The 63,473-nt window shown below is 31.9% G+C and overlaps 1 protein-coding gene and 1 long non-coding RNA gene across 2 annotated transcripts; one reads left to right on the top strand and one right to left on the bottom strand.

Annotated features, from left to right (window-relative positions):
- Positions 1–10,635: 10,635 nt before the first annotated feature.
- On the top strand, positions 10,636–26,634 carry LOC129945957 (uncharacterized). The gene is made up of 3 exons (XR_008781526.1): positions 10,636–12,838; positions 12,911–13,013; positions 20,613–26,634. It is a non-coding gene; the product is annotated as an uncharacterized LOC129945957 (long non-coding RNA).
- An 11,994-nt stretch (positions 26,635–38,628) lies between these two features.
- LOC129945390 (N-acetylglucosamine-6-phosphate deacetylase) lies at positions 38,629–40,607 on the bottom strand. The gene is made up of 5 exons (XM_056055121.1): positions 40,230–40,607; positions 39,853–40,124; positions 39,427–39,645; positions 39,037–39,358; positions 38,629–38,960 (listed from the first exon to the last, which is right to left on the bottom strand). Exons 1-5 carry the CDS (start codon positions 40,432–40,434, stop codon positions 38,785–38,787), a joined length of 1,194 nt encoding a protein of 397 aa, XP_055911096.1. The 5' UTR covers positions 40,435–40,607; the 3' UTR covers positions 38,629–38,784.
- Between the last annotated feature and the right edge of the window lie 22,866 nt (positions 40,608–63,473).

Raw genomic sequence — 63,473 nt, 5'->3', positions numbered from 1 at the left:
ATTCTTAAATATGTATATCTTTTTTTATTTACCTTTTTTATTTCGTGTAGTTTGTCATTTTTTTATGTTATATACAACTATATAATTCATATATATACTTATATATATATATCTACTATATATTCAAAATGAAAATAAAACAATAAAATATTTTTTTTTTGTTTCAAACTTTTACACAAACAATGGATATTTTTTTTATATTTTTGTTTTTCTGGAATTTGTGGCATGGGTTTTTTTTTAAATTTTATTTTTAATTTTTTCTTTTTCGTTTTTTTAAACAAAACAAAAACTAAAATATACATTTTTTTATTGAGTGCTTTTTATGCCAAAAATAAGAAGATGAAAAAATTAAAACAAAACTAATCAAAATCAAAGAATTCTACTACACATGAAATAGAACGAACGATTTATCGCTGATCATTTTATGTTTTTATTTGAATGTTTTTTATCTCAAACATCTACAGTATCTGAAAAAGGCATAGAAGTTAGTGTTTCACAAAACTGCTTTGGAAAAAGAATAATTCTCTTTAAATATCATAGTTTCTTAAACGATGTAAGCCTTATTAACTCTCCATAGTAGGCTCGATTGTGGTCTTATATTCTTATATATATCCCACTACAATATTCAAAACTTTAAAGAAATTGTCTCAATCAATGCAAATCAAGAAATCGATAAATGAGTTTGTTAGCGGGAATATAGAATTGTGTTTATACAAAAGTGAAATGTTGTACAAAATTCTTCCGAAAAAAGAAACTGCTTTTTGAAAAAAATAATAGCGAAGCTCAAACAAAAATCTCGTTATTGTCAAACAAAAATGTCATTGTCTGTCGCTGTGCAACTCTCTTTTTGACAAAAATCTAAATGTTATTTCCTTTATGCAATGGTTAAGCATTACCAAAAAAAAATTTCAAGTAATGCAAAACAATTATGTCCTCTATGTCCAGCACTTACAAACGCCATTCCCTAGTAGAATTTTGTACATGTACATTTTTAATATAATTTTATGTACAAAGTCAAATGATTCAAGGACAAATGATATTGTATAGAACACATCAATTAAAAATTTAGTTTGCTCAAAAAATATAAGGTCTGTAATTGAAACCTAACATCGTTGTCGATAAAAAACCGATTCTTAAAAACTATACAATTTTGATACTTAGGTTCTCATTATTGTTACAGCAAACTTTAAAATAATCAACTCTGGACTGAACAAAGAGGTTGCTTCATTTGTTTGATTAGTTAGTTATCTATGTTAAAAAATTAACTGAACAAATTTGCTGTACTGAATTATTTGTCCAAAGCTGTGACAAAAAATCTGATCCCTTCTAAATAGACATGAAATATCTTGACTTTTTAGTATTTTAAAAAGTCAACTTTTTTTAATTTTTTAAATAAGACTTAGCAATGTCGTGAATTTGATTTTCACTCGAAATGAGATCGAAATCAATTTTACTAGGTGAGGTTTCAAAATCGATTTCTAGAAACTATGCTGAATTAAAATGCCAAACAAAAATTTGCTTAAAATGCAGAACGACACTGAAATGTTGTAGCCAAGACCCCGCTCAATTGTACAATTTCGGGAAATGATGTGTATGTTTAAAATAAGTTTACTTTAATTTACTTCAGTTCTTGATATCATCTGATGTAAAGTAGGCTTCTTTAGAAATATGATAAATTGAGAAATTTGAGGTTGATAAAAAAATCCAGATTTGTGAACTTGAATGAAGAAATCAAGCAATCACTGGCTTCTTGCCTGATTTTATTTGATTACTGTAATATTTTCTTTTCAAACATTAAAGAGAACTCTGAAAATAAGCCTTTAGACACTTTTCAAAACATCAACATATCAACAAAATAAAAATAAAGTCAATTTTATTTGCCAAATAGATGCCCATCTCTCGCCTTTAAAAATATTGCCATTTCATGTGCAAATTTTATGTATTCTCATCATTAAACTATTTTTTGTTTACTTTCTATTTTTATGTTGACAAACATTACAAAACTGATAAAAAAACAACAGAAAATGAAAAAGAAAACAACACTAATTTAACCAAAAAAAAGGTATAAACAAATATAGAAAATATTTATTATCAAATAATTGAATAGTGCCATGAATTTTAATAATTAAAAATTAAAAAAAAATAATAATACTATAATAATTAAATAAAAAAAATCAAACATATAGACATAAATTTATGTATGTAACTAATAATAAGTAATATTTAAACAAAAAAGAAAAAAATAACTAATAAATACATACATGAAGCAATTAGAATGTTTATTTTTCTAGCAATTTAATGCAACATAAACATGATAACAAATTGTATCTCTTAAGTAATTTTATTAATTGCAAACAACAACAAAAAAAATGTCAATATACATGAATATATACATATAAATATATATATTTCATGAATATATATACAATTGTAACAAACGAATTATTATTTATATTTAACAAAAAAAAAAAAAAAAAAAACAAGTGAATATTGAAATCATCCTCTTCCTATATTTTCTCAGTGTAAAACATTTGCAAACAACAAACATACTTACAACTTATATTATACATTATTATAATCTACATAAATGTATTAAAATTTTATTTTTATCATTACAAAAAAAAAAATATATACAAAATAAAAACATTTTTATTATAATATAAACATTTTCTCTGGGTTGTTATATTATATTACATTATAGATAAAATATTTCTCTTAGTGAACTAGGATAATAAATTATACACATTAAAATGTTTAACAAAAGAAAAAAATGTACGATACATTGGTAGACTCGAAAAAAAAAATATAAAATTAATAATAAAATAAAACAATACAAAGAAAGGTAAAACATGCAATTAAAATAATTAAAATGTAAACAAAAAATGGATAAGATCTGACCAATATTTATTCTAAAACGAATAAAATATCCAAACATTGTGTAAAATTAAAAAAATAATTTAAAAAAAAACACACATTTGTATGTATGTTTTTTTGTATACACTAAAGAAAACAGATATATGAATGAATGGTGAATAAGAATTATTATAACTATTCTATGAAAAAGCAATATTATAAACATCTTTTATGTTTTAACAATTCAAACTGTATAAATAATATTCATGAATTTCAAAGAAAAAAAAAAACAAAAAAACAAAGATAATATTTTTTAAATGCATATTATACATCATATAAAAATATATTAATGATAAGATAAATATATACATAGAAATATATACTATTCAATACCTACATATATAAATAGATATATTTTCTGTATATATTTATTAAAGAACGAATAAATTTAAATAAAACAACAGAAATAGTTCTTGAATACGAAATGTTTCATCTAACAGCTCTATTATCCTTTTTTCTTTTACATACAAATAAATCTTGTAACTATGTTATAAAGATTGTTTAACCAGGTCATAAACTAATAGAAAATAATGGCCATCTCTTATCGTCATCATTACAAAAATTTTAAATAATAAGACCATAGTTGAAAACACGAAAAAAGTTTTTTATTTTTTTTTTCTAAATGTAATTTACAAAAGGTTTTGTGTATAAAAAGAATTGTAATTTAAAATACTTGTGTATTTTTACAAAAAATAAAAAAAACAAATATACCTATATTATATCTATACATATATGTATAGATAATTAGGAACTATTCAATATTTGGGCAGTAGTTACTTAAGTGTTATCAGTGATGTTTACCGTTTTTGTGATTAAAAAGTGTTTTTAATGTAAAAAATAATGACAAAAAAAAAATTATAAAAAAAATTAATGTAGAAACAAAAAATTATATATATATATATATCTTTGGAAAGTATTCTTCCCCCCTGCTTTATTGTAATTAACAAAAACAAAAAACGTAAAAAAAAAACAATTTTTATTAAATTTAACATTTACAATTAAATTAAATTGGTACTGCACAGAATACGAATTTGTATTAAATTGTTAAACTAAAAAAATACGTCAAACGGTTCAGAATTTATTTTTATTTGTTATGCATTTATTTATGCGATTTGAATTTTATTTATATATTGCAAAGAAATTGAGGATAGATTGTTTTTTTATCTCTAAATACAAACTCATAATTAAATTTTTGTTTAAATTTATTTAAGTTTCGAACGCAAATTTTTTAGTCTAGGTATAGTGCAACCAACAGTATCGAATTTTCTTCTTTTTGTTGTTAAATCAAATCGAAAGTACAATAATTCAATTCAATTCAATGTCAAGCCACTTGTTGTTGTCTTCAAGTTTTCTTATTATTTGTTTGATTGTTATTCATTCAAAGAAAAGAAACTTGTAAGAAATTAAGCTTTTTTATTTCAAATTCAATAAATAACAATTTTATATCAAACGAAGTACATACAAACAAATAGCTTAATTATTGGTTTCAGTATCGAAGTAAAGTTTATTTACATATACGTAATTATTGTTAACTATATATTATGATAGCTGATTCAATAAAGTGACTTTAAGAGTGAAACGTTTTCTCAATGCAAAGAGCAATTGTGAGGAATTTCATTTTCTCGTTATAAAATCGTTTCCCATTAAAAAAATTAAGGGATTGGTTAGGAAATTTTCGAAATACAATTATCAAATTCAAACCAACTTAACGTTTTGCATACTTTAGATTTACAAAGCTATGAATTACTTTAGGAAACTTTAAAAGTATTGCAAGTTGTATATCAAAGTTATGAGTTGAAAAGTCACATTAGTGAAATAAAAGAAATATTGTACATGTACCTAGTTAAAATTTTGTTAAAATTAAAAACGGGTTTCAAATATTTCTTAACAGACAATAATTGAATTTGTGCTTTTCACTTGTCCACTTTCACATTTTCAAAAATTTGGAAAAAAAATGTGACGAAAACACACTCTCGTTTTGTTTCTTAATTGCATTGAGAGAATTGAATGAAATTGTTTAAAAAAAAACATGAAAACCATGCGAAAAGGAACCCCTTCTACTACATAACATAACTCATTAAAAACAAAAAAACAATATTTAAATCAAATCGCAACTATATTTGTTGAAGGAGCAAATAGTTTGTTACAATAGTTATTATTCTTTTAAAGCCTGCAATCATTAATTTTTTAACTACCTATGTAAATATTTTCCTTCTTTTAAAAAACATTAATTAACAAAAACAACAAACAAAATAATTAATTTCAAAATATGTTGATGCAATGTACAAATAATGACTCTGAACTGTTTTTTTTGTTTTATAATTTAAAATTATCAACTTAGCACAGAAATAATAAAAACAAATAATCATAAACTTAGGTTATTTATTAGTCTTTTGACTATTTACAAAAAAAAAGAAAACAACAACAACAATTATAATACCTATCCCAGTTTAGAAACATATTTGCAAATATTTCTATCTTATAAGACAAAACAAATTAATAATAAATAAAACCTAAAAAAAAAAATAAATTAATAATAATAATAATTTCGAAAAGAAAATATGGTTATTTTGTATTTAAAAAAAAAAACAAAAAGTATGACACACAAACATACTTCCAATATTCTTACAAAATATATAAAATTTAGTGCTTTTCTAGCCTAATTGGCAGGCATGTCCTACCCATAGCACTAATGCGGTTTACATTTTATTTAAAAAAATAGTTTTTGAACCAAAAGAATTGAATCGCCAATCTCCACCCACTTAACGAAAACTAAACAAAAATATATATACATAATTATTATAAACAAAACAATTATATAATTATTACGTATTTCACAAACAAAAAATCTACTAATTATAAAAAATGCTGCCTCATATGAACAAATAAAACAAGTTTAACAAAAAAAAAAAAGTCTAGACGAAGTTTGTCATTTGGAATATTTTATTATTTTAAAATAAATACAACAAAACTTATAATAAAAAAAATTACAATAATTAATTAAAACAAAAAAATAAAAAACAAAAAAGACAAAACCAATTTTAAACACCAAATTTTTACAAAATGAAACAAAAAGAAAACTAAACAAAATATGCTATTTACAACTATAATTACACATCAATATTTTTTTCGTATATACGTATATCTACATGATTCCTTTCAAATAAAAATAAAAATATTATTATCTATGTATACATCATACTATTTTTATACAATTAAATTTTTAACTTTTTTCAAAACAAAACAAAAATTGTTTTAACTTTGGCTTTTTATTTTATTTCTTAAGTTTTTATTTTATATAGAATTATATATATATATATATTTTTTTTTTAAACAATTGGTCCCGCCTGTGATAGTTATTCATTTCCTCCTCTTTGAGTTGTTTTTAGTGAAATGTTCTTTTTGTTCTTAATGATTTTCAGGCTACTTTGTTCTTTGATTTAAATTAATATTTTTTTTATAAACAATTGAGGCTCAAAATATAAGATTTTTGAATTTTATTTTTATGAATTTACGTAAATGTTTATTAAATACATACATATTTATTTAATATGTTTTTGTACCTTTTATGTGAGTTAATTGAAAAACAACAACTAATAAAAAACTATTAGTAAAGTAAAAAATAAGAGAAACAATCAATAAATGAATATGCAAAGATTGCTATTAAATTAATAATGTAATAATTAAACATCATTTTAATTTTATTTTATATAAGTAATTACCATTTATTTGAGTTTTAATAAAAAAAAAAACAAACAATGAAAAAGCCAAAACATTTATAAAACAAAAACAATGATTTAAAAATAAAAAAAAAATAAAATCAAAACATAAATTTATATAACTTTTGTTTCGTTAAAAGAAAACATAATCAAACTTTAGTTTAAACAAATGAAATTATAAAAAAAAAATACAAAACAAACAAACGCTTTATTAAGTCTGCCTCTGCACCTATTTATCTTCATGATTGCTCAGTAGCTTGTGATCAGAGCGTTTCATTTAGTCTATATTTATTATGTATTAAAATATGATTTGATTATATACACATAACATAAATATTTACATTTTTAAATACATATATACACACACATACAAACCTACACACATACATACTATTATTCTAGTATTTGTTTAATATTCTTGTGTTTTGCATATTTTTTGTATTGTTTAATAATAATTTTTAAATAAAAATATCCTCGAAGAGTTATTTTTTTGAACATACATATTTTATCGTTGTGAGTCATTTCAAAAAAAAAAAAAAACAATACTAAAAATAAATAAAATGATAATAATTTAAACTATTTTAATAAAATAAAAAAAAAATATTTTGTTTTAATGCTCATTATAAACAGCACACTTTTTTTTAGTGATATACAATTTATTGATTTTTTTGCGTCATTTTTATTTAAACAAAAAAGAAAACAAAAGATAAACTTTTAAAGTTATACACATTATACATTATTATAATTATTATTATATACAATATACATTAATATTTTGTATTTTAGAAGTACACAAACTATATATTGATAATTTATTTGATTGAAATATATATTTTTGTAATAAAAAATAAATAAAAAAGTATATTTTTGTTTTATTTATAAATTAGTTACTTTTGTTCGTTTTTTAATAGTTTTTCTTTTCTTCTTCTGATTTTAAACAATAACAGACATTTGGTTTTAGTATAGTATTGGTTAGTTAAATTTACTCAATAATTGGAAAATTGGTAGACGAAGAGACATTATTTTTGTTCATGATTTCGCTATTTGTTCATTTTTAATTCTGTTTTTCTATTCGAATGTTATTTTTGATATTTTTTATAGGATTCAAATCTGGAAATCATTGTTGTTAAATCGGTATAATTTATATTTTTCTCTAATTCTTCGAAATTGTCGATTAGCCTCAAGCTTTTGTGAATTGTAAGCATGTCCCTTTTGTGAAACTGACAACATTTTTACTGAAAAAATATTTTAACAGAAAAAATGTAATTGCGATTTTCTCTACCTGTGAGTTTCTACCGGAAATCCTGTGGGTTCCCTTTATAAGCTACCATTTCGTTCAAAACTTTACTTTATTCAAAATTGAAATGTTTGTTTGTTTTATGAAAACGTTTCAAATTAATATTTTTAATTTTGTTCTAGTGAAACTCATAAATCTTTGGGTGAATAAAAATATTTCAGATGAAATATTTTCCAGGTCAAACTTTTAATAAGTAGTAGGCCCTATCGTGAATATCCCTGGAACAGAAACAGAAATCTCACTCAACAAAAATTCTATGCAATAACAGACAAATTTCTCTGGAAACTTGCTTCCCAATAGCAAGTAATTCTGAAAGAAAGCTTTAAGCATTATTTACGTTCGCAATGTTGGAGGAAGGAAAACCTCCCAAGGGAAATTTTTAGCCCCATTGACAATTCTACCTTTTTCATTTCGAATTGAATTCAAAATTGACAAAATAGATCTCAGTTTAAAACAATTTCAATGGCTGCGTTCAATCTCGTGTTGGATAGGGTTAGAACGAGTTGGATATCTGTATTGAGATAGCTGTCAAAAAATAAAAACAATTTCCAGCTGTTCACAAAAAGCAGAGAAATATTTAAGCTTCATAGTCAAAATTGTTGTAAGATAAAACATTTAATGGATCATTCAACTGATTCGTCGGACGGCGATGAATTGATAGGTGCGTAACATTTTAATAAATAAGAGATATCCTTAATCTGTAATTTTTGTTAAATTTCCTTTCAGCTCAGTTGAAAATATGTAGATCATAATTACCTTCTAAAATTCGGAGGAAATAGCTTCTTCATCGTCTATTATGTACAGAACATCCTCAAATACAACTTCAAATAACATTTTGTATCTTTCTGTTTACCAACAAATACATAAAGCTGAAATCAATTTTCAAGTTTCTTGAAATTCAATAATGTGTTGAATTAGCTGTTATGTCAGATACCTGCATCACTCAGAAATTCTTGGATACCTTTGGATTCCTTTTTTGACATCTCAGCTGTTTTTGATCAGCTGTTTTTTTACACGTAAAACTCTAACCAAAAGGTTATCTGTCTAAGATTGAACGCAGCCAATGACATTTTGAAAATAAACTCTTTCGCTTAAAAATTGCTTGAATACAAAAATCGTGTATAGTAAATTTTGAAGCGTGGGGTGATAGTTTCATTCAGTTAAAGGGTTAGAAGAAATGTAGAAACATACTTAAGAACTTAAGGATGTCTCTTTAATAGTGTCGAAAAAAGTGAAGACATTTAGCCTTATTACAAATTATCCCGGTATCAAAAACTTCATCAACATCAGAATTTTGGTTTGTAATACAAAACTCTTAGCAGTTCCCAAAGTCAGTTTTTAAAAACAGACACCATCACCAAGGAAATTTTATATCCCCACGGAATGTTTTCCTTAATCGGGATCTCCCTGGAAATAAGTTGACCTCGAACAAAAATTCAATGCAATTACACCTTAATTTCCCTGGGAATTTTTATCCGATAGCAAGTAATTCCAATGGCAACTTTTAAGAATTGTGTAGGTTCAGACAACATAAGGGACTTCATTTCGTTTCATTCTTTGAACGTACATTTTGACCAAGGCAGCTAGTTAGAGCTTTACTTCACTAACCTTCAGTTCATCGTGCAAAAACTATCAAAAACATTACTATTCACAAAACACTCCTCAGACAAGCTACAAGTTTTTCCCGACTTTTTGACATTTTGTATTATAATGAAATATTACCTATTTCTTTTTCAATTTTACATAAAACGTTAAATGCAACTGTGCAGAAAATAAATAAATCATAGAATAATACATAAAGTTCAGCTTTCAGTTGAATAAAAAAGCATGATCAATTGTCATTTTGACATAAGTTGACTTAACTTGATAGTTAGGGAGGTTCGTTTTTACTAACTTTCCAGTCAACTTTCCAATAAAGTTACCTTTATTGGAAGGTAACTATTTGGCAACTGGCCAATCAGATACTAGAAACTAGTCTTTTTAATGTTTAAATTAATTTCGGAAACTTTTTTAGCTCCCCAAAAGTTTTGTTTGTCACTTTAATAATTTGGGTGAAAATCGTTAGGCGCCAGTTTTTTCTGATTGAAAGCCACCGACAAATTTTTACTGACAGAAAAATGTTATTGGAACGATTCGTTTTACCTTTGAACATAAAAGTATCAGCAGTTCAGGAAAATGGATTTCCGTCCGGAAAATAGAAAAATACATTTTTAGAGAAAAACAAATGTGCAACTAAACTTTTTTTCTCAACAAAAATTCTTTCTGTAATTTCTAATGAAAGGGAAACACCGTCAAATATCGATTCAAAAATGTTTCCGGATCGAATCCAATGATAGCTATAACTGACCCCTTAGTAAAAAAACTTCAAACAGAATCGAATAGAATAGCAGAATATTGCTTTTGAACGTAAAAAATGCGAATTACAAAATTAACAATTTCAAAAATTCTCAATGAAATAAAAAGTATTTCTTTGAAATTAAATTTTCCATTTAAATTTCTCATCAATAAATGTTTCCACGATATGAATTATACACCAGTTTTCTGTTTTCTAAAATTTACAAGGTTTAATTTTGAATGTTTTTGAATATTGTGGGGAGGTTAGATTCAATAGTTTTAAAAGAGTGAGCAGAGAACTATTTTTTCAGTTTATTTTCTGTTTCCTGATAATTATGTTTTAAGTTTTTTGTTATTTCCCTACTATCATACATATTTTAAGTTTATATTGTTTTCATTTCAAATCTTTAAAAAAATAAGAACACACGCTTTTACATTAAATGATTCTTTCGTATATGTAATTATGTTGACTTTTTTAACTTAAACAATAAACTGATTCTAAATCAACAAGAATATCAGGCATGTTCAACTATTGTTAATCTATCGAAACTAAATAAAATTCTCTTATTTTTTGCTCAGAAAAAAATATAGACCAGATCCATTTGATTATAAAATTTAATTCATTAAGTTTAAGTCATCTTTGTATACACCAAAATAATAACTTTTTTATTGGTTAATATCTCTCTATCTGCAAACTCTACTCTATGGGAATTTTTGCAGTTATTTAAAAAAAAAATTAAAAGAAAATTAAATGAAAAAAAAATAGGTGCTTTCATTGTTTTAAATACAAAAAAAAAGAATTATTCCATCCACTTAAAAATAAAATCCTAATATTTTACGAAAACCTTTAGTGAACAATAATAATATAAATTTATTAATAAACAAAAAATAACAAAATAAACTAAAAATTAAGGGAATGTAGTATATGTGAGAAAAAAAAATTAATTATAAGAAGTTCTTTTTTTTCTAAAGTAGAACAAAATTAATTAAAAAAAAAAACAAACAAATATGAATTTTAAAATTTTCAAAATATAACAATTTCTTCTTATGTATGATAGAACTTAAGAAAAATATGTGTTATAACTTATCTTATGTGCTATTGCACAAAATTTATTTTAAAAATTTATTACAAACCAAAAAAAAAAACAAATTACAATTATTGAAATACATCATGTAACCAAAATTAAAATTATGTATGTATATTACTAAAACAAATTAATCATTATACAATAGCACATTTATTTGCAAATGTATTTGTTTTTAAAAACATTCAAACATTACAAAACTATAGGTTTGTAAAAATTTGAAAACAAAATTTAAATTATATAAAACAAAAGGTGAAATTACTGTAGAAAAACAAGTAGTAAGAATATAAAAAAAAATATATAAGCTCACTGTTTTATGTCTTCCTAGTATTCATTCTTAATGTCTCATTGGAACATAACCATTTTACTATAATGCAACTACCCAAACGCATTTTCAAAGTTTCCATTTTCCTCCCAATATAATACAAACGAAAAAAAGGCAAAAAACAAAAAATCATGTTAAATTTTTTAATTTTTCAACAAATAACTATAAAAAAAACTAATTTTACTTGAAAATTATATTTTCTTATAAACAATTGGGAAAATACTTAGCAAGTAACCCAAAACTTCCTACTAATACAAAAACAACAAAATAAAAACAATTATAGTCGCTTAAAAAAATATAAAAAACAAAAACAAAGAGCAAAAAATAAATCATCTTTGCATTTTAATCACTGTTAATCTTGTATTTTATTACTATAAAACATAGTAATGTTCTTCGAAATTAGTTTTTGTGATTATCCAAAAATCTGTGTGTATTTCTTAATACATCAAACCTATAGAAAAATAAAACATTGAAAATCAAATAAACCGCTATAAACTTAAATGAAAAGAAAAACAAGAATGTTTAAACATAAAATGAAGAATATTAAAACTTAAAAAAGAAAAAATAAAAAAATAGAAAATCTCATTTACAACATAATTTTAAAGTGCGTGACTTATTTTATTAGTTAATTTTGAACCTTTTACAAAATCCCTATTTACATACAAAAAAGAAAATATATATATATACATATACATATATTTATCGTGTAAGTCCATTTTACTAAATTAAATTTTGACAAGACAAAATTAAAACAAAAATAAAAAAAAAAAAAACAAACCAAAAAATTGCATATATATGAATACTTTTATATATATATAACAAAACATTTATATTATAAACAAATAAATGTGTGTATATATACAAATTTATGTGTTATACAAAATCTGTTCGACTTTGGATGATTGTTTAGAAATTATTATTAATTAAATTAAATTAAATCACAAGCTAAGGGGAGACAATACAAATGCAAATTATTAAAAAAACAAAAAAATTCACCAATAAACACAAAAAAGGAGACAAAAATTTTAAAAAAATCATTTACTTTATATTTAAATTAATATTAATTAAAAGAAAACAAACAAACAAAGTTCTAAAAGTTTCAACTGCATTCACTCACAAATTAACCCGTAGAAGTTCAACTAAACGTAACACTTTGCAGTTTTTGGTAAGTTTAGAAAACATAAAAACATAATAATTTTTTAATAACGAATTTTTAAACTTTTTTTTTGTATTAAAGGTGTAACTAGTCATAAGTTCAGATACATATAAAATGACTGTAGACAAACTGATTATCGGGACAAATTATATCTAATGGAACAAGATGCTTATAAATTTATAAGGTAAGTGCCTATATGTTTTGTTTAAATTTTAAATGAACATGATTTTCCAATAAGGGACATATTTAATAGAATGAGTACTTTTAAGAACAAATCAATTTATGTTTATTTTTATTTTTTTGCAAACTCAAGGTATCCGTTTATTTGGCCGCCAAACCTTTTTTGTCATGTCAAACTTTAACATTTTTGGCTTAATGTTTTATTTCTATATTGTGCCTGGTAAAATATTCCATAACAGTTGGTTTCAAGGGTAAACTGATGGGCATTCCTGGAAATACGGGTATTACGGTTGAATGAAGATCATTTATAAAAATAATAAAGAGTCTTGGAAACAAAATGGAACCCTGTGGCACACCAGCCCAATACGAATAAATGAATTAGGTGACGTAACAGCTCGTAGAGAATAAGAGCCTAGTTTATTACAGCCGTCAACCATTCCTCTATGCGAGTAATGTAAGGGATGGAGGGAATGTATAATTTGTATGTCGAATCTGAACGTCTAATTTGAAAAAGCACTTTTCATGACAAGACTTACTCTTGGAGCATTTGCCAATTCGTCGCAAGAGGCAATACCTATGGAAAATACTTTGGGTGACACAGGTAGAGATTGAACCAAAGACCTCTGGGATGACAGTCCTACATACAAATGTACTAACCATCACTCTACGGGTACTATTGCATTTATTTTGTCGATATCGCAAAACCCGACTAATGTTACTTGAATTGAACGGCTTGAACGGTAATTTCTAGCGTCATAAAGAAGCTTTCGTCCTTTAAGATATTTCTTAGGCAGAAAATTAACCAGCGTTTCCATTACCTTCCAAGTGCATTCGGACGGTAGTCAATAACTTCAAAAATTCCATATTCAGGGTTTTGAATGGATTGTGAAGTATTAGCGCATATATTAATTTTATATGTGGCTTTTAGTTGAATTCAAAAATGTGAACAGCTGTAATTTTGACATAAATAGACTTGACTTGATAGTTAGAGACCATGTTATAGCTATCATTGAAATCAATCCGGAAAGTGGTTTAAAAGTGAAGTCTAAAAACTGACTGTGTTTCCTTTTGATTATAGAAATGAAAACCATACACATAAGATCGATTGAAAATCAAACAAAGAATTTTGTTTGAGAACAAAAATTTTAATTGCAGCGGTATTTTTAGCTAGAAATGTAGTTTTCTATTTTCCGGATCGAAAATAATTTTTCTGAACAGCTGAAACTATTATTTTCAGCTGTGAAATGAATCGTGCCATTGATTTGTGTCCCAATGACAGAAATTTGTATTAAATAGCTACTTTCTTGAACGGGACCTCCATAAGTGATAGCGCTGGCAATTTTACGTTTATTTCCAATCAAGGTTGCTCTGTAATCGATTACTGCTTAGTCAAAGGGGATTGGCTTGACATTGTGAAAGATTTCGAAGTTTTTCTGGCTAATTATTCAACTCACCTCCCCATTTGTGTGTCGTGTGAGTTCAAAACCCAAGAAAGCAATATCCGACGACGAAATGTAAATGGTTGCAACAGATTACGTTGGATTAGAAATAAATCGGATGTTTATAAAAGAAATTTAAACCAGCATTCAATTAATATCACAAATCAGGATATAAACACAATTGACGAAGCAACAGATTTGATATTGAGCACTATTAGGGAGTCAGCAGTTACCTATTCAAATTATAGAGGAAGCGTTTTTAAATTAAGTTGGTATGACGAGGAATGTAGGAGAAGTAGAGAAAAATCTTTCCAGTTTTTGAAACTTTTTAGGAAAACGAATAATTTGGCTTTCAAATCCTTGTATTTGCAGTTAAATAAAGCATTTAAAAATCTATGTAGCCGTAAAAAACAACTTTTTCTCAACAACTCTACATTAAATCTTGTACAGAGTGTTTTGGGCTAATGCGCTTATCGGCATTAGTGCCGATCAAATGGCATCGTATTTCGAAACACTTCTACTGGCGGATCCAAATCAAATATCTATAAGCTTTGCGTTACCGTTCATTCACATTGAAGAGTTAGATGCTCCATTCTCCATGCATGAACTGCTTATTGCATTAAATAAAATGAAAGACAGCAAAGCTCCGGGTTTAGATGGTATCCCGGCTGAGTTTTACAAAAATGCCAGCTCACAATTTCTTCAACATATTTTAGTTTTGTTTAACAGAATTTTTGATAAGGAAGATATCCGAAATTCTTTCCGGTCTTCAACCATCTCTGCAATTTTTAAAAAGGGTGACCCAAACCTTCCTGAAAACTACAGGGGAATTTCTGTCCTTAGTTCACTGCGGAAGCTATTCACTCAAATTCTTTACTTAAGACTTGCTAGTTGGGCTGAAAGAAATAATAAAATAAGCTGTTTCCAAGCTGGGTTTCGTGCTAATCTCTCCACAGTGGACCAAATCTTTACTCTCACTAGTGTTGCTAGACGCTTTATAGAGAAGAAAACAAATCTTTATGCATTTTTCGTTGATTTTAAAGCAGCCTTCGATACCATCAACCGAAGCTCATTATTATTTAAACTTTCATGTATCGGTTTATCAACAAAATTTATAAAAATTTATGAACAACACCTTTCAAATACGACTGCTGTGGTTGAAAATGGCATGAACACGTCGAAACAATTTAGGTCAGAAACAGGTTAGTCCCTTGGTTTTCTCGCTCTTCATAAATGACATTGAAGATAATATAAAAGGTGGTGTTGTTTTTGGTGATCTAGTTATCAAGGTGCTCCTTTATGCGGATGAACTTGTTATTTTAACTGATAATTCTGTGACGCTTCAACTCCAAATTAACAAGTTAAAACAATATTGTGATTTGTGGGACCTTCAAATAAATACGCCGAAGTCTAAGATCATGATATTCAGACACCATAATCACAGTGCACGTAATGACCGTTCTTGGAATTTGAGCAGTTCAAATATAGAAGTAGTGAAGGACTTCAAATATCTAGGTTTCACAATAACACACAATCTGAGCTTTCGTTAAAAGCTGCCTTTGCTATGGAAATGAAGTTTATGGGTACATGCAATTGGACGGAATAGAAACTATCCAAAGATATTTCTTCAAGCTAATCTTTAGACTCCCATCTAATACCCCCAATTATGCCATACACGTTGAGTTGGGGCTACCACCAATTTTTTTAAAGAATCTAAAAGCGAATGCAGACTATATAATCAAAGTCATGCAAAGATCTAACAACAATTTGCAGAAAAGGATTCTCTTAACAGCGTTACGCTACAGATACACACCTTTTAAAGATTAGAGTGAGTTGGCCTCGGAACATAACTTTCCTTTGACGTTTTGTTTGGAGAATCTAGACTCGTGGAGGAATGAACTTTACGATTGTATTTCTTTTATAGATGACAACATTTTTCAGACATTTCTCAATCGGGCAAGGGAGTCCGAATCTAGATCATTATACAGTAAACTTAATTTCTCTTTGGGGGAAGCAAATTATTTTCGAACCGAGTTCACTTTTGTTGAGATAACTCTGATATTTAAGTTCCGCACGGAGATGCTTGAGCTTAACTATAGACCTCACAGAAATGATATAAATCCTAACTGTACATTATGTAACCTCAATCAAATTGAAAATGTTTTCCACTTCCTAGCGTTATGTCCGATCTTACAAGAGATCCGGCGTTTATATTTCAATAAGAGCTTCCTATCGTTTAAGGACTGTCTTGGAGTTTTGAATGGTGAGGGTGGTTGGAAACTCCTTATCCGTTTTTTCTCTGAAGCTGTTGCGTATAGAAATTCATTCGTGGACCTCTAATGTAATGTTCAGTCTAATATAATTTTGTTTTAGCTAAACTAAAAGCCCGTTTCACTGTTGATATTGAAAGTCTTTTACTGCTCTTTACTTTTTTATGTATCTAAATATCAATGATTAAACCTAAAAAGTTACCAATAAGCTTAATTATACCAACCTAATATTTATATCAAGATATATGTTAGTAGTTTTTGTTTTCGCGAAACTAAAAGCCTGTAACATTTGTTATTTTCAAATCAATTAAATCGTTCAATCTGGCATACTTAATCATAATCAGAATCTTAATCATTAATTATTTTGTAAATTGTTAATTTTTATTATATAACAGCTAAAAATAACTTCTTTCTCAATGTTTAAAATTTAGATATAATCGGCAGACGGCTTAATAGCCATGCTTGTAAATCTTTAAAATGTAAGTGAGTGCATTTTTCTGAAGAAAAAAAATAAAGATAACAATAATATTAATAATAATAATAATAAATAGCTATAAACTACCTGCCAAAAAATCTAAAAGTTTTAATGATGAAAACCAATGATGGCTATAATTTTGCCCTTATCGTGATTTTTCTAATTTACTTTCTAGTCATCTTTCCATTAAAGTTGCCAAAATTGCAAAGCAATTTTTTGGTAGCTAGCCAATCAGATGTGAGAAACCTGCCTTTAAGTCTGTTATGTCAAATGTAAAATAAAAAATCACAACAAATGAAATTTCTTATTGGTAAACCTTTTATAACTCTGTGTCAATACGAATTGTTCGTTTAAATGTAAAATGCATAATGTAGGGGAATGCACTAAAATATGTGCAAAGAAAAACATCTTTGACAGCCATACCCTTCATATTATCCACCGGATTTGTTTTTATTAACTTCCCATAGGAAGTTATTGTAATGGGTCCGATTTGTCAAATTGAAAATTTTGACATTTCACGACGTTTCAAGGTCCCTAGAGTCGAAATAAAAGATTTTTAGAAAGATGTCTGTGCGTGCGTGTGTACGTACGTTCGTACGTCTGTACGTCCGTACGTCCGTACGTTCGCGACGTTTTTTTCGTCGTCCATAGCTCAAGAACCAGAAGAGATATCGACTTCAAATAAATTTTGTTATACAGATAATAAGGCAGAAAGATGCAGAAAGGGCTCTCAAGAAAATTGCGTGGGTGGTTTTTTTACCATAGCAGTTTAAAAAAAGGTGAAAATTTTGGTTAACCCTAAATATCTTACGAACCAAAAACGCTAGAGACTTGAATTTAATTTTATATAATAAACTGTAACGTGATCTCAAAGAAATATATTTTTTGAAAAAAATCTATTTAACGGTTTTTTTTCTAATTCAAAAAAACTGAAAAAAAAATTTGTCACCTCCTAAATTTAACGACTAACATATGATTTCATCTCCAAAACAATTTTGAGCAACGGAGAATAATGTTTTTGAAATCTGATAAAATTTTGAGAAAAATCGAATTGACAGTTTTTTTATAAAAAATAAAATTCTAAAAAAAAACATTACTCAAAGTTCGTAAAAATTAAATATCGATTCAAATATCTTTTCAAAAACTTAAAATTTAGGCTTCAAACTTATTTTATCTTTTAAGAAATATTGTTTTCAACATTCGGTAAAATTTTGAAAAAAATCGAATTGACAGTTTTTCTTACAAAAAATAAAAACCTAAACAAAATTAATAAAAGTTGGTAAAAATTGATTTTCGACTCAAATATCTTTTCAAAACTTTGAGATATTGGCTTTAATTTACTTTTATCTTTCGAAAAATATTGTTGTCAACATTCAGTAAAATTTTGAACAAAATCAGATAAACAGTTTTTTTTATAAAAAATTAAAAACCGAACAAAAATTAACAAAAGTTGGTAAAAATTGAATATGGATTCAAATATCTTTTCAAAAACTGGAAAGTTAGACTTCAAACTTATTTTATCTTGTAAGAAATATTGTTTTAAGCATTCTGAAAGATGTTGAGAAAAATCGAAGTGACAGTTTTTTTACAAAAAATAAAAACCTTAAAAAAAATTTTATAAAAGTTCGTAAAAATTGATTTTCGACTCAAATATCTTTGCAAAAATTGTAGATATTGGCTTTTAACTACTTTTATCTTTGAAAAAATATTGTTGTTAACATTTAGTAAAATTTTTGAAAAAAATCGAATTGATAGTTTTTGTACAAAAAATTAAATACCTAAAAAAAAAATTAACAAAAGTTGGTAAAAACTGATTTTCGACTCAAATATCTTTGCAAAACTATAAAATATTGGCTTCAAACTAATTTTATCTTATAGAAAATATTGTTTTCAACATTCGATAGAATTTTGAAGAAAATCGAATTGACGGTTTTTTTACAAAAAATAAAACTCTAAAAAAAACAATACTAAAACTTGGTAAAAATTTACTTTCGACTCAAATAGCTTTTCAAAAATTAAAAATATTGGCTTCAAACTTATTTTATTTTACAGAGAATATTGTTTTCGATATTCAGTGATTTTTATATAAAAATCCAACAGTCCGTTTTTCATAAAAAATAAAATCTATAAAAAATAGTACGCAAATTTGGTAAAACTGATACTAGTACATATAGAAAAACTTTTAAGCAAGACAAATCGACAGACGGGATGGGAAGTTATCAGTGTGGGTCGCATCCCAGCCTCTTTTTTATTTATAAATACACACAAATTTGGAATCAATTCCCGTGTTTCTTCAAATTCAACTGAAGATTGAATCAGCTGTTCTTTCAGATATCAACATTAACCAGAAATTCTTGGATATCTATTGATTTTTTTTGATAGCACAGATGTCTGTACTTATTCTAACTTTTGTTAAAAATCGTTAACTATTGTTGAAAATCGTTAACTATTGTCGTTCCGAACTGAACTGTCAAAGTGAAAGATTTGTATTTAATTTTTCGGATTTTAAAAAACCACTTATTTTGAAAGTTCATAAGTCATCTGAGTCAAATCACAAATTTGTAATATATTACAAGAAACCTATGTTTTTCGTTGATTAATTTCTTTGCTGGTCATTCTTTTGTTACAAAAAATAAACATTTGATTCAGGAAATGTTTCATTTTGTATCTTTTTAATTCTCAAGTTTTCTTTGTAAGTTCTTTTGCCAACTATAAAAACAATTGTTTTCAATTTTAATATTGATATATTGACAGATCAACAATTAATTGTTATAATTAATTGTTGAAATGTTGATCTGTCCTAAATTATTTTAACTATGACACTTGAACAATTTTGTTTGACATAAAAAAAAGTTAAGAAAAAAGAACAAACCACATCTGTTTTGGATCAACTGTTCTTTTACATGTAACAAAAAGGTATCCGGATATCCTTTCTATCTGAGATTGAAAGGCACTTTTGCATTGAACCAATCTTAAAACTAGTTGCTTTGTTGTTTGATCTTCACAAATGTCGAACAGTGTAATTTATAAGAAACTAAATGAATACTTATAACTTTTTTAAAAACCCGTTAAAGCTGAACTTAGACGTTTTTGTTTGACATTTCCATTTTTGTAACAACTACTGTCACATTTTGTATTAGTAAAAAATCCAAATACTGCACAAATTATTAAGGAAAATTAGAATTTTGAAAAACTGGATTTCCCTCAGTATTTTGGAACTATCGGTATGGATATTCAACAATTTTAACAATTTTAAAGTGAAATATTTATTTTCAAATGACTCATCAGTTGTTTTGTTTATATTTGAGCTCTGAATTTTTTGAAACGTTTGTTCGCTTTGTTCATTTTTTAATTTCCATATAAAATTCGTGGTTGGTTCCAAATTTAACAAAGTTTCGTTTTTATTTTTCTATTTTCAGATTAATCACCATTTAACCCAGCTTTTGGCACGAATTGAAAATTAGATTAATTTGTTCTTACACCTAGATTTTGCTTCCATATTTAAATAAGGAAGATTCTTATGATAAAACTAAAAATATAAAAACAAAACATTAAAATACAAAAAAACTATACAAAAGTTACATTTTTATGAACATTACACTAAGAATGTTGTAGACAATTTAATTTGTTTAAACTTAAAACAATCAGGTAATAACAAAAAAAAAATAAAAATGTTCATTTTATCCTTTAAATAACAGTACTTGATTAGAATGAATTTTTAAATGCAATATTTTTATTTTAGTCCATGAACCAAATATACTACCAACAAAATTAAAAAAAAAAACACAAAGTTATTAACAAAAATAGTGTACTCAATGAAAATACATCACTTTGAAATTCGTAGTTTGTGTAGTTTGTACACAAAGCATGTGTATATTATATATATGTATATGTAAGATAATTATTACTTTTAATGTTAAAACAAATAAAAATATGTACATATTAAAGACAGAAAGTATTTTCGAGATGAACTTACAATTTTATCAAAAACAAACTGTTTGAAATTCTTATTTATAAAAAATAAAACATAATATGAAAAACAAGAAAAGAAAATGTATGAGAAACTATCTTCTAATTGATGATTAACAAATTTAAAATGCAAAAAAATATTAAACATTTGTCGTGAATGGATGTATGTATTGTCAACAAAAAAAAAAAAAAAAAAAACAAAAATAATTGGATTGGAGTGTATCTTTTTAGTACATAAGCTAAAAAAGAAAAACTTATATAACTTAAATATTACGAATTTCATAAGTAAATTTTTAGTGTTTAGACTAAACAACAACAACAAAAAACTAATTGAAAGCAATGGTCCTCTACCTAAATACATATATATATATATTGAAAATTAAATTTAATAGTTTATAGTGAAAAAAAAACAAACAACAACAAAAACAAAACTTCTATATATATATGTATTTCATATTACTTAAATGAATTATTATACAACTATGACCTAGACTTCAATTAAATTTTTTTTAGCAACTGTATTAACTAACTTTATAAATATATACAAAGCATATATACATCTGTATATGTTTTTTGACATATATATACATATTATGTTTAATATATAACAATGTACTATCATATTATTTTTTTAAAAAATAAAACAAAACAAAATAATTAATACAATACAAATCCCTGTTTCAACGAATGCGCAATGAAAACTACAAACAACATATATACCTACTAATTAAATTATATACTGTATACATATATATATATATAGCCATTAAATAAGATTTAAAATGTTCAATACAAAAAAATAAAAAACAAACAAAAAAAAACAATTCATAAAAGTTAAAGAAACAAGAAAAACAAAATAATAAAAATATAAAATTACTAACTAGATTACAAAACAAAAACAAAATTACACTTTTCAAAATTTGGTAAAACAAAAAAACAATGTTTGGTAAGCTTCATTGAAGAAGCAAACTTAATTAACACATATTTATCTACATTATTATATATTATATATTAACAATTATATTATACACACACTTAAATAAAAATTTAATAAGAAACCAACAAAAATGATAAAGCTTTGAATTTTAGAACAGAGGTCACTTATTTTTTATATAAAGATTTTTAAATTTAAATATTTTCTGTTTACAATTTTTAATTTTAATTTTAAATTCCTTTTTTTTTGTTTTAAATATAAAAAATCAAGACGACAAATTTCACTTGCATCAAATGTTAATAAAAAAAATTAAATAAAAATAAAAAACAAATTCATAAATTGTTAATTTTATATTCTTAAACAAAAAAATCAACTTTGGATAAAACACATCTGTTTCAATTAATACGAAGATAAAACATAAAATGGTCATGGAGGAAGTTATTAAAAAAAACATATATATATAAAAATGGGTACAGAGAATGTGTTGATGACAAAAGCAATAATATATATACACATTTTTTTTATAATTTTAATATAAAATATTACTTATTTAATATAATTTTTTTTTACAATATAAAATTTACTTAAAATTGTTGTAAACATTTGTAAAAAAATAATAAAAAAAAAGTTTATAAAAGAAAATTAATAATGAGATAAAACAATCATTATACATAAAGTTATTTTTTAATTAAATGGTTGTGAAATCTTTTCTTAATTTAATTTTCTCTCTATACAAAAATGTATGTGCAATGTAAAACTTGGTTACAACTTTTTTTTACAAAAAAGAAATCCTTGTAATTTACATTTCTAACAATAAAAAAAAACAAGAAGAAAATGTTTGTTTTAATTTTGAACTTTTAAATTTTTGTATAACGTGTAAAACATGTTAGACAGTGTTAAGGATATGTGTATTTTATTTGCATGTGTGTGATTTTTATGAAAATAATAATTATTATTATTATATAAAAAAAATTAAATATGTTAATGTCGCGTTATATTTATGTACTTACATTCATTTGTTTTACTTTTGAGCTTTCAGTTAGATTGTAACTTTTGTCGTTAAACTTAAGAAATGCAAATATGAATAGAAAGGATTCTTTAGAAAATAAAAATATATATTATATAAACAATTCCCACTCAAAAAAAAAAAAAAAAAAACAAAAATTCGAGTGATTCCTATTTTACTTTTGAATGCGGTTAAGAAAATTCAACAAATCGTGTTGGTACTGATTCTTTTTTAAATTCTTTTTAAACAAAACAACAAATCTTAAAAACATTTTTCGTTTTATAGCAATAGTAAAATTTTAAAATAAAAATATTTTCAATGAGAATTGAGATTTTTTATTTTAACTACCGCGGGCAAATATAAGTTAGTTTTTGACTTGATGGCCCTTTTCAATATATTTTTGTTGAAAATAATAATTAGTAATTATTCACAAAGATTAAAAAAAACCATTTTTGTTGTGTATTTGGTTTCGAGTCAATGAATGAAGAATAATCTAAATAAAACATTTAAATTATGAAAAATTTAAAAAATGAGACTTGGCAATAAATGCTATTGTTTTATAAATTTAATATTTACAAAACTTTACGATGCTCTAAATATTCAAATTTCCTTTTGGTTGATTTTTTAACTCTAACCATTTTCATTTTATCCTTTAAGGTTCTTGGTAAACTGTCTGTCTGCAGAGTTCTGCCTTTGACCTCATTTAAAAACCTATAAATTCCTGATTTCAGAACCGCCTTTCTTAGTACTTTTAATCTGTCAAAATATTTCCCGCTTATTTTGGAGACAGCAAAAGTTGTTTAGAAAATTCATGATTGTTGAATTGGTCATTAAAATGAATTTATTTCGTAAGCGTTCGAAATCGAATCTAAAGTTTTAATTCTTAATTTTTGCATTTTCTTATTACATTTTTCTACTTTTAATTTCAAAAAAAAAAACTTAACTTGACTACGAAACTAAGCATACAAAAACCGTACATGTTCAAAACCATGGATAACATAAACCAAAGATAGTAAGATAATTTTCTTTTTTGAAGTCGATTTTCGATTTCTTAATGAATAATCTTTATTTTTCTTATGAAATAGTTCATAAACACACAAATAATAATATTTAAAAAATAAAAATAAAGAACTTTTTTTAAAAACACAAGTTGATAAGCTTTAAAACTATAGCCACCACAAATAAGTAACAACACGTTTTGCAATGAATGACTTAACACACATTAAAGCTTTTTAAAGAATATTTTTGAAATAAATAAAGACAAAAAAAAACAAAAACGTAACACATCTTTATAAAATATATATATATAAATATGCATATGTAGGTACCTATGATTTTTGTAGGTATTAAAAACTAAAAAAAAAAACAAAAAAAAAATATATATTTAATATTTGCATTTATTGAATATTGAATATTTATGTATATTCATGCGTGTGCCCTCCTATATATTTTGCTCATATATTTGTATACCTTTAATATATATATATACATATATATAAAAATAAAACATTTCTAAACGTTGCCTATATATTATATTTAATCGTAGAAACCAAAAAAAAAAAAAACAAAATTGTAAATTATTTTTGTTTTTGTGTTTTTATTTTTAAATATTTTTTTTGATCAATGAATTGAGAAGGGAATAAAATTAACCAAAACATAAATAATATTTATATATACAATCAGGTAAAATTGAATCAAAATTTTCGTATAATTTGTTTTTTTTTTTTTATAGTATTAAAGAAATAAATTTCAAAAATAAACAATTTTACAAAATGTCGTGTTTACGATTATGTGGGTACATTGTTTTAGTGCATCATTTTTGTAAGTTTAAAACTTAAATTTTTTTATATATGTGTATATCGCTTCTGACAATAAGCTTTGCCACTTATTTTTTTATTCGGTAATTAAATTAAATATTTATGTACATGTATTTTATCAGTTTAAATTAAGAAAACCAAAAAAATTATATTTAATGCAAAATAATTGAATAATATTTTTTTGTTTCAAAAGATTTTAGGCTGTATACAAAATGAACCAATAATATAAACAAAATAAAAAAATTAAAACAAAATAACAACACAAGCAACTATCTTACCGCCACATATAGCGAATATTTGTTTATATATACATATATATATATTTTTTAATTGAATGAACAAAACAATTACTTAAAGTATTAGATACTTTTTCCAATGCTGCAACCAAACTTGTTTCATTTTAAATAAATAAATTAAACAACAAAAACTAAAAAAAAAAATATTATATATATACAAATTATATGAAGCATTTTTTGGTGAGCAACAATTTTTAAACTGCGTTGAATATAAACAATTAAGAAGAAAACAAAAATACCAAAAAAAAAATATTTATTATGTCTTTTAGTTTACAAATAACAGGATTAACGCGTTTTTAACATATCAATACTAATATAGTAGTATTCTGAGTATTTTTAGCCCCTGATCAAAACTAAAAAAAAAACATATATTAAAAAACAAACAAAAATTCAAAAAAAATTAGGTATTTTATTCTATATTTTTAAGAAAATTTTAATGCTTGACGTTTTCGAGGCATTAACAAAGTTTTAACTGAACAAGAAAACCAACTGATAAATGAAAAAAAAAAAAAACAAAAAAAAAAGAATATGTATTGATTATATATAATATACAATAAATAAAATTGCATATATATATATATATACTTACATTAAGAAAGACATATGTATATTTACATGTACATGTATATTTAAGTATTGATCAATATTATATACATATAAAACTATACAAAAAGACGTTCTTGAGCTGTTACATATAAATGTAGTTGTTTATTATATTGTATGTAAAAAAATACACAACACTTAAAAATTAACAACATCCAAACTATATATATATTTAATAAAACAAAAAAAACACTTGCTAGAATTAACAAACAAAACAAAAAATTTAATAACAAGTAAAATTTATAATTGTCTTAATGAATAAAATTTAAAAAAATTAAAAAAAAAACGAAATAAAATTTTACTGTGTCTTAGTCCATGTTGTAACGAATTTAATAAGCAAACATTAATAAAAGTTAAAGGTATTTATTTAATTAAAATTTTAATTTGAACCAGCTTATTTTTTTAATGCTTTTCTTTTATTTTAAAAATTAACTAATTATTATTAATAATAAAAAAAAGAAACAATATTTTACAAAAGAAACAACATCCTATGGTTTCCAGTCAAATAAATGAATTTACAGCTACATACAAATAAACAAAAAATACGTTAAGCAATTCAAAATAGTTTATTTACAATTTATTTATTTACAAGCTTCTATAATATTGATAACAAAATACTATAAAACAAATTACAAGCTATTCAAGAATTCCAATGTTTGTATTTTGATAGAATTTAGTTTTGGTTTTTATTTTTTAATTTTTAATCCTTTTTTTTTTTTGTTTGTTAACTTAGAATTAATATTGGTATAAAAATAAAAATGTAAAAGTAATGTAAATTGTTCCATATGATGATAATAAAGAGGCATTAATCAAATAAATATAAATGTGTTTATTTTTATGTGTCGTAGGGGTAGAAATTTAATATTAGATGAGTATTATACTGCGAGGGTTGCTACTTATATCTTTGGCCGAATAATGAAAAAACAAAGAATTACGATTAAAATTGATTTTATTGTTTTTCAAAATATTCTCCATGAAGAGGAATACACTTTTGAATGCGTTTGAACCAATTTTCGTAGCACTTTTTCCACTCCAATTGAGGTACCAACCACCCAACCAAATATTAGCTACGCTAAAGTGGAAAAGAGACCAGCAGCGACTCCATTCAAACAAGCCACTATGACCACATTGAAGACCATTTGGTAGCAATCTGTTCACCATCATGGAAAAAGCCAAAAGCACCGTCCGCGTCCCAGCGAACTACACCAATCTGAGTGAAACAGAAAAGTCCGTGGCTTTGGCCACTTTCATCTTCCAGATATGCAATTGAAGAAGCTCCGCATCCTGACGTTTAATGTGAATTCATTGTACAGCTTGGAAAGAAGGACATCATTCAACATATTTATGAAGAAAAACAAGCCGGGAATGGGAATCCTCAACAAAGTTCTTAAGCGTACTACCTACGGACTCATTGGAGGCGACTTTAACGCACGTCACCATCAATGGCAGGATACCACTATCAGTATCGAAGGTAAAGCTATAGTGGACTGGTTGGACGATCATGTTGATGAACATTCTTTGGTGGTAGTGTCGCAGCCAAAGCCAACATTCCCTAAAATTCCATCAACTCTTGAGTTCTTTCTGTCAAGCTCAAGTTTTGTTTTTGTCATTCCAGACATCTGCAACTTTACGTGTTTAACTGTCCCAAGCGATTCGGACCACGAAGCAGTACTCCTGTCCATAAAACTCAGCCAACCAGCCATTTTAGCAGCGAGATCTCAAGCGGACTTCAATCGACTACAAGAGACTAAATTTCGAGAGATTGCAGTTGGACATCGAAGGAAACCTGGTGCTTCCACTAGCGAACCGAAACCTCCAGCACAACGAAATTGATGAGGCTGTCGAGTCTATGCAATCAACCATTACAATTGCACTTGATGCCCAAAAAATCCACAGGACAATGAAGGACAGATACCAACACCTCTCGGAATATGTTCAAAACCAGCTAATACCCATAAGTACTGCAATCCTGAGTAGACAGCTGAGATCATTAACAACTTGAAACCGAAGAAGTCAACTGGAATGGGATTTCCAACTATATCCTGAAAAGACTTTCTCAAGTCTTTATGATAATCTTGACTATTATCATAAATAACTCCATCAACAACGGCTACTTTCCAAAAAATTGGAAGACAGCCAAAGTAGTGGCAATTCCGAAGAAAGGCAGTACCAATATGATCTCCAACTACAGGCCTGTCTCACTCCTCAATAACATCAGCAAAATTCTGGAAGAAGTCATTTTAAGGAGACTGAAGAAATTCTGCAACGAGCAAAGCATCATTCCCGACATGGAGTTTGGATTCCGACAGGCTCACTGAACGATCCTTCCACTTCTAAAGTTTCAGTCCGACGTCACCGCTGCTCTCAATAGCCACCGAGCCACAGTTGGATGCTTTCTGGATGTCGAGAAAGCTTTTGACAGCGTATGGATTGAGGCCCTCATCCATAAGCTCCGAATTTTTAATATCCCACAGCCAATAATACAAATTTTGGTTTCTTTTCTTTCTTTATGAAACTTCTTCGTAGAAATAGATAGTTGTAGGTCAACAATTAAAAAAGTAAAGGCTGGAATAGCTCAAGGATCGAAATTGGACCGTTCCTCTACAGCCTGATGACATCTGTTTCATCCATTGTTTCCTACGATCGCAGCCCCAAGAGTAGAAGCACACATAAGCAGACTTTACGAGTACTACCAGCAGTGGGGAATAATGATAAATACCTCCAAATCGGAACTGGTATGCTTCCGGAGACCTGTCACCAACAACAGCCGCTGTAGATGGGCCGCAGTGGCCCAAAATCTTGTTCTGACGTTCCCGGATAGATCAAGGATTAAAGCCAAGAAGAACGCCAAATACACTTCAATGAGCTGCTGCGCTTCAACCCTCAGGCTATGATAACAAAAGCCAACATCGCACTCCATCGAGTTCGTCCTCTCTTGAAGAAGAAAACTGGACTAAGTAAACCAACGGTTCTTGTTCTCATCGACTTAGATGAGTTTTACTCTCCGCTTAAAAATGTTCTTTAATGTTTTGTAAAGGAGGTCAGTGTTGCCGTTTTATTTTTTGTCGCTTAATAATTCTAGCTACTTTTCTAGCGACTTTTTCAAAAGATCGTTCTATCATTGATCTTGCAAAAAATTTTAGGGTTTCAGGACAACAAAATAGAAAAAAATTTAAATCAATGGACAAATATTAATTTTGTAAAATGGCAAGAACTTAAAGATAGCGTTAAGTTTTGGGGAAAAGTTTCACGCTATAAAAACGCAGCTGGGGCCAATACTTATGAAGAATTATTCCAACTTGCTAAAACAGTAATGTCACTTCCACATTCAAATGCCGAAATGGAACGCATTTTTAGCACGATGAATATTTTTAAAAATAAGTTGAGGGATAAAATGTGAACGAAAACTTTAAATTCTATAATCAAAATTGTCATAATTATGAAATCCCTAAAAATGTTCTAAGAAAAAATAATTTTAAAAATACTTTAGATATTGAAGTAAATGAAATTGGTAAAGAAGCAATGGAAACATTTATTTTTATAATAGATATTTTAAGTTTTTATTAAAACTTTCTTACTTTTCCTTTAAAAAAATGATAAATAGTTGAGACTAAATTCATTTTTTTTTGTTTACTTATAAGTTTTTTTTACGATACGAAATAAATTGTTTGTTAAAATTGGATATGTTTTTGTGATATTTGTACTGAAAATCTTTTCTAGCGAATTTTTTCAAAATTTAAGCATATCTAGCGGATTTTTAAGGTCCATCTAGGGACTTTTTTTTGGCTTGCGGTAACACTGAAGGAGGCTAACAAAATTTAAATAACATAATGTGTGCGAGTATATTAACCTAACCTTTACACATTTCCATTGCTAAAATGATAACTTTAGTTATCAAATTATTTTAGAACACTGTTGTCCAGCAAAGTATGCTCTAACTATTTAATTTGTATGACTTCCTACATATGAAAGCATTCCCAGATGCCTAAAGTTTTCTAAATCTGCCATATTTAAGAGCTGTAAAACATAATAGTTTAGAGCGTTTTTGCTGCATTTCATGAAGAAATGTAAGAAATTGTTTTGAAACTTAGCTTTTTTCCAAAAATGAAATATACGTTTCTTGTATCCATTTCTATTTATGCTAAGAACACTAAAAAGTTTAAAAATCCAGAAAATGAAAGAGGATATGATATAAAGAAATTTCGTGCTTTTTTGACGAAGTTTTTTCTTACAACTTACAACATTTTAGAGAGAAAATTGTTTGGTTCTTGAATTTAAGTAAATAGGGGCTTTTGAGTACCTACATAATTTATATTATTGAAATTCGTGTTTAAATATTAGTTCTAGAGCATCCAAAGCAAATTCACTTTAAAAGTATTATTTAATTTATTGTTTAAAACCTTTTAGGATCTTTTGTATTCAACAGAAAACCACTGTTGAAATAAATTAAATGCACGACTGGGTCGCTAGAACTTCTAATTTCTTCCAAAAAGTCTGTTTAAAAATATTTCCTATATTTTAAAATTTTAAAAAAGTACCTGCAAAATAAGTTTTTCTCAAAAATAAACACACACTCAAGGGGATATTACTACCCTTATTATTCAGAGGCACAGTGTGAGCACTAGGAAGAGGAGAGTAGGTTTAAAAGGAGATGTCGGTGCACATTGGTTTTGAATTCCTAAAATTGCAATGACTAGCAAAGACAGAGTGTAAGTTAAGGCATTCCACATTCGCGTAGTATGGCTAAAGATCGAATCTCTGTATTTGACAGTACGGCCGAAGTTGTGCTTTATGGTATACTAATGAGCATTCGTAGAAGCGCGAGTATTACGGTTGAACTGTTTAAGGGGAGGAATGCAACTGGCTATTTCACTAGAGCATAAGCCGTTAAAATAACCGTAAAAAAGGGTCAGACAAGACAAGAGACCTTACGACGATGTTCAAGCAAAGCAAATGAACTTATGATGATATTATCATCTATCAATTTAAATGCTCTAGATTCAATACTATCGAAGAGGCTTAAGAAAGTTGCTGGAGCACCAGCCCAGAGATGGGAGTTATACTCAAGCCTTAGACGTATGTAAGTCTTGTAGAAAATAGCCAGATCAGAAAGGGTAAAAAACTTCTTGCATCGCCTAAGGAAACCCAAACACCTTGCGGCATTTTTGGTGACATCACGCATGTGATCATTCCACAAGAGGTGGTTGGTGATACACATACCGAGAACACCTCGTTCAGTCTCATTGATGCAAGTGCCATCCATTGATAATGACAATGGCGGAATATCTCGCTTTAAGGATACAAGACAGCATTGGGTTTCCGAAGCATTAAATTAAACGCGGTTTTTTAATCCCCATTGAACAATGCTGTTTAGGTCGGAATTTAATGAGCTAATCATATTTTGCCGTTGCAGTTCCACATCCGAAAAAGAGGGATGTGAGTCTGAAAAGCTAAGAGTAATATTGTCAGAAAAACAATGTCTGGATTAGAAGTTGCAGACAGGAGATCATTAATACAAATGGGAAAGAGTGATGGAGATAGAACAGAGCCCTTGGGCACACAAGCATTTATTTTATGGTTTTCAGACTTGAATCTATCCAATACTACTTGTATTGAACGATCCGAAAGGTAGTTACTAATCCAATGAAGCAGGGATTCATGAAAACCGAAAGCACGCATTTTCGATAAAAGAGCCTGATGCCAAACCCTATCAAATGCTTTTGAAATATCAAGCGCAATAATCTTACTTTCTCCAAAACGATGTAAAGATTTGCTCCACTGTTCGGTGAGATGAACCATGAGATTACCAGTGGACCTATTGCTACGAAAGCCGTATTGCCGGTCATTACGAAGCTTTCGATCTTCAAGATATTTTTTGAGCTGATAATTAATCACCGTTTCCATGACCTTGGAAAGAAGGGACGTTAGGGCTATCGGTCGGTAGTTAGAGGGTGAGGAAGATTATTTTTTTTTATGAATAGGCTGGACAAATGTCGTTTTCCATCAGCTCGGAACGGGACCTGAGGAGTAGGACAGATGAAAAAGCTTACGCAGTGGTTCTGCCAGCGTTGAAGAACACCTCTTCAGAACAATAGCGGGGATACCATACGAACCAGCGGATTTTTGTGTGTTTAGATCTCTTAGGACTCTTGCCACAGTACGAGTGCGAAAAAAGATTGGTCCCATAGAATCACTAACTCGCTCAAGTACAGGCGGAGTCAAACCAATCACTGGCAGCGTAGAATTGGCGGCGAACTGTCTAGCAAAGAGATTAGCTTTCTCTAAAGAACTAACAAAAGGAGTGTCATTGGCAACGAGCGTAGGAACCAAATAAGAGGAAGAAATCCTCATGTTTTTTACAAATGACCAACAATTTTTACTACCTTTGGGATATTGCAGTATTTTTTGCCGTAACTTTTGGTCATGTAAAAATTTGGTCCCGATGTTCAAATGGTAGACATGTGCATTCAAGAGGACACAAGCGTCCATAGGTTTTTTCTTAAAACCAACCTCTGTCTATCAACTCCTACTCTCACCTTCACGTGGTGAACATCGGGTGCCTAGTACCTCAACTGGAGATTGGGTTCCAACCCCAGTGGAAAGTTGTTGGGGGCAGCAAACGAGAGAGGTGGGGAGAGGTGTTTCCACTAAGGCACCTCTCCTTATCCAGACGGCAGCGGAGGAATTCCCGAGATGGAATCAACGGTGGCGTCTACAGTTCCAGTAAGGTTGAACTACTTAGTTAACACCTTATAGGGCTTCTTCGACTTATTCGGAGCCCAGGCCTGTAAGGAGCGGTTTTATCCGGCTCCCCATCCTTGGAGTTATACTTAGGATCTGGCCCTCCAGGTTGGAGGTTGTGCGTCGGGGTGACTTCCTGGCCACGTAAAAGTTTTTAAAGTTGCGAAGCACCAACAAGCCTCGGATACGGACGGATTTACTGTTGACAACCAACGCAAACGAATAAAGGACAACGAACTTCGGATATGCACGTGGAATGTTAGGTCCCTTAACAGACCACGTGCGGCCGAAGAATTAGCGGAGGCCCTAGAACGATATAAAGCAGATATCACCGCCATCCAGGAAATACGATGGGATGGGCCGGGCAAAAAGAGGATGAAAAACTGCGATATTTACTATGGTGACTGCTACCACGAAAACCAACAGCGCTTATTTGGATGCGGATTCGTCATTGGAGCCAGACTTAGGCAAGAAGTCTTGAGATATAGGTGCATCAATGAGCGCCTCATGACCATACGCATCAAGGCTTAATTCGGCAACATTAGCCTGATATGCGCGCACGCCCCCACAGAAGAGAAAGACGACAACACCAAAGATATGTTCTTCGAGCTCTTAGACAAAACATATGAGCAGTGCCCTAGCTACGATATTAAAATAGTCCTGGGCGATTTTAATGCCAAGCTAGGAAGGGAAGACATCTTTGGTGGAATAATCGGGAAAAACAGCCTGCACGACAACACTTCCGATAATGGATTCAGGCTCATAGATTTTACTGCGGGGCGAAACGTCATGGTAGCCAGTACGCGTTTTCCACACCTCAACATCCACAAAGGAACTTGGACTTCTCCAGATCAATCTACCGTCAACCAGATTGACCATATTGCGATCGACGCCAGACACGCTTCCAGCATTATGGATGTACGAACTTTCCGAGGAGCTAACATCGACTCGGACCACTACCTCGTTGTAGCCAGGGTAGCACTTCGGATTTCCAGACCCAAGGCAAAACAGGGAGGTGCTGGGAGAAGATACAACGTCGAACGGCTACAATCGCCAGAGATCGCCAAATCCTTTTCCGACCGAGTGACAAGTAACCTCTCTCGAAGTTCTCTGCCGCCAACACAATGTATCGAAAACCAGTGGCAACATTGCCAAGATGCAATCAGAGAAGCCGCCTCTGATGTGCTGGGTTTCAAACAGCCACCAACAAGGAACCCCTGGTTTGATGAGGAATGTCGGCAGGCAAATGCAGCCAAACAACAGGCACGCAAAGCGGCGCTGCATAAAAGGACGAGAGCTGCTCGTGAGCTCTATGAGCAGAAGAGGTGAGAGGAACGCCGACTTTTCAGAAGGAAAAAGAGAGGGCATGAGAAGCGTGCGGTCGAAGATGTTGAGAGTTATAAAAGCAGGAGTGAGGTTCGAAAGTTTTATGAACAGGTGAAACGAAATTCACAGGTACATAAACCTAGAACCGAAGGCTGCAAAGACGAAAGTGGAAACATCATAGTGGAACCGCAGTCAATGCTGAGGATATGGAAGGACCACTTCTGCAGACTGTGTAACGGCGACGAAGAACTGAATCCCGCTGTCAGGCAGGATGACCCATTCGATATAGACGACGAAAGCCAACAATCCCGTCCTCCCGACTTAGACGAAGTAAAGATTGCCATATCTAAGTTGAAGTCTAATAAAGCCGCTATAGCAGATGGCTTGAATGCCGAGCTCTTTAAAGCAGCTGGAGATAAGTTGGTTAGGAGCATGCACCAACTTATCTGTAAGATATGGTCGGAAGAAAACATGCCCGATGAATGGAACCTCAGTATTGTTTGCTCGATCCTGAAAAAAGAAGACCTTCTAAACTGGACCAACTATAGAGGAATAAGTCTACTTAACATCGCCTATAAAATCTTCTCTGCCGTAATATGTGAACGTCTAAAGTCCATCGTCAACAAACTGATAGGTCCTTATCAGTGTGGTTTTAGACCAGGAAAGTCCACAGTTGATCAAATATTCACATTACGGCAGATCCTGGAAAAAACTCAAGAGCACCAAATCGACACCCACCATCTTTTCATCGATTTCAAGGCCGCATATGACAGCATCTACAGGGACGAGCTGTATAGAGCCATGTCTAGTGTTGGCATCCCTGCCAAACTCGTCCGTTTGTGCAGGATGACCATGGAGAATTCACGCTGCTCCATAAAGGTTGGAAACAACTTAACAGAACCTTTTGATGTCAAAAAAGGTTTTAGACAAGGTGATGCGCTGTCATGCGATTTTTTTAACATCGTGCTTGAAAGAATAGTGCAGAGCTCACACGTCAACACTAGAGGCACTATCTTTCAAAAGTCTGTCCAATTACTGGCATATGCTGATGACATTGACATAATCGGAAGAACTCAGCGTGATGTCAATGGGGCTTTTGTGAGTATTGAGGCAGAGGCGGCAAAAATGGGTTTAACGGTTAATGAGGGCAAAACAAAGTACATGCTGTCGTCTAGAAAGGACATACAACACCGACGTTTTGGTCAAAACGTCACAATCGACAGACGTACCTTTGAGGTAGTCAAGGACTTCGTCTACCTAGGCTCCGCTGTAAACGCTGAAAACAACACCAGCGCTGAGATCAAACGCAGAATAACTCTTGCTAACCGCTGTTTCTTTGGACTAAGAAAGCAATTGAGTAGTAATGTCCTCTCTTGAGGGACCAAAGTGTTGTTATATAAGACCCTTATCATCCCCGTCCTGCTATACGGTGCAGAAGCATGGACCATGACAAAAGCGGATGAAAGCACCTTGGGTCGCTTCGAGAGAAAAGTTCTTCGTGTGATCTACGGTCCCGTATGCATCGAAGGGGAGTGGAGGAGAAGATGGAACGACGAACTGTACGGGCTGTACAGCGACGTAGACTTAGCAAGAAGAGTAAAAGTCCAACGACTAAGATGGCTGGGTCACGTAGAGCGCATGGAAACCAATGCTCCGGCCCGGAAAGTCTTCGAATCCGCACCCACAGGACAGCGCAGTAGAGGAAGACCGCGGATCAGGTGGCGCGCACAAGTGGAAGGTGACCTCACCCAACTTGGAGCGCGAAACTGAAGACATCTAGCTAGGGACCGAGCTAGATGGAGAAGTTTGTTGGGTGAGGCCCTAGTTCACACAGGACTGTAGCGCCACCTTAAGTAAGTAAGTAAGTAAGTAAAAATTTGGTCCGCCCCAATTAACATTTCTCGTATTGCCATACGGTTCTCTTAGGAGCTCTTTCATTAACTGAACAGTGCCTAGAGGAGTTAGAACACTAACAGTGTACTTATCAGGATCGGAGGTAAGAAACAAGTTAAGAGTGTTTTCTGCTCGACCTTCAACGTCAGATATTCGGGTGGGCTCGTTGATTAACTTATTTTTTTAGAAAATCATTTTAAATTTTAAATTTTGTGCTAAAAATATATTTGGTAAGCACTAAATAAAAAGCTTATAAATATGTGTACACTTTACGTATAAATTTCGTCAAACAAAATTAGTATTTCCTTAAAAATAAAAAAAAAATTTATCATAAACATCATTATCAATTTGAACACAAAAAAGAGCTTGCACAGAAATAGAAGATTATTGAAATCGCTCCATTAGTTCTTGAGAAAACTTAAAAGCAAGATAAAGGTTTTTGAGGGGTACCTTCTGGAGCAATACCCAAATATGTTTTTCTTCAGAAAAGAAGCCAAATTAAGAACACAACATTTAGAAAAAGTTTTAGAAAAATCACATGTGTTAACCACGCAATTTGGATGGAGACTGCTGTTATTTTTCGTACTAATAAAATGAAAAAAAAACTCCTTACGCTAATCGGCTGAAAACCTTAATTTCAATCAACACAATTGTTTGGACTGTAAGAGCCAGGAAAGACAGACAGACGGACGGAATCGGGGTACCCAATTTTTCGACTTCTCTACCGTCGAAATGTCGTATTTGAGTAAAAGCTCTAGTTCGAAATTGTTTACTACTGCAAAACATACCATATAGTTCCTATATGTCTCAAGTTAAAATCACTTCAATGTTCAATATTAATGTGTGTCAAAAAATTTTATAATAAAATTGAAGGCTAGTTTGAGGAAGGCCTCTTATTCCTCTTATTCTAAGAAACAATTTTCATTTAAATAATTTAAAGCATTACTAAAGTTTTTATCAAATTCTAAATTGAATGAATTTCCGATTCATATTATGTTCTTGGACCAGTCCTCAGTTAAAAGTAGTACTTTTAGTAACAAAGTTTAAGGAAGTTAAATACAAATGTTGTTTTGATATACAAAAAATAAATAATTTCAAATATAATGGGGGTCATATCCATTAACGCAATGCGATTAGTTTTGAATTGAAGGGAATTCCTACGAAAAAGCAAACAAATTATCTCCCGGGGGTCATGACCCCTACCCCACCTGGATCCGCCATTGGCATTCGCCTCTTCTTCTGCTTTTTTCAAATTTTTCCGATGACTTCTGGTAAACAAATGGTCGTATACCATTCAGAATTGATGAACTTGCTCTAACGCTATTGTCGCCACGTAACCAGTAATGCCTCAGAAACAGGCAACCATTTTCTTTGATGTGCTTCTTCCGCGAACAACTTTTGTTGGATTTGGCTCATCTTGAAATGATTCCGAAGTTGAGATTTAAAGAACTCCTAAGGAATCCATAAAATGTGAAAAAACATGTGGGGCTAATTTTTCTCAGAACACACTTTTGTATGACCAAAAGTGTTGGGATTTTGTTTTAATAAGTACCTTCCCAAAATGAAGTCTCATATTGTAGTTTTGAATGAAAGATCCCATAATGAATTTTCATAAGTAGTTGCAAAAAGCCAACATTCCTTAGATAATTAAAAAAAAACTTAAAGTTTGACGGAAGTACTGTCTCGGATTATCTCTGTGCTTGCAAAATCACATTCTAGAATCAATGACGTGTCCCAAATATTGCAATTCGTTTATAATCCCTAAACGAAAACAACTATTACTGCATCTGGAACAACTAGAAAAGGTATTGGAGGGAGATTTACAAGAACAGTTTAAAAGTTTAAATGTTTGGCATTCTGTAGCATAGAAAAAGAGATCGGCATCCGCATTTTTCTTATCTGATCAACTAAAAAAAACCTTGGTTTTTCAGCTGATTATTAGATCAAATCCAATCCTTAACAAACTTAAGTTACAATACATATCAGCTATAAGATTGATGTTGATATTTACACTAAAGCTATAACCCGCACCGTCACCAAAAGCAGTTAATACACCTTTGAAAGGCAGTCTAAAAAGTTAATTTATTTAAATCAAAAGAGAATTGGCTCTAGAGCAGATCCCTGTGAAACTCCTTAATCGATTGACCTTATTTGTTTTCTGTTTTAAGTATGATGCAAACCGGTCACAAAACCTCGATTCCCTTTATTCTTTATCATACTAAACAGTCTTTTGTGGTCTACCATAACGCAAAAACGCATCCCTAGCAGATCTTTCACTTTTGAAACCAAATTGAGATCACTTTGCTCTATTCAAATAACTAGATTTTTTAAATACTTATGGATGGCAAACGTTAAATCGACCTGTAGTTAGATAAATTACCATCTACTCTTTTTTTTGAAAAGAACTTGATAGAATATTCAACTGAGTTTTTAAACATGATTTTCAAGCATTTTCGTTCAACTAATGCCTTATTGAAAAAAACATGAACGTTTCATATTTTTCAATTCAATATGAAAGCTTTGCTCTCGAGAAATTAAGTGGAAAGAAATTTTGTGACGTGTTATTTGTGAGTGCTTCACTATAGTTCCTTTTCATTCTTTTTGTTTAACTTAATTTTGTTTTTCTTTTATTAAATGTTGTACCTAAATGCAACAACCAAACATTTTTGTCTCTTTTTGATGAAAATATTTGCAAAAAGTTTGCACAAAACAGTAATTTTTTAGAACTTATCTTCTTGCATCAGCTTCAATCTACGAGTAAACAGACTGATAATGATAAATAAATTTTCAATATGGAACCTCTACAACTATAAAACAATATTTTTAAAGTTAAATTCAAATAAAAAACAATTGATTTTTATTCAAATTTTCAATTTGATATATTTTGCAAATATTGAAAAAGGACACGCAATTATTATTAAAAATATAGTTTTTAAATGCATTTTATAAAACTTATACAATTCATAAATCAATTATTGTTCCTCGATTTAATTTTTTCCAAGAAAATCACTTTTCGTAAACACATTCACCGCCTATCCACGTAGATAGAACACGTAGTTTATCATCTAACATAACAAAATCAGCATCGGAGTCAAAGTCAAGTGTACCTTTTGATTTTTCAATTCCAAGACATTTAGCTGGATGCAATGTTGCTGTTTCCAAGGCATATACAATAGAGCATTCTAAGAAAACAAATACATATATTTTATAAGTAGTTAAATTGTGATATATTTTTGTATAATAACAAAATAAATATACCTGTAGATTTTTTGAAAATTCGTATACACTCATCCATTGGCGCTATACTTCCACAAAGAGTATTCGTACCAGCGATAAAGGCCTTTTTGTTACGAACTTCCAAATCTAATTGACCAAGATGATGTATTCCTTCTTCCAAGCCCAAAGCAGAAATAGCATCAGTCACAAGTATCAAACCATTTGGATGAGTTCGGTGGGCAATACGTAAGGCTGACGGATGAGTATGTACTCCATCAGCAATGATCCCGTAATACATTGTAAGATTGGGTGGTAAATTCGTTGAAGTTAGTAAGCCCACAAGACCAGGATCTCTGTGGTGGAACTTTATCAAAACAAAATGGAAGAGTGAATTTATTAGAAAGTAGGAAAAAATATTTTTATATTTATTACTGCCAGCATTGCGTTAAAAAGATGTGTTATAAGGGTGGCTCCATTTTGTACACAATTTTCACCTTCTGACAAACTAGCAATGGAATGACCTACAGACACAGTAATTCCCATCGACGCTAGTTTCCGAGTTACTTCTCCAGATAGATCGTTTTCAGGTGCGAGTGTTATGATTTTAACGTTGTCCAGAGTTCCATAAGTAGAAATTAGAGTTTCGTAATTCTATATTAAAAAACGAAGAAAAAACAATGCAAAAAGTTTTTTAAGTCAACATTTTAAAAGATTTCAGATTCACTTTTATATCTTGGCAAATCTCATAAGAAAAAACTAAATAGGTATAAATTAATCTTAGTTTTCTGCGTAATCAATTCAAATTTCAAATGGTTTTATTTATCACAAGATTAAAACAACTTTAATTTAAGCACAAACCTTTTCAAATTTCTTCAAACAGATTTCCGGATGTGCACCTTTTTTCTGAGGACTTATGAATGGTCCTTCAAGATGAATTCCTAAGATACCAGCAGCGCCTTTAGGGACTTGAGTTGGTATTTGAGGAATAACCTTATGATAGACCTCACTCGGAGAGCTAACTAGTGTAGGGCAAAATGAAGTGACACCATTTGTTATCAGTTCCCTTGCCACTTTAATGATTCCTTCTTCAACAGTATTGATGTCATATGAGAAATCAACACCATATCCACCTGAAAATAGATGACCACTAAAATAACAACACGACAGTTTTTACCTACAAAACAAAAACAAAACCACGAAAACAAAAACAAACGGAAGCGCTCAATTAAAGTTACCATTTATCTGTAAATCTATAAACCCTGGAGCAATGATAGCATTTTTACAATCAATTACGTGTTCTGGTATTCTTTTCTCGTCGAAAAACACAGGTTCTGGATTAATAATCTTCCCATTGCGCACCAAAAGATCCTCTTTGATGATAGAATGATCCCGGAGAAGGCGGCAATTGGTAAATTTAATTGATTTGAAATTGTCTACCATTTTTACGAAATAAACAACACACGCAACACACACTTGAAGTAACTGTTTTTTATGAATTGATTGTCATATCATATTTATATCAATTTCATATCAATTTATTTTAATTTCTCTTTGGTTTGTTTTTGTTGTTGATAAGGAATGATGACGATGACCTCGATAGGCGTCTGTCAGCAGAAATTAGAAAAAAACAAAAAACTAGGGCAAAAATGTCAAAGTGACAGTTGATAAATATATAAACACAGCTGGTCGTAAGTTGGGATGTGTTCATAAGAGAAACTGTGCAGGGTTAGGGGTTGCTCGCACTAAAGTCGTTCTGGAATTGGGTTCGTTTCTTTAAAAAAAATTCATTATAGTTGTATTTGGAGATGTATGCCGTTTCGATTCATTTGATTGCGGTCAAAATAAGTGTTTTCGAATTTAAATTACTACATTTTAAATAGGCTGAAATTTGGTGAGGCATTTGTATTGCTCTTTATGGAAAAGAACCACAATAACACTAAAATTTCGAAATGTAGTCTCTCTTCAATTTCTATTTGCGTTTAGCATATTATGGCTGTATATAGGGTTGCTATAGTTTTGAAAAAAGCATTTTCACGCTTAGAGGAGTTCTAGGAGGGCATTTTTAAATAAAGGTGTTAGTTATTTGAATCGCCGACAATACTTTGTTTCTTCCAAAAAACAAGATTAAGAAATAAAAGTACCGATCTTTTAGAGTGAGAAGTATACATATTATTTATTAAGGAACGATTAACGTATACTAGATAAAGCAGTGCTATTACCGTAATAAAAGAAACTAGATTTAAGTTGTATTTACATTGCAGTCTTTGAAAGTCTCAGTAAATAGATACTGCACAGGTTGTCAAAATTGAAAGCGTCAAAAATTACAAAATTGTTGCTTAACTGACACAGAGACTATGAAACTTGGTAAACATATAACAACGCTTTTGAATTTTTGACAGATATTTACATTGGATTTTTTCGAAGTAATTTATTTTGTCGTCTAATTATTCGATATCACTATTTTTTGGTGAAAAAAAGAGACAGGGAAGAGAGACAGATATTTATATATCTCGTGTTCGCTTTCAAAAATGCATTGCAACAGTGATGGAGTTATTTTTTGTAGAAAATTCTCCGAACATCAACAATGTATTTAAAAATATGCTTAAACTTGTATGATAAGATGGTGTGTATTTAAGTCATTAAAGTATCACAAAAATATTCTAGTCTTATTACTATTTTTGTAAAGATAAGTTTTTTTCAAAATTAAGTGTTTTAGTTATTTTCTTACCCAAGAGGCTCTTAAAATACAATTTAACAATACCTCTTGAGCAACATTTCATGTCTTAAGTAGTATTCACATGAGCGCGACCAACGAACGACGAATGAAAAAGAAAATGTGAGTTTATATACATTTGAAGACCTATTTTCACACAAAATCTTAACAAAACGATAGCAATATAGTTTCTATTTGATTTGTGATACATACTTTTACTTTTAAATATAATATATTAATAAATTTAAGAAAACAAATTTATTCGTCGTGAAAAAAATGTAGGTAGTTGATACAAACTGTCAAACTTTATTCGCGTCCCACATTATCCAGACCCGCAACGAATAAGATAATCTCGAGTACTTAACTTTATTCTGGTTTTGGTTTCGGTGGTGAATGGTGTTTGGCTGTGGCTCCTTCTCAAACTTTATTCTCGACGAATTAAAAACTCTCATGTGAAAGAAATGTCAAAATCGTGTTCATGTAAATAGTGCTTTAAAATACATATCTATTGAAGGATCGGGTCGAAATGCTGTATTTCAAAATACTGTATTTTCAAAATTCTGTATGATACTTCACTGTATTGTATGGTTATAATACTTTATGGTTAATATTCTGTATTCAAAATATTGTACATTTAAAATACTGTGTCTCAAAATACTGTATTGTCAAAATACTGTAGATATCTGATAACACTCTATAATACTGGAAGTTTTGACAGATAAAATAGTTTGGTGCAATTGTTGATTATGATGAAATGTCAAAACTTGAACATCATCAAAGAGTGTACAAATAGAAAAGACATTATACTTTTGACATGCATAATATTGAGGCGGATTTGTCATATTATGAAGTTTATGAAATCGGTGATTGGTTATAATTGCAGTCTAGGGTTACAGAATTTTTAGGGCTGATAGAGGAGCAGGTGTTGCAATCTATGTTCGAGATGGTATTACCTGTAGGATAAATTGTATGTCAATCCCTGGTAGTGAAATTGAATATATTTTTTTGGACATGGTGTGTGGAGAATATAAACTCTTACTTGGGACGGTCTACAGGCCGAACAGATATACGTTGATTTTTCACCCCTCGTATCTCTCATGGAACAAATATCTTTGCTTGTAACTAAAATTGTCTTGTGTGGAGACATTAATAGTAATCTTCTACATGAGAGTACATTAATTAACACTATGGGATCTTTTAATATGTCACCGGTAAATGTGAATACGCCAACTCATTTTACAAGTAGTTCCAATTCGCTCATTGATATTATTTTCGTTAGTAATATGAGTGATGTTCTTTTCTACGATCAACTTATTGCACCTGCTTTTTCAAAACATGATCTCATATTTCTAACTTTAAATTTCAATATAATAACCATTATAACAGTTTTCCAATATAGAGATTTCAAAAACATTGATATTCCTGCTCTTGAGAGAAATGTTTCAACGGTTGAATGGGATAGAATTTACTATATGTCATCAGCTAATGAACAAGTGGAATTCCTTCAATCTAATATGGATCATAACTTTAATGTTTATGTTCCACTTAAACAAAAATGACTAACTCATCAATCTCGACTGTGGTTTACTCAGAAATATCCTCGCTCATGTACCGCCGAAACAAGCGTTACTTCGGTGAAAAAGATACAGGTTAGATGACTGTCACAGATCATACTGTTTGTTAAGGAACAAAGTTGTTTGTAAGATACGCTCAGAAAAGTCAACATTTTTTAAAAGTCGCCTTAATTTGGCAATGAACAACCCACGCGAGGTCGGAATTGGCAGGCAAAAAAGTTCAAATGACTGTTATAACATCAATAGTAGTGAGTTGAACAAACAATTCTTAACCTTGCCCGGTACGTCCTCGCTTAATCATAATGCTGTAATAAATGAAGATCAGATCTCTGATACTGTGCCTAAGTTTGAATTTTCTGGGATAAATTGTACTGACGTTGTAAAAAGTTTTATGTTGGTGAAGTCGAATGCGGTGGAGTTGATGGTGTAGTCCCTGTATTTATTCGAACTTTACTTCCCTTGATTTTGTCTTACGTCACACACGTGCTTAACACTGTATTAACAAGTGGCATCTTTCCCAAGCTTTGGAAGTTATCAAAAATATTTCCTGTACCCAAAACTTCAAATGGCAAAGAGTTTCGTTCAATTCCTCTACTTCCCTTCCTCTCCAAGGTCTTGGAAAGGATTATGCAAAAGCAAATAAGTATACATCTTAGTGGAGCCAATTTACTGATACCTTTCCAGTCTGGTTTTCTAAGGCAAGCTATTGATGACGATAAGGTGAATTTTTTGGTTCTATTGGATTTTTCAAAAGCTTTTGAAACAATTATCCACTTCATTCTTATACGTAAGCTAAAACACCAATTTAATTTTTTGTCTTCTGCAAAAAATCTAGTACTTTCATATCTAAGTTATAGAAAACAGGCTGTATCCGTCTTCAATACGCTCTCTCCGTTTTTGCCAGTCTTGAAAGGTGTTCCGCAAGGTTCAATTTTGGGACCAATTCTTTTTTCAATTTATATAAATGAACTGCCATCTATTTTGAAGTTCTCAGTCACACACATGTATGCAGATGATGTGCAACTTTATTTGATTAGTTCGATTGGTCTTATTGAAAATTGCACCCATAACATAAGCCAGGACCTTCAAAGCATTCACACATGGTCCCTGCAAAATGGCCTGTTCTTAAACCCCACCAAAACTAAATGCAATTTTCAACGCGTGTAACCCATTCTTCAGCTGACATCGATGTTATGTCGCTGGGTGAAAACGAAGGAATTGTGTCTGCAATTTCTCGAATGCTGCACTCTATTTTATTTGCTCGTGGTTCGGATGAATGTACCCTACATTTTAAAAACAACATTAATTTTTCTAGCAGTAATCTATCTTGCTTCAAAAATTGTCGCTCTTTTGCATTGATGTCCTTTTCACGACGAATCATGTCCCATTCTCTGGCACGAAGCGCATCATCACCTATGAAACGGTCAGAAGAGTATTCGGCTGATGCAGTTTCCTGAGAAATATTTGTAGTTTATGGTTGCACGTTATCGTACTCGAGTATACGTCGAAGCAATTGTCGCTTTCTACCATTATGAGATAAATTTCGTTTCATTAATTCGTCTTTTAGTTCTTTGATCGTTTTATTATTCATTGTGAGGATACTTTTCTTTAATATTTATAAATAATGTTCTTCTTTAAAACATCAACAGAAGAAAACTGGGTACATAAATAGAACGATACTTTTATTTACTGCAAAGCAGTACGTTCAAAGAACTCTACGCATCCAACGTTATACAAAACTTCATTATCATTGGACGCAAGTTTTCGCATGTTCCAAATCCATTTATTCCATTGGAAAGCGAATTATTTTTCGTTCAAAGACTTTTCTAGAACAAGTATCTCAGTACTCAGTAGTCATTTCACTCGATTGATTTTTTTTTTAAATGAAAAATCTTCTGTTTTCATTCATTCATTCATTCATTTCCAAAGAAGTTTCAGGAACAAATGTCCAATCAGACATTTTGTTTCAGAGCAAACAACTTTTTTAACTTCCCACAGGAAGTTATTGTAATGGGTAAAATTTGTCAAATCGAAAATTTTGACATTTCTCAACGTTTCAAGGTTCTAGAATCCAAATAAAAGATTTTTAGAAAGATGTCTCTCAAGAAAATTGCGTGGGTGGTTTTTTGCCATAGCAGTTTGAAAAAAAGGTGAACATTTTGGTTAACCCTAAATATCTTACGAACCAAAAACGCTAGAGACTTGAATTAATTTTTTTATAATATATTGTAACGTGATATCAAAGAAGTGTATTTTTTGAAAAAAATCCATTCAACGTTTTTTTTTTTATAAATCAAAAAAACTGAAAAAAAAAATTTGTCACCCAAAAAATTTTACGACTAAAATATGATTTCATCTCCAAAACAATTATGTGCAACGAAGAATTATGTTTTTGACATCTGATAAAATGTTGAGAAAAATCGAATTGACAGTTTTTTTACGAAAAATAAATACCTAAAAAAAAAGTTGGTAAAAATTGATTTTCGGCTCAAATATCTTTTCGAAACTTTGAGAAATTGGCTTTAATTTACTTTTATCTTTCAAAAAATATTGTTGTTAACATTCAGTAAAATTTTGAAAAAAAATCGAATTGACAGTTTTTTCCAAAAAAATAAAAACGGAAATAAAATTAACAAAAGTTGGTAAAAAATGATTTTCGACTCAAATATCCTTTCACAAATTTGAGATAATAGCTTCAAATTAATTTTTTCTTATAATAAATATTGTTTTCAACATAAGGACAAATTTTGAAAAAAATCGAATTGACAGTTTTCTTACATAAAATTAAAAACCTAAAATAAATTTAACAAAAGTTGTTAAAAATTGATTTTCGATTCAAATATCTTTTCAAAAATTTGAAATATTGGCTGCAAACTAAATTTTACTTATAATAAATATTGTTTTCAACATTCGATAAAATTTTCAAAAAAATCGAATTGACATTTTTTTTTACAAAAAATAGAACTAAAAAAAAACAATACTCAAACTTGGTAAAAACTTACTTTCGACTCAAATAGCTTTTCAAAAATTGAAAATATTGGCTTCAAACTTATTTTATTTCACAGAAAATATTGTTAAAAATCCAACAGTCCGTTTTTTCATAAAAAATAAAATCCACAAAAAATAGTACGCAAATTTGGTAAAAATTGATACGAGTACATATAGACAAACTTTTAAGCAAGATAAATCGACAGACGGGATGGGAGTTATCAGTGTGGGTCGCGTCCCAGCCTCTTTTTTTTGATCAGATACCAATCTTAATGTACATATGCAATTCACTATGGCGTATACGTGCATTTTTATAATACAACTGTGAGAATGTGATATCTCACAATTGTATTTTTTTTCATGTATTTATAAGCATTTAATTTTTTTTAAGTGAACAAAAGTGATTTGATTTAAATCACTAAAAAATAATTTAGTTCGATAAATTGTTTTGCTAACTATCTATAATCTCGTACGAAAAAATAAACAACTTACTCTAAGCCCCGTATGGCATAAGTACTCTACAAAACTTGTCAATTTATATCTAGATTTAAACTAGTTTCATACAATTTATGTATGTACCTGGTTAGAAATAGAATTACAAAATGAAAAACTGAAAAACTTTTTCATTGCATAAAACGAACACTTTTATCTTTTATCCTCTCGATGCATCAGTTCAGATTCAGAATCAATAACACATCCGATTGGACTGGGTAACAGTGAAATGGGAATGACCTGCCCCGTTTCCGGTTTACTCTAAACGTTGTCAATGTCATTTTACTATGGAATTAGATTATAGGCGTCACGAATGTATGCATGTGCTGTGCAGTGTGGATTCTCTAGGTGGAACACAGTGAACTGTGAAGCATATACTAGGTGAGTTGCCTTCGTTTATAGCCACTATAGCCTTTCGCACCGGATCTTCTTCTACAATCCGCATCCTTTGCCTGATGTCCTCGCCTGATCCGACACGTGACATCCATTAACGTACCTACTACCGCTGCACAGCACGTCCTTAAAAACGTTTTTTTTTGTTCTTTGTTGTTGTTGCCACTCTCGCTTTTAACCTCTGCATATGCATAGGCTTATAGAGTTATACGTACGTAGGAGGATGATGTCCATTCAAGTGCATTCGTTTAAAAATTTCACTTAATGTTTTTACTATTTTTTTTCTTTGTGGAGAAATATCAACGAGACAAAGGTACATACATAAATACTTTAGATTTAGAATGCTGAAGTTTGAGTTTTTACATGGTAAGTTTCAGTTTAGTTTATGTCGAAAAGCTTCTCTTGTTTTATATGCAGATGGGGTTAAAATAGAATTTGGACATTTTTATATTTTAAGGATTACAAAAACTCATTAATGCGAACATACAAATTTGTATTGTTGAAATATTATTATAAACAAAACTTGTGTTAGTGTCGTTTTGATATGGGATCATTTTTAAGACCCATAGGCAATAGTTACAATTCTTTTTAATTAATACATTTTTTAATGTTGTTAGTACTGAAAAACAATAAGACTTACAGAAATAACATACAAAATTAGTCTCCAAAACATTTCAAAAGCCAATAAGCTATCATTGAACCTAAAATTGGCAAACATTTCAAAAAAGGATTCTAGATCGTTTTTTATAAAGCTTCCTAAAAAACATACATTTAAATTTTGTAAAATTAAAGCTAAAACACTTGTTATTAATACATTTCCTTACAGTTATTTTTTTGAAACAACGAAGTTATTCAGACGTTTATAATAGTTTTTGTCTCATCCTTAAAAACGTATATAATAAAAGCTGGTTTATTAGTAACATAATTTTTTTCTGACCTCTTTGATTGTGACCGAAAACTGACTTCTCGTTGCTGAGTTGTTGTTACGGTACAGTTTCAGACAAATGTACCCTAATTTAAACTTGTTTTGTGATCTTAGTTACAATTCTTAAACCAAAACCCCTTAGTAACTAATATTATATTAATGAAGACTGTTAAGAAAAGAAATAATTTTGTTAAGGGTATATACCATCCCCGCTTCAACCCAATTCCAATTTCAACTCCTCCCTAATTGAATAAGGTAGTGTTTTTCAATTGGAATGGGACACTTCTCATATAGAGCCCGTCCGAGGAACATCCTTCTGTATATTTAACTTTAAATTCTTCATTAACATCTAAATTCTGAGTTACAATAAATTCTTTATAAATCAAAAGTAGGATAATCTGAACCATTGTTTGGTAAATTTAAGACTTACGGTTGGTAATAAAAAGGAATCGACTTTAGACATATTGCGAATAATCTGTTTATTGGACGCATGTTCAAACGTGTTGTATTCCATCGCTTAGTTATGATAAAATTGGTTGGTCGTATTTTCGGCTCAAAATTTGACTGCTATGTCGCTTATGATATTTTAAGTTAATTTTTTTTATTTTATTTTATATGTATTATGTCGATATTGAAAAATGATAATAGAAATAAGAAGTCAAGGTTTGGCAAAATAACCAAAAAGAAGTTTGAATTTTACAAGATAGTCGTTATTGCCTTCTTCATTATTGGTTCATTTTTTTTGTATTTTATATATTTTTAAATGTTTTTGACCGTCCTGTTGTTTTCACTTCTAAATAATTTTTTATATTTTCTAACAACTGTCAAGATCATTGTCCTCTAATGAGTCTACCAATTTTGTTTGTTTTCTAAGACAGTGTAGACAGACAATTATTAATCGGAAGATACAAAGTTGTCAGCAATTGTCAGCCGATTTTCTACCAAAGCTTATCCAAATATTATAAACTCAACCAAGCGTTTAAACGAACAATTTTTGCTTGATAGAAAATTGGCATTTGTCACCTAATTGGATGGTTAGAAAGCTTTACACAGTTCCGCAATATTGGAAGATCTTATTGTAATAAATGCTAAAATCCAAAATATTCAAAGTGTTTTTAAATTTATTTTAATCATATTTTCACATTAATTACGAGAGTCAACTAATCGCAAGAATTTTTTTTCTTGCGATGCCTTATTCAAAATACGGGGCTTGGTGCTGGTTTTAGTTCTGGGGGAGTTTTTCAATATTTACTTAATCTTATTTTTCTTTGTTGAAAGTTTGCATAATAGATTTCCCAATTATTTTTTTAATTAAAGAAATACTTACAAAATTGTTCACTATTTAATGAATAATGTTACTTATAAGTCACCATGCACAAAATTAAAATATGATGACCATTCATCATTACTTGATCATTTTCTTAATCAATTTAAAACCTTTGATATATTTTAAACCAAATAAGGAATGGATTGAGATGTTCAAATGGTAGACATGTGCATTCAAGAGAACACAAGCGTCCACAGGTTTTTCTCAAAACCAACCTCTGTCTATCAACTCCTACTCTCACCTCCCCGTGGTGAACATCGGATGCCTAGGAAATTGGGTTCCACCCCAGTGGAAAGTTGTTGGGGGCAGCAAACGAGAGAGGGGGGGAGAGCTGTTTTCACTAAGGCACCTCTCCTTATCCAGACGACAGCGGAGGAATTCCAGAGATGGAATCAACGGTGGCGTCTACAGTTTCAGTAAGGTTGAACTACTTCGTGAACACCTTATAGGGCTTCTTCGACATATTCGGAGCCCAGGCCTGTAAGGAGCGGTTTATCCGGCTCCCCTTCCTTGAAGTTATGCAAAGGATCTGGCCCTCCAGGTTGGGGGTTGGGCGTCGGAGTGACTTCCTGTCCAAGTAAAAGCTTTCATAGTTGCGAAGCACCAACAAGCCTCGGATACGGACGGATTTACTGTTGACAACCAACGCAAATGAATAAAGGACAACTAACTTCGGATATGCACGTGGAATGTTAGGTCCCTTAACAGACCACGTGCGGCCGAGGAATTAGTGGAGGCCCTAGAACGATATAAAGCAGATATCACTACCATCCAGGAAATACGATGGGATGGGCCGGGCAAAAAGAGGATGAAAAACTGCGATATTTACTATGGTGACTGCTACCACGAAAACCAACAGCGCTTATTAGGATGCGGCTTCGTCATTGGAGCCATACTTAGGCAAGAAGTCTTGAGCTATAGGTGCATCAATGAGCGCCTCATGACTATATGCATCAAGGATAAATTCGGCAACATTAGCCTGATATGCGCGCACGCCCCCACAGAAGAGAAAGACGACAACACCAAAGATATGTTCTTCGAGCTCCTAGACAAAACATATGAGCAGTGCCCTAGCTACGATATTAAAATAGTCCTGGGCGATTTTAATGCCAAGCTAGGAAGGGAAGATATCTTTGGTGGAATAATCGGGAAGAACAGTCTGCACGACAACACTTCCGACAATGGATTCAGGCGCATAGATTTTGCTGCGGGGCGAAACGTCATGGTAGCCAGTACGCGCTTTGAACACATCAACATCCACAAAGGAACTTGGATTTCTCCAGATCAATCTACTGTCAACCAGATTGAGCATATTGCGATCGATGCTAACATCGACTCGGACCACTACCTCGTTGTAGCCAAGGTAGTACTTCGGATTTCCAGACCCAATGCAAAACAGGAAGGTCCTGGGAGAAGGTACAACGTCGAACGGCTACAATCGCCAGAGATCGCCAAATCCTTTTCCAAACGAGTTACAAGTAACCTCTCTCGAAGTTCTCTACTGCCAACTCAATGTATCGAAAACCAGTGGCAACAGTGCCAAGATGCAATCAGAGAAGCCGCCTCTGATGTGCTGGGTTTCAAACAGCCACCAACAAGGAACCCCTGGTTTGATGAGGAATTTCGGCAGGCAAATGCAGCCATACAACAGGCTCGCAAAGCGGCGCTGCACAAAAGGACGAGAGTTGCTCGTGACCTCTATGAGCAGAAGAGGCGAGAAGAACGCCGACTTCTCAGAAGGAAAAAGAGAGGGCATGAGAAGCGTGCGGTCGAAGATGTTGAGAGGTATAAAAGCAGGAATGAGGTTCGAAAGTTTTATGAACAGTTGAAACGAAATTCACAGGTACATAAACCTAGAACCGAAGGCTGCAAAGACGAAAGTGGAAACATCATAGTGGAACCAAAGTCAATGCTGAGGATATGGAAGGACAACTTCTGCAGACTGTATAACGGCGACGAAGAACTGAATTCCGCTGTTAGGCAGGATGATCCATTCAATATAGACGACGAAAGCCAACAATCCCGTCCTCCCGACTTAGACGAAGTAAAGATTGCCATATCTAAGTTGAAATCTAATAAAGCCGCTGGAGCGGATGGCTTGAATGCCGAGCTCCTTAAAGCAGCTGGAGATAAGTTGGTTAGGAGCATGCACCAACTTATCTGTAAGATATGGTCGAAAGAAAACATGCTCGATGAATGGAACCTTAGTATTATTTGTCCAGTTCTGAAAAATGGAGACCCTCTAAACTGCACCAACCATAGAGGCATCAGCCGACTTAACATCGCTCACACAATCTTCTCTGCCGTAATATATGAACGTCTAAAGCCCATTGTCAACAACCTGATAGGCCCTTATCAGTGTGGTTTTAGACCAGGAAAGTCCGCAGCCGGTCAAATATTCACAAACGGCAGATCCTGGAAAAAACCCAAGAACATCAAACCGACTCCCACCATCTTTTCATCAATTTCAAGGCCGTACATGACAGCATCTACATGGAGGAGCTGCATAGAGCCATGTTTAGTTTTGGAATCCCTGCCAAACTCGTCCGTTTGTGCAAGAGTTTGAACTGCTCCATAAAGGTTGGAAACATTTTAACAAATCTTTCGATGTCAAAAAAGGTTTAGACAGGTTAATGCGCCGTCATGCGATTTTTTTAACATCGTATACTTGAAAGAATAGTTCAGAGGTCATACGTCAACACTAGAGGCAATATCTTTCAAAAATCTGTCCAATTACTAGCATATGCTGATGACATTGACATAATCGGAATAACTGGCGTGACACTTCTACACGTTAACCGTCACGCCACGGGTACTTAAAAATATATTCCTTAAAAACTTTGTACTTTAAGTGTGGTCAATAGGCTAACAATCAAAAATTAGTTTCTAAAGAATTTTGAAGTAGAGATTTTGGATCTACAAATTTGTTCCTATACAATATTTGGACCTCAACCTTTTTAAAATCCTTCAATTTGAACAAAAAAAAAGTTCCACTTACTTTATTTAAACACTTATTTAGCACTCACTCTGTTTTGAAGATAAATGATATTCAGTGATTCTTGCTCTGATATACCCCTGAAAGTTTGGTTTATATAACTCTCATAATTTCGTTATTTTTAATATATGTACAGAAAGGAATTTATATTAACCTCAGTAACCTAAACCTTACATATTTTAATAATTAACCAATATTTTAACCTTGAACCATCTCAAAACCACAATTGAACATCTCACTCACTCTTTTCGAAGGTCAAAATTAGAAAACTTTGGCATACTTATATCACATTTGTTAAACAACTTTGTTTAAAAGATTTTGAAACCAGACATTAAGGGAAAAAAAAGCCGCGTTAACTTTTTGCTACCCAAAATCCTCTGCAATATACATTATATATATATTATTCCTAGAATAATCTCGTTCATTCGTTAAGAATGTCTAAAACCACAAATAATGTTGTTGAAAAACAACTTTAAATTTATCCTTAACTGAGTATGAGCCTCTCAAAACTCTTCTATAGGGAATTTAAAATTTACAAAACAAAATAAATCCATTTTACCAGAATTAACACGAAAGACTAAAGTTAAATCCCAATTAAAGTGAAAACTTTTCTTCCATTGCGCTCAGATGCCTAAGAAAATCTCTAGGATTTTACAATCTTGCTTCTTGCCTTTGCCTTTGCCTTAGCCTTGGCCCGAGTGATGTTTGCTCCCATGTATATATGTATGTATGTAGTTAGGTAATATATGTTCTCAGATCTTACCTGCTTAGTCCTTATATCGTGTGTGTGTTTTGGATGTTTGAGATAAATGTTTTCGCGTAATCATTTTCTTTTCACCTTTCTTAGCCTTTTTTCTTGCTTCTTACTTGTTTGTTAATGATGTGAGCTCTTTTTCAAGATTCTCCATCTCCAGCCAGGCAGCTTCTTGAGTCTCCTGTGGAGGACTCTTAAATGGATACAAATACAAGTAGTGTGGGTGCTCCTTTTAACCATGCAAACAAAATGTTCATCAAACGAACATTTCCATTTGTTTAAAATGGCAAGTAGTCTGTCTGACAGAAAATTAAGTGATTTTGAATTATTCCTCTTTTGGTAAAATAAAATAAATAAACAGAAATCCAAATATCCACTTATGTGAAAAGTACCTATACTCGCAATCGAAATCGCAAAAGCTACTGGATGTGGATCTGGATCTGGGCGTCACCTAGATACAAGCACATCGCATGCATGCTCAAGCTCATCTCCTAAATTCTATTTTCCTGATCATCTGTCATGAACAATAAGAGATGACTGAGTTATGTGGAGCAAAAAATAAGCTTTCGCTTCTTGGCTGCTTCCTTTGGCAGCTAGCAACATATATCGTTCTTTTTCTTGGTCTCAGGTCTTAGGTCTCAGGTCTCAGCGCCCAGCCAGCCATATCTAGCTTTGTGTAGCTGGAAATGAAAGCAGCAAGAAAAAAAAAAGAATTCTAGCAACAGGACAGGAAAAAAAGGATAACAACAAAAAGGCAAAGCAGGAATCCGGTTGCAATACGATGACGATGACGAGGACGACGAGACGACGATGAGGTTGAGGATGACTGCGAGGACGAGAATGAGAACGACTCCAACTATACGACACATTTGTTCGTTTGTTGAAGTTTAAAGTTGAACATTTTAAGGATCGGAACACGTGTGGCGCCGAACTACACTACACAGGAGCAGAAGCAGGAGCACTTCTATTTCCTATGTCTATGTCGCAAATAGGACAGATGGGGAAGAGCACAAAGGGCAACGATAACGAGACTAACATCCATACAAGACAAGCATTTAATCAACTTGCTGCCATTCCATTTTCGTGAATCGGGAGGATACTTAAACTCTTCTCAGAGTCCTCGCAGCAATAACGAGCAGAGCAACATAAACCTACATACAAAAAGTACTACACAAAGAAATAAAAAAGAAAAAGAATCCTTGTCGTCCCCGCCTGGACCAGAAATCTGTTATTTTATTTGCATACAATTGTAGGGTGTATAATGCTTTTAAGTGCTACCCCTTGCCTCTGGGGATACAGCCAAGAGATTGGAATAGAAATTGTTGGTAATGCCTTGAGGCGATGCGATGTGATGTTAAAACTGTCAGAGCCTTGATTTTGATATCACGGGGAATAAGGTTATTTGTATGTTTTGCAAATAAATGAGTTTTACTTCTTCTATGCTTTTTTTGTTCGAGAATAATTTTTTCCTATGAATTTCTTAATAATGTCTTCTATTTCAAAAAAAAACATAACACAATGAGAAGAATTTGGGACATGTGAATCTTGAAGATGCCTCTTATTTGGTTCAATCAAAGTTTCAATCGGAAGGAAGATTTAGGTATTAGTCTTTGGGAACTCGATATGGAAAGATATTATTAACATGTTTCAATTTAGAGTTTTCCGGTGAATGGATATTGACATTTTCATACTAATTTTGTTACTGCTTGGGCAATGTATAATTATGTTTCTTAGCTTAGCTTAAGGTTGCGCTACAGTCCTGTGTAAGCTAGGGCCCACCCAACAAACTTCTGCATTTAGCTCGGTCCCTATCTAGATGTCTCCGGTGCTTCTTGCGCTGACGTGAGAGGTCTCTACTATTCTTTCAATGACGATGGTAAAGAAATCGCATGACAGCGCATCACCCTGTCTAAAACCTTTTTAGACATCGAAAGGTACTGTAAAGTTGTTTCCAACCTTCATAGAGCAGCACAAATTGTCCATGGTCATTTTGCATAAGCGAACTAGTTTGGCAGGGATGCCAAAACTAGACATGGCTTTATACAGCTCGTCCATGTAGATGTTGTCATATGCGGCCTTGAAATTGATTATGAGATGGTGGGAGTCAATTAAATGTTTCTGGGTTTTTCCTGGGATCTGCCGTAATGTGAATATTTAACTTTCCTGGTCTAAAACCACGCTGATAAGGACCTATCAAGTTGTTGACGATGGGCTTTAGACGTTCACATATTACAGCACAGAAGATTGTGTAAGCAATGTTAAGTAGACTGATGCCTCTATGGTTGGTGCAGTTTAGAGAGTCTCCTTTTTTCAGGATTGGGTAAACCATACTGAGGTTCCATTCATCAGGCATGATTTCTTCCTAATAAGTTGGTGCATGCTCCTAACGAACTTATCTTTAGCTGCTTTAAAGAGCACGGCATTAAAGCCATCCGCTCCAGAGCCGCTTTGTTGGACTTCAGCTTAGATATGGCAATCTTTACTTCGCCTAAGTCGAGAGGACGGGATAGTTGGCTATCGTCGTCTATGCTGAATGGATCATCCTGCCTGACAGTGGAATTGGATTCGTTGTCGTAGTTATACAGTCTGCAGAAGTGGTCCTACCATATCCACAGCATAGACTATGGTTCCACTATGGCTTTTCCACTTTCGTCTTTGCAACCTTCGGTCCGAGGTTTATGTTCTTGTGAATTTCGTTTCACTAGCTAATAAAACTTTAAAATGTTATTCCTGCTTTTAAACCTCTCAACATCTTCAACCGCATGCATCTCAAACTCTCTCTATTTCCTTTTAAGAAGTCGGTGTTCCTCTCTCCTCTTCAGCTGATAGAGCTCATGAGCAGCTCTCGTCCTTTTATCACGCTTAAGTAATGCTCCAAAATTGTGAAAATTTACCCATAATAAGATTGCTGTTGATCCTAATGAAAAATCTATCAATACAAAAAACTGCTGTAATTGCAGTGGTTATAATCCTTGACTGTTAGTTAAGACACTGGTTAATCCACAAAAACTGGATTTTAAGTGTGCTTTATGGGTTAGTAGAATAATTGGTCTATACTTTTATTACAACAATACTGGCCAGAACATTCAATGATAACCGTTATAAACCTATGATTTACTTTTTCATTCATTAATTGAACTACTAAGATGTGCAAGGGTTGGGGTTTCATCAAGACTGTACAACATGTCACACAGCTCATAGTGCCGAATGAAATACCTTAATTTTTACTTTTATTTTAAATTCCGTCATTCTATGTTTCTTTACTACTCAAGACATCAACATAATTAATAATCTTAAGAAAACTCGACTTTTAAACTGTTTAACTTTTCTGCTTTTTAAAATTTTCAGAGCATTGACGAACCACCTCGCCATTTCATTAATCTTAAAAATGATATTTGTTTCCAGTTTATCGAAGAAATTCGAACAGTTTTTAGAAATACTTATCACACTTTTATAAGCTCTCCGCTTTTTATCTATTCAAATTCATAACTCTGAAATAATAGGCTTCCAAACAACAATCCAACTTTTCAAACTTTTAAACCAAGTTGATTAGTTATACAGTTGAATGTTTAGATTCTTAGTGAGAAAACTATTTCACTGAATATTGTAACAGTAGATCGTATTATTTTCAAAATTGGAAGTTGTTGGGTAACATACTTTCCAAACTTTCATCCGTTCGACTTTTTAAATTTTCTACTGTTCAATTTGTAACTATTCGACTTACGAACTGTTTAAAAGTTAAAAGTTTGAATTTTTTTAATTTCGGCTTTACAAACTTTCAACCTTTTGACCAAACAAATGCTCAACTATCCGGCTATTCAACTTTTCAGACTTTTAAATTTTCTAAGCAGCGTAACGGTTTTAATACCATATTGGTATCTTTTCCACACTGAAAAACTCTTTAGTTCTCCAAATGCTTAAATTGAAATAATGCTTTCATTTATTTATATAAACTCCAAAATTATATTTAATGTTCTTAAGGACTTTCTTAAGATGAGTTCCCAGAAGAGCTGAGAAGTGCCCTTGCACACCGCAAACAATATGGGTTAAAAAAAAAAAACTCGTCTCAAGAAGTATGAAATACTGGGAAACTAACATGGGAACTAAACGAGAGAGGGGGGAGAGGTGTTTCCACTAAGGCACCACTCCTTATCCAGGCGGCAGCGGACGAATTCTCGAGATAGAATCAACGGTGGCGTCTACAGTTCCAGTAAGGTTGAACTACTTAGTGAACACCTTATAGGGCTTCTTCGGAGCCCAGGCCTGAAAATAGCGGTTTATCCGGCTCTCCTTCCTTGGAGTTATACTAAGGATCTGGCCCTCCAGGTTGGGGGTTGTGTCGTCGGGGTGACTTCCTGGCCACGTAAAAATACCTTAAGTTTCGAAGCACCAACAAGCCTCGGATACGTACGGATTCACTGTTGACAACCCACGCAAACGAAATAAGGACAACGAACTTCGAATATGTACGTGGAGTGTTAGGTCCCCTAAAAGACCACGTGCAGCCGAACAATTAGCGGAAGCCCTAAACTGCTGCAAGGCAGATATAACAGCCATCCAAGAAGTGCGATGGGATGGACCGGGCAAACGCAAACTAAAAGACTGGGATATCTACTACGGCGACTGCTACCGAGAACAAAGGCAGCGTCTATTTGGGTGTGGATTTGTTGTTGGAACTAGGCTCAGGCAAAAAGTCTTGAGTTTCAACAGTGTGAGCGAGCGCATCACGACAATCCGCATCAAGGCTAAATTCGCCAACATAAGCCTAATATGCGCGCATGCCCCAACAGAGGGGAACGATAAAGACACCAAAGACATATTCTTCGAGCTCTTGAACAAGACTTATGAGCAGTGCCCTGGCTAAGACATTAAAATTGTCTTAGGAGATTTGAATGCCAAGCTAGGAAGAGAAGACATCTTTGGTGGGATAATCGGGAGAAACAGCCTGCACGACACTACCTCCGACAACGGATTCAGGCTGGTCTATTTCGCCGCGGGGCGAGACGTTCTGGTAGCTAGTACGCAGTTCACGCATCTCAATATCCACAAGGGGACATGGAAATCTCCTGATCAATCAACCGTCAACCAGGTTGACCACATTGCGATCGACGCACGACACTTCTCCAGTATCCAGGTTATCCGAACATACCGAGAGGCCAACATTGACTCGAACCACTACCTCGTTGTAGCCAAGGTACGGCTACGGATATCCCGATCCAAGCCAAAACAAGGAAGTACTGTGAGAAGATTCGACGTTAGACGGCTACAATCGCAAGAGACTGCCATGACCTTTTCCGATCGAGTCTCTAATAACCTCCTAAGCAGTCCTACGCTTCCTGCATTAAGCATTGAAAACCAGTGGCAACATTGCCTTGCAGCAATCAGAGATGCCGCCTCTGAAGTGCTAGGTTTCACACGGTCACCACAGCGAAACCCCTGGTTTGACGACGAATGCCGGCAAGCTCACGCAGCGAAACAAGAGGCATACAAAACGGCGCTGCACAAAAGGACGAGAGCTGCTCGCGAGTTCTACGAGCAGAAGAGGAGAGAGGAACACCGGCTTCTTAGACGGAAAAAAGAGAGCATGAGAAGCGCGCGATCGAGGAGATAGAGGGATGTCACAACAGGAATGAGGTTCTTAAATTTTACCAAAAGGTAAAAAAAACCTCCCAAGGGTACCAGCCACGAACCGAAGCCTGTAAAGACGATCAAGGGAACATCGTAGTAGAACCACAGTCGATGCTGAAAATATGGAAAGATCACTTCTCCAAATTATATAACGGCGATGACGAACCGAATTCCGCTGTAAGGGAGATAGAACCACTCAACCTCGGCGACGCAGATCAACAATTCCGCCTACCCGACCTTGACGAAGTGAAGATAGCTATATCTAAACTGAAGTCAAACAAAGCTGCTGGAGCTGATGGCATCACCGCCGAACTATTCAAAGCAGCAGGCGATGCCTTGGTAGGGAGCATGCACCAACTCATATGCAAAATTTGGTCGGAACAAAGCATGCCCGATGAGTGGAATCTCAGCATAGTGTGCCCGATAATAACTACAGAGGCATCAGTCTCCTTAACATTGCGTATAAGATCCTCTCTGCCGTATTATGTGAACGTCTGAAGCCATTCGTCAACAACCTGATTGGTCCTTATCAGTGTGGCTTCAGACCAGGAAAGTCCACTATCGACCAAATATTCACACTACGGCATATCTTGGAAAAAACCCAGGAGCTTTAAATCGATACCCACCATCTCTTTATCGATCTTAAAGCTGCGTATGACAACATCTATAGGGAAGAGCTCTACCGAGCAATGTCTAGTTTTGGCATTCCTGTCAAACTTATCCGTTTGTGCAGAATGACGATGGAGAATGCACGTTGCTCTATCAAGGTCGGAAAAAATCTTACCGATGCATTTGATGTCAAAAAGGGTTTTAGACAAGGCGATGCACTGTCATGCGACTTCTTCAACATCGTTCTGGAAAGAATTGTGTAAAACTCAACCGTCCAACTCTAGAAGCACAATCTTCCAAAGGTCCATCCAATTACTCGGATACGCAGATGATATTGACATAATTGGTAGATCAAAGCGTGATGTCAGTGGAGCATTTTTGAGCATTGCGACGGAAGCGAAGAAGATGGGTTTAGTGGTCAATGAGGGCAACACCAAGTATATGCTGTCATCAAAAAAGGACACTGAACGACGACGGCTTGGACAAAACGTCACCATGGACAGCTGTAACTTTGAGGTAATTAAGAACTTTGTCTACCTAGACACCGCTATTAATGCGGACAAGGACACCAGCGCTGAAATCAAAGGAAGAATAACTCTTGCAAATCGCTGCTTCTTTGGACTTAGAAGGCAATTGAGAAGTAAAGTCCTCTCTCGAGCATGTAAAATCACCATCTATAAGACACTCATCATCCCGGTTCTCATTTATGGCGCTGAGGCCTGGACCCTGTCAAAGAAAGATGAGAGCGTCTAAGGATGCTTCGAGAGAAAAATTCTTCGGGTGATTTTTGGTCCCGTACGCATAGATGGAGAATGGAGGAGAAGATACAACGACGAACTGTACGGCGACACTGACCTAGTTAGCAGAATTAAAGTCCAACGGTTTAGATGGCTAGGTCATGTAGATCGTATGTACATCAACGCTCCAGCCCGGAAGGTCTTCGAATCCAATCCCGAGTTACGGCGCAGTAGATGAAGACCGCGACTCATGTGGCGCACGCAGGTGGGAGAGGACCTCAACCAACTTGGCGTGCGAAACTGGAGACAGCTAGCTAGGGACCGAGCTGGCTGGAGACGCTTGTTGGTTGAGGCCAGGTCCGCCCTAGTATTTTCCTAGTATTTCATATTTTTATTAATATCAAATCATAAATTAATTTTCAGTAAAAATTAAATTGGCGTAGTCTACGCCGATATTCCAAAAACTTTTGATCTCTTGTATCACAACATTTACGACATTATTGCCAATATACGGCCACAAAGGTTAGAAAAAGTTATCGAAATGTGTTATAGTTTATGAATAATACAAATTAGTTGAATTAAAAAAATTAAAACTTTATATTTTCTGATTTGAATAAAAACACCGAAGAATGCTTTTTACCTAAAATTTCAAATATCAAACTTTTTGCTCTTCAAAGTTATGCCAAAAGTCAATTTGCAAAAAATAGCTTTAAAACTTTTTGAAACCATTTTTAGAAAAAAAGATTGCAGGTGCCCTATAGCAATAAATTTATCAAATACAAATAACAAAATCTTCAAGAATGTTGTCAAACTAATTAATACCAAAACGAAGAATTTTCTAAATATAAAGATAACATAAACAGAAAAATATCCTTAAATCAAACAGGAAATAAGAAAAATGACTTGTTATATCATTGATAGCTTCGCAGGATAAAGATTTATGGCAGTCACATTTATATCCTGGGAAAAAGAACAACACAAAAAACTCCATTCTCATTCATATACAGATACACGTAAGACAAATACAAGTATACAGATACAGACACTATACACTACACACCTGACTCTGACTCTGACTTTGTACTCTGTTACATATTAAATTAATGTACGCTTATTTGTCTTGGCTAACAATTGTTTTGTATACCTGCTAACTCTTACTGTGTTCCAGCTGTTATCCCGCATCAGACATCGCCAGAACCAGAACCAACACAACCACTACCGGTAGCCACATTTTTATTAGAGTTTAAGGCATTGCTGTTGGCTAAAATGAACAACAAACCGTGACCGGTACCGAGACCGGGAATGGAAACGGGTCCGAGACCAGGAGACTAACCGAACATAACGAGTGTCAGAATGGTGTTTTGACGTCATAGTAAATCTTACGCTGTGGCCAGCCATGTTTTGCTGCAGAAATGAGCATTTCAACAGTATTGCTGTAATTTATTAACACACCGGCCACACTGACGTTTATGCACATTTGAAAGGAGATGTTACTTTGCCCTACACTGCCTTGCCCTATACTCGTAGTCGTAGCATAATGTTTTGCCGTTTGGCTTTGGTCATCCTTTGGACTTTGGAAGGACCTGTCCCACTGAATTCCTTTTCGTTGTGAGATCTACGCAGGCATAATGGCAGACCATCAAGTCAAGCACAAGCAGTGCACAAGGTCAATAAGAAACCGGCAGCAGAAGTAAGAAAACAAACAGTAATATAAAACGTCAACATCGTTTTCAAACGAAGTGAACACTCACACATGCTGCGGAGTTATAATGATTATTACCGTTATTATAGGAGGAAGTCCAGCTCAGCAGTTCCAGGCAGCGTGGCGTAGAAATAGCGCCTTTTCTCTGGTTCCTCTTCTATAATACGAATATACCTAAGTATTTACATATATATGCATTTCTACGTTTGAGTGCACTCTGCGTCTGCATACCGGAGCCAAGTCGTCGGTCGGTCCGTTTATACCTACCGAAAATGCATATGCGTTCGGATTCCAAAATATGTATTTGCATATAATTTGGCTGCGAGCTGGCATAGTGAACGAAACGGTGCGGTTGGTGCTTTAAGCCAAATAGTAGATGTATCTATTCTTTTGTAGTGTCGGATTTATTTATACTTGGGCCCTAGAAGTTTTTATGCTGTCTTTTGAAAACTTAGAAATTCAATAACCTCACGTTATCGATCTCAAAATTGAGAACACTATTTAAAAAATTCCCATAGGAACATATTGCAATCGGTATGTATATGTATGCAAGACGGGACAGTTTTTGTCGTCAACCATATCTCAAAAACTGGTGGAGATATCGACTTCAAATAAATTTTGCTCTACCGATAATAAAATCGAAAGGTTCAGAACGGACTTCCAAAAAATTGAGTGGGTTGGGTGTAATGGGTTCGATTTGACACATTGAAAATTTTGACATTTCTCAGCGTCGATGTTTTTTTTACCATAGCAACAAAATTAGGTGGCGCAACAGAATCAGGGCCTAGTGACTTACAACTTTCGACCCATTCCTGTGTGCGAGTAATGTTGTCCGGGAGGGAAGGGATCTACACTTTTTCATGACAAGAATTACTCTTGGAGGATTTGTCAATTCCTCGCAAGAGACAATACCCGTGAAAAAAGTTAGGTGTCACAGACAGGGATTAAATCCAAGACCCCTTGCATGACTGTCCAACGCACTAACCATCACGCTACGGGTACTACTGTTTTTTACCATAGCAGTTTAAAAAGTGAGCATTTTGGTTAACCCTCAATATCTCATGATCCAATAACGCAAGAGACTTGAATTAATTAATTTTTTAGAATAATTTAACTGATAACTTTTTAAACAAAAGACACAAACACAAAAACCTACAAACCGTTTAAGCAAGATAAATTGACAGAAGGGATGGGAAGCGAGCATCCCTTTTTTTAGAAATGAAATAGCATTTAAATCTTTGAACGAACTGGTTTTACAGTTATATTTTTAAATTTTTAAATATAGGAACTTTTATTAAACAGACTCTTTGGATACATGACGAAGACGTGCAACCCAGTCGTGCATTTTTCCACTCTACATCCGAAATTGAAAGTTCAAGCTTTGCGACTTAACCGATTGAAGGAGGGGCGGGGGATTGTTTGACTGATTATTTTAACAAAACATCATTTTAAAAAATATCGCTAAAATAACTAAATACATGAAAAATTCCGACTGTGTTCAAGCACTTAACAATTTTCAATTATTTTTGTAACCTGTCAGTTTAAAAGTTTATCTTAAAATTTCGATCAAATGACATGAATTTGTTATATGAGCACCTGCCTAAATCTGTGAATTATGCTTAAGTTTCGGGCGAACGAAAAT

Source organism: Eupeodes corollae, chromosome 2 (assembly GCF_945859685.1).
Source record: "Eupeodes corollae chromosome 2, idEupCoro1.1, whole genome shotgun sequence".
Taxonomy (NCBI): Eukaryota; Metazoa; Arthropoda; class Insecta; order Diptera; family Syrphidae; genus Eupeodes; species Eupeodes corollae.
This window is presented reverse-complemented; position numbering and strand designations above follow the sequence as displayed.

Coding starts and splice junctions, on each gene's coding strand:
- LOC129945390 (XM_056055121.1), bottom strand. CDS start 40,434: ATGGTAGACAATTTCAAATCAATTAAATTTACCAATTGCCGCCTTCTC. Junction 40,125..40,229: donor TATAGATTTACAGATAAATG/GTAACTTTAATT, acceptor ATCTATTTTCAG/GTGGATATGGTGTTGATTTC. Junction 39,646..39,852: donor GTTTGAAGAAATTTGAAAAG/GTTTGTGCTTAA, acceptor TTTTTAATATAG/AATTACGAAACTCTAATTTC.